Source organism: Pogoniulus pusillus, chromosome 7 (assembly GCF_015220805.1).
Source record: "Pogoniulus pusillus isolate bPogPus1 chromosome 7, bPogPus1.pri, whole genome shotgun sequence".
NCBI classification, from domain to species: Eukaryota; Metazoa; Chordata; class Aves; order Piciformes; family Lybiidae; genus Pogoniulus; species Pogoniulus pusillus.
Genome location: NC_087270.1, coordinates 34,963,758 through 35,035,846, shown reverse-complemented (window position 1 = coordinate 35,035,846; position 72,089 = coordinate 34,963,758). Strand labels below are relative to the sequence as shown.

General features: G+C 41.9%; 1 long non-coding RNA gene across 1 annotated transcript; it reads left to right on the top strand.

The window, feature by feature from the left end:
• The first annotated feature begins 38,251 nt into the window (after positions 1–38,251).
• LOC135177156 (uncharacterized) lies at positions 38,252–60,380 on the top strand. The gene is made up of 4 exons (XR_010302961.1): positions 38,252–38,322; positions 55,005–55,077; positions 55,349–55,544; positions 59,554–60,380. It is a non-coding gene; the product is annotated as an uncharacterized LOC135177156 (long non-coding RNA).
• Positions 60,381–72,089: the final 11,709 nt, after the last annotated feature.

The window sequence follows — 72,089 nt, the reverse complement described above, 5'->3', positions numbered from 1 at the left end:
ATTAGTGCATTTTGGCTTATCCTTAGTTCTCTTAAGAAACAAAACTGTTCCTTTATTGTAGGTAAAAGCAGTTCCTTGCAAAGAAGTTCAAAAAGCTGGAGAGCATTTTGATATAATTCTGTGAAAATGAGACACAGATAACTGCAGAATGTGAAAAATCAAGCCAGCCACAGAGCCTCACCCAGGACTTGTTCATCAGGAGGACAAGATGTAAACACATCATAAGATGTTTTGGCCTTGAGAGTCACCATGGGAATATTTGGGGTGTGTTTTAGCTCTACCCACCTAACACATTTCCCATGTGGTATTTGGGTGGGGGGGAAATGAAAAACACCCCCTGGGTCAGGTATGAAACTATTTCCTTTTGTCAGTTTGAGGTTAAGTGTATGACTTGGTCGTTTGGGTGGAGGATGCTAACAGCTGCAGTCAGTCTTGAGGGAGAGGGTATTTTCAGCTTGGGCAGGGAGGATTTCTCCACACCTTAGAGTTGTTTGTACCAATACTGACTGGAAGAAAAAATGCTGTGTCAAGAGGAAGTTAAGAAGACTATTTGTAAAATCTTCCTTCAAGCATGACAAGTTACATTGCAGTTCTTCTGTCATTACTACCATGTTTGTTAGTGATCAACGGCAAAATCACTCCTGTATGAAACAGATATGATACATCTTGGCTGTGATCAGATGGCAGCAGTTCTGTCACATCAGCCAGAGTACATAAGTCAGAGTTTATTTTGGCATGTTGTGTTTTTTTCCAAAGACAGAAGAATACATAATACCATCTCTGGTACTAAGATAGATTGGTGCAGATGAACAATACCTAATCTCATATAAAGTCTGTTGGTTCAAAGTTGAGCTTTCAGACTTTTTTTTTTTAACAAACTCGTGCCAGTTGAATGAGAAATTAAGCTTTTACACCATATAGCTTTGGCCTTATGAACTGGTATAAGAAGCCTAAAAGCGAGTATTTTTTGTCTTACACAGTTATGACCTCAAGTAATGCACACAGCTCCTAAAGTCCCATTATTATGGGTACATAAATCTGTGGACTACATAATAACTGACAGACTTGTCACACAGTGGACTACAGAATAGCTGATGAATTTGCCACATAGAGAGTTGCTGTTGATGATTCACATACACAGAGAATGGCAGAATGTTAGGGAGTTGGAATGGACCTTAAAATATCATCTAGTGCCACCTCTTTGCCAGAGCAAGATCACCTACAGTAGGTCACACAGGAATGCATGCAGGTGGGGTTTGAATATTTCCAGTGAAGGAGACTCCTCAATGTATCTGGGCAGCTGGTTCCAGTGCTCTTTCACCCTCACATGAAAAAGATTTCCTTATGTTTACATAGTACCTAATTGCTAAAATGGGAATACAAAAGCTTTCAGATGTCTCAATCTTTAGTGTGTTAAATGAGTTTATTGCAAATCCTCTCCTTGGCTCTTCATTTTGGTAGGCTTTCTCTAAAATATTTCATTGAGTCTTTCATTTTTCTTCACTTAGCATTAGCAGTAATAAAACTTTAGTACTGATCTAATCAAAACTTCAGCCTGTGGATCACTCTAAGCAAGCAAAGGAAGTTTACTGTTCCTAAGAGAATTATATTAGACTGTAATCTGTTTGAAGGCAGAGAATAAATTCCTGCTGTACTTCTGAATGCTGAAAACAAAATGGTCTACAAGTGGGATTCCTGAGCACAACTGCAAGATTACAAATTAGGAACAACTTTTAATACTGCAATGACCTAATTTAAATTACTAAACAGTAGGCCACTACTGACACTTCATCAAATAGTGACATATGATAAAATCATCTTCTTCCATCTAACTGATCTTACTGAGCTCAGTTCAGGGGTTACTTGGGGAAATGATAGGCAGCTGTTATAAACAGGAGGTGAAGATTGGGCAGTCAATGGCTGTTTCATTGGAATGGGTTGTCCAGGGAGGTGGCGGAGTCACCATCCCTGGAGGTGTTCAAGAAAAGAGTGGATGAGGCACTTAGTGCCATGGTCTAGTTGATTGGACAGGGCTGGGTGCTAGGTTGGCCTGGAAGATCTTGGAGGTCTCTTCCAACCTGGTTGATTCTATGATTCTCTAATATCTATGAATCTAGAAGAACTGATGAAGGAAGATGTGAACTGGATACCCCAAAGTGGAGACACTGGCCCTAAATTCAATGCTGTTTATTCTCTTTAAGGTTTCATTTTTGAGGTGAAGTGTGTCCAGGAATTTAACTGGATATTTTCAGATTTCCCTGGGAGACTCAAGCAGCAATTGCTGACATATCTAAGGCTTCCCTGAAGTCAAGGACAACTAGAAGTACCATGCATCAACCGCAAATTGAATGCAAACTGAATTAAAGAGCAAAGCTTATGATCAGATGATAACTATGACAATCTAGAATTACCTTCTTTCCCTTCCATCTTCCCAAGGCTACTCAGAATTAGATTTTGCTGATTCCTATTTCCTAATCTTCTATTTGGTAGGGCGTGTTTTGCTGCCTCACTTTTGACATTCCACAACAATTCAACAGGATGTAGCAGCTATTATGAAACCAGACAAATGAAATTTGAAGGTAATCTGAGAGATTTCTTTAACCAGATAAGATTCTGATTTTGTAATTTCTTTCACATATTCAGGGCTCTGTACAGAGTAATACTCACAGGGAACAAAGGATTAGGGATGTATTAATGCATTTGAAAGCTGTAAGACATTATAAGGAACGTGGCTTTTTAGTGTGTGACCCATACCTTTTGTCTTGTTATATCTGCTTCTGATAGCTGGTAAGGAGTCCATGATCCTGACCTCCAAGAGACATCCACATGTTTCATTCATAAGTCATTAGCAGTTTCCTAGAATCAAACATGTAAAAACAATTTTGTACTTGGGTATTTTTTTCCAGATCATCCCAACTAAGCAAAGAACATCTGTTTGTGCTGAAAGCTGAGCTCATATTTAAGTATATAGCTAAGCAGCAGCATTAATTTTTAACTTCCTTTATGAAATGGCTCAGAGTAAGCAAAGCTCAGTAACCCAGAAATAACTGTGAGATAGCAATTGAAAACTTGGCCTAGATTGTTTCAAGGATACAAGAGATAAATCTCTGAATCTGAAGTTACTTCCCACCCTTCAGAGATTAAAAAGGTCAGGACACGTCCTTTTATTCTTCAAACATCCTGACCCAAAGACAGAGAAATGCTTTAAAAATCAAATCTGAATTGCCATTTTTCTTAGGTCATGCTCCCAGTTTTTAGGGAGATTTACTGTCAGGATATTCAGATTATTTGACCAAAAATGTGTTGCTCTTGCTAATGTAAAGAGCCTCTTTGTTCTGTGAAATGGCCTCCCTTTTTTTCTGTTGACCTGTAATATATACTTGTAAAAAAGTCAACAGAAGGCATTTATACACCAAGGGGATACTCTGTAGAAAATATCAGCAAAAAGCTTTGGGGATTTTTGTGTCAGACTAGGGCATTAGCCTCATGTTCTATTGTGGCTTCTTATCTTTATCCTACACTACCTAGTAGAATATAAATCTATAATGGGAGAAGTACCACAGATGCTGTAGTTTACAGAAGAATCAGAGGCAGAGGAGACATAAAAGGATAATTTTGCTTATACAAAACAGCAACCTGAAAAATAAAACCAGGAAAACAAACAAGCAGATGGAGAAGGCAAAGTCTGCAAGACACAGCTGTGCAAAGTATTTAAATAGTCAGATGAAAAGCAGTTTAAGGGTCAGGGACAAGCAAACGGTGCAGAATTCTCTTAGCAGCTCTGTAGCATGATTGAATAGCCTGCTTTAATATTTTAAACACATTAATGATTCTTGATTGTCCTGAGTTTTGTCAGATTTAAATGGAATTCTGTTGGAAATCCAGACTCCTGAGGCTCCTGAGCACCTTTGAATATGGGTTTGTTGCTATTTACACTGGAGTCCAAGGATTAGCATGTAGGAAAAAAGCTTTCTCAAATGATCTTTACTCAATTCTCTATTAGTAAAAGGAATAACAATTTTTTTCTTTTCTTTTTTTTTTTTTAAGAATAATCAAAATTGTTTTCTGAAGCAGTTGCTATCCATAATAATAATTTATGCTTTTACTCTATACTGACTTCATCTAAGGGATTCAAGTGGTTTATGAATGTTAATTAGGCATCTGCAGGCATCTATTAGGCACCACCAGTTGCTAGATGATGATTTTGGTCTATCATTAGCTCAAAAGGCTCCACCTGCCTACTTTGCTTAGCATGCTGTAAAGGGGGCTGGGGGAGGGTATCTGCATACTAAAATGTGGGAAATATGCCTTTTGCTCTAAATGTAGCCACAGTGGAAAATGTTAACTTAAATTGAGTTTCTGAATGAGACTTTATTACTGCTTTGATTATCTTCTTGAGATTTGGATTCCCTTCTGAGCTGGCAGATGTCCCCTCATATCATGTTAGTGGCTGAAAGACAGTTTTTCATTCCTTCTCTCAGTTGTATCACAGGTTATTCAGCCATCTTGCACTCTTATTCAAAGTTACAGATCACTAATCACAGAATCACAGAACATTAGAGGTTGGAAGGGACCTTCAGAGGGCACTGAGTCCAACCATTTTATAAGCCCTCTACAGTCAGGTTCAAATGCTTTGAATGCTCACTTTCTTGTTCACCATGCTTCTTTCCCCATCTGCTCCATTGCATTCCTATTCTGCCTTCATTCTGCTCTGGGTATGAAATGGCCCCAGAATGCCTGGTGTGGACCTGTACCAGCTTGGCCAGTGTCAGGGGGAAGGCATTATTAAAGCCAGCTTTGTGACTCAGTCACTAACTTGGTCATTTTTCATTTGCAGGGTGAACAACTGCATTTAAAATGAGCCCCAAACCCACTGTATTTTTTTGTAAAGGCTTCTAATCTCTTTACATGGAACTTCAGAAGCAAGGTAAATAATAAGAGTGCCAGAGGCAATGAGAACTGAGCTAGTGAGTCATGTGGGAGCAACAGTCTGGTGTGAGCAAGGTACTTAAACAACTATACTGCAACAGCCTGGATTCCTCATAGAGGAGATCTACAAAGGGAAAAAATACCTAGCTTGTGATTTCATAATGAAGGCAAGAAAGTGCATCTAGATGTTGAAAACTGAATATTCTATGACTAGAGAGACAAAAGAGAAAAAGCCATATAAAAGGACTTTGATAGTGCTATATAAGGACAAGCTGATAACTAATTTTTAAAGGGTATTAAACTCTTATTTCATCTAGATGGCTGGTTTTAGCTTGTAAGCTCACCCTCTAGAACTCAAGTATGTTTCTATTTATGCACTCCTATGTTTACATTAAACAAGGAACTGTTTTTTAATTTCTTAAGGATATTTTTTCACAATCCTATTACAAGCAAGGGAACTTCAGAGGTCTGATTCCAGCTTTTCAGCATCTTTCCCTACATAGAGGCAAAAGGAAGATCAAGGCCTGACACCCTGGTCACATCCTTAGATTTTAGTGCAAATGAAATGCCGTTGTTGCACAAAAATCACCCTATGAAAGCAGATTTATTGCTAGGCAAGTTCAATTTAGATGATCCAAGATCACTCATATCATTATACTGTGAGTAACATTACCAGAATCAGACAATGGTTTATAATTTTAAGGGTTGATTTGAAAACTTGTAAACTTTGCTGAACCAGAGATGTATCTTTGAGATCACAGTATCACAGTATCACAGTATCATGAGGGTTGGAAGAGACCTCACAGATCATCAAGTCCAGCCCTTTACCACAGTGCCCGAGGCTAGACCATGGCACCAAGTGCCACATCCAACCTTGCCTTGAACTGCCCCAGGGACGACGACTCCACCACCTCCCCAGGCAGCCCATTCCAGTGCCCAATGACTCTCTCAGTGAAGAACTTTCTCCTCACCTCGAGCCGAAATTTCCCCTGGCGCAGCCTGAGGCTGTGTCCTCTCGTTCTGGAGCTGGCCACCTGAGAGAAGAGAGCAACCTCCTCCTGGCCACAACCACCCTTCAGGTAGTTGTAGACAGCAATAAGGTCACCCCTGAGCCTCCCCTTCTCCAGGCTAAACAACCTCAGCTCCCTCAGCCTCTCCTCGTAGGGCTTGTGCTCGAGGCCTCTCCCCAGCCTCGTCGCCCTTCTCTGGACACGCTCAAGCATCTCAATGTCCTTCCTAAACTGGGGGGCCCAGAACTGAACGCAGTACTCGAGGTGTGGTCTGACCAGTGCAGAGTACAGGGGCAGAATGACCTCCCTGCTCCTGCTGACCACACCATTCCTGATGCAGGCCAGGATGCCACTGGCTCTCTTGGCCACCTGGGCACACTGCTGGCTCATGTTCAGGTGGGTATCAATCAGTACCCCCAGATCCCTCTCTGTCTGGCTGCTGTGTCACTAGCAGTGTCCTAGGCATGTCAGAACAATTCTGGACTGTTCTCTATCTTGATAAGGGCAGCAGCTCCTGCATCTGTGTTGGTCTGTAAAGATCATACGAAGGCTGTATGCCACCTAATGCTAATCTGGAAAGCTGGAAGCTTCCTCCCATTTTAACACTGTACAGACAGTCGCTGCTGTGTCTGATGGAGCACACCGGATATCTGGGAGAAAGCACTGCTGTCATCACACAGTGTCCTCACATCTAAGAGGTGCCAATCTGGTCCCAGTTGGTAAATTGCAGCATTACTTGCTTACATTTCAGTCCAGAAATCTGTGGTCGGAGACAGCACAGCAATCCAGAGCCCAGCCTCAGCACAGCTCACCTGCTGGCACCTCTGTTCCACCAGCGCAGCACCAGACACTCCAGCTCTATAGCACTGGTACACTCATCCATGACAGCTCATGGTGTAAAGCAAGCAGGTGTAGCTCAAGAATTCTTCCTCTACATAGAGGTGCAGCATCATTTCCTTGTTATGAAATGAATCATGCTTTGATTCTTCAGGCTGATAGCAAAACAACCAAAATCCCCTGAATTCAAGAAAAATCAAGCTAAAGCACCATTGAACATGGAACCAATCATTATTTTATCAGCTACCCAAAGAAAATATATCTGCTGAATTAAAAATAATCCAAATTAAAAAAAAAAACAAAACCAAACAGATCAGCCCCCCCAAGATCTAAAAACCCCAAACCAAACAAAAAAAACCTAAAACCAAACAAAAAGCAAACACATGTACATACTAAAATAAATTACCTCAAAAATACTTTGATTTTTCTTTAAATCTTAAAACCCTTTGGATTCCACCTTTTTATCTTCTGTTTCCTGTAACTTCTATGACAAACCTTTGTACATCCATCCCAGCTTTGGAAAAGCAGCAAGACAAATGTTATTATCAGTGCCTTTTTCTTCCTACAGTCTCTTCCCTCCCTAAATCCTTTTCCTGAGGGACATCCTTGTTTGTGGCAGTCTACTGTAAACAAGAGAAAGCTAATACCAAAATGATTGCTTGAAATATAATTGATGACAGAGTTCATGTGCATGTCTTTGCATGCACATAGTACTTTAGCACACTTTGTTAACACCTGGAAACTAATAATCCTTTGGAAGAAAAAAATTGTGGGGGCTTCCTCTCTGGAGATATTCAAGAACCATTTGGATGCATTTCTGTGTGATCTGCTCTAGGTGATCCTACTCTGGCAGGGAGGCTGGACCAGATGATCTTTCAAGGTCCTTTCCAGCCCCTAACATTCTGTGATTGTGTGATTCTGATTCTAAAATGAAAATGACACAAGTTCCTTATTGAAAAAATATATTGGAAGGTACATTTAGTGTTTTACCAAGCATGGTCCATGTCTGCATATCATCAGTTTCTTCCAGAAGATTTTATGTTTCAAAGGTTTTATTATCCACCTCTCCATATGCTGTCACATATTTCCTGAGAGAGCTTTTTTCTCTGCACACCCAGAAGGCTGCTTGAGGCCCTCCTGGTTTTTGATTAGTCTATAATGTGTATTACTTTCATGCATTCTGATTTGGAAGTCTGTTTTCTTGATCATGTTTTTTTGTTGTTTCCATTCATGACTTTTAAAATTGAAGCAGACATTTCAAGAACAGACAGAAAGGAATATTTTGTCATCTCTAGATCCCTAGGTCTTTCTCTCTCCATGTTGATCTGAGAGCTGTTTTACCATGCTACCCAAATCTCCCACAAGCGCGAGCCAAGATGATTTCCAGTCACAGAAAAACTAGCACCATACACTGTGTACTCTGGTTACTACTAGCAGAGTAGCTATAACAACAGAGACTGTTACATCATGGTGCATCATGACAAAAGGGAGTCACTACTAGCAGAATAGCTATAACAACAGAGATTGTTACATCATGGTGCATGAGGACAAAAGGGGGTCATGCACTGGTCAACACTGGCCAGGACACACCTTGAGTACTGTGTTCAGTTCTGGGCACCTCAATTCAAGAGAGATTTTGAGATACTGGAATGTGTCCAGAGACGGGCAACAAAGCTGGTGAGGGGTCTGGAACACAGGCCTGTGAGGAAAGGCTGAGGGAGCTGGGGGTGTTCAGCCTGGAGAAGAGAAGGCTCAGGAGTGACCTCATTGCTGTCTACAACTACCTGAAGGGAGGCTGTAGCCAGGTGGGGGTTGGTCTCTTCTCCCAGGCAACCAGCAACAGAACAAGGGGACACAGACTCAAGTTGTGCTGGGGGAGGTCTAGGCTGGATGTTAGGAGGAAGTTCTTCATAGTGTTTTGCCATTGGAATGGGCTGCCCAGGGAGGTGGTGGAGTCGCCGTCCTTGGAGGTATCACAGTATCACAGTATCATCAAGGTTGGAAGAGAGGTGTTCATGAAAAGCCTGGATGAGGCACTTAGTTCCATGGTGTAGTTGATTGGCCAGGTCTGGGTGCTAGATTGGACTGGATGATCTTGGAGCTCTCTTCCAACCCAGTTGATTCTGTAATTCTATAATTCCAAACAGTTTAAAAACTTATTATTTGAGATCAGAACCAGTAAAAACAAACCAGGAAACAAAATGTAAAAGAAGGACTTCAAAACAAATTTTCTAAGCATATTTTAGTTCCTTGCAAAATGTGGGTTGTGTTATGTATCATCAATATTATTTTCTCTACTGCTGTGGAAAGCTTATATGGTCTTTCTCTAAGTGTTATTTGAACTATTATTTCTATCATGCCAGAATAACACTTTGTCTGGGCAATACTCAGTGGAGATTGTATCTCTGAATTTATGGATTTGTGATTTGTGGTGATTCATCTTGGAGAAAATCAATGATGAATTATACATTTAAGAATTCATGGTTAATGCATATAACCTCATGATGTGGTTATTGTACTTCTTGTTCCCCCGTCTGGGTATTCTACTAACTGATAGAATCATAGTATGGTTTAAGTTGGAAGGGACCTCAAGGATCATCCAGTTCCAACCCCTTGCCACAGGCAGGGACACCTCCCACTAGAACAGGTCACTCAAGGCCTCATCCAACCTAGTCTTGAACACCTCCATGGAGAGAGCATCCATAACCTCCTGGGCAACTAGTTCCAGTGTTTCATATTCAGTCTTAAACTGAAAGTCTCATTCTTTGAGATGGTGGTTGTATTAGAATAAGTATAATGAGATGTCAACCTTCATCCAAATCTGCTTACTTTAGCTCACTGCATCAACAGTAGTTTAAAGACAGTGGGTGGGATCCTGTCTATGTAATTTAGGAATATAATTGCATTTTAATTATAGACCCTTAGGGTAAAATTTCATTTCATGTAAATTCAATTGTTTGCTACACAGATGTCTGCATTTCAGCTATTTGTTGAGGGTCTCTTTATATCTGTTGTAGAAAAAGGGACTTTTTTGCTTAGAGGCAAAATTCTAATCCATTTTAAGATGAGATGCAGCACACTCTTCGAGGGAACCAGAGAAACTTTGTTTTGTTGGAACATAGATGAGTTCAGGGATTTCTGCCACACTAAGTTCACGTTTACATGTGGATGGCAGATCTCTATGAGTAATGAGAAAGCACTATGTAGATTTCGGTAGGGTTATGTGTACTAACTTCTAATCTGATTATGATGAAGGTCTTGATACTGATGGGCAGTTTTAGAGAAATCTTTCTGTACTTGGATATAAGACTATCACAAATTTATTGGTGGGAGAAGACAAAAAACTCTTAATGAAACTGCATTCTCTGATATTTATGAGGATGCATGGCTTAATACTTCTAACTGAGCTGAATATACAAAGAATTATTTTATCACTAACATAATTTTCCTTTGAAAAACAAGATTTCTTCTTTGCACTAGGTATGATAGATGAAAGATGATTGGCAATGTCTTTGTAAGCCTGAAAGAAATTTATGAAATGAAGGAAAAAATTATTAGACTTTTATTCATTTTCTTTCCTCAATGTGGAGTTCTGACTGAGAAAAATTTATTGCTGGGCTTGGGGCCATCTGCAACAGCTGTGGAAATCAAAACTGGTGTGAACAAGAGCCAGATATTACTATAAGTTTTGCCTTTTACCATTCAACTTTTTCAGAGCTCTCACTGCGTTTGTGGCAAAATATGTATCAGCAGTGACATCCAGAGGATCATTAATTATCCTTTGTTCAGTCTGCTCCTAGAATAATATTTTTGACTGTCTCTCAGTCACATTCACAGACATGCAGAAAGTCATTTCAGTAGGTATCAAGTGTACAATTTCACTTTGAACTCAGAGGGATCAGTTAAGAGTAACTGCAGATTAAACACACGTACACATTAAAAAGAAATAACAAAACCTACTAGATGAACAAAGTAATCATTTCTTTATATGCAGGTATTAGAATTATCAATATTTTCACATTTGCATAGCTCTAAAGCTATTTCGAAACCAGCATCTTTAAATGAAGATGTTGCTGGTCATTCTAAACTTGTGAACAATCAAATCCTGGATGGTAATGAATTGTTTGACTATACCTTTCCTCTCCTAGGATCACAATAATGTCCGTGCTTGCACTGTGAACCACAAAGAGCAGCAATTTTGTAAGGGCTGATTTCCTCTTATTTACAAATGAAACCAATGTCTTACATTTAAAAGTCTGTTTTTCCTTGACCACATATGTATTATTTGATAGGAATATGGTAATGTTTGTTGGAAAGATGAAATTTAATCGCACCTAATATAATTAGATGGACAAGATAACCAACAAAGACAGGAAATAATCATACAAGAGAAGAAAGATATATGGTTTTGATTTCATCTTCTAATTCATTGAATCATAGAGTAAACCAGGTTGGAAGAAACCTCCAAGATTATCCAGTCCAACCTAGCATCCAGCCCTGTCCAATCAAACAGACCATGGCACTAAGTGCTTCATCCAGTCTTTTCTTGAACACCTCCAGGGACAGCGACTCCACCACCTCCTTGGGCAGCCCATTCCAATGCCAATCACTCTCTCTGGGAAGAACTTCCTCCTAACATCCAGCCTAGACTTCCCTCGGCACAACTTGACACTGTGTCCCCTTGTTCTGTTGCTGGTTGCCTGGGAGAAAAGATCAACCTCCATCTGGCTTCAGCCTCCCTTCAGGTAGTTGTAGACAGCAATGAGGTCACCCCTGAGCCTCCTCTTCTCCAGGCTAAACAATTCCTGCTCCCTCAGCCTCTCCTCAATTAATTAATTGCCCAAACCCACAGATGTAGAAGAAGGCTGAAAAGTGTTTGTGTGATGACAGTTATGTAGCCACTACTCATTTATCACAAACTTATGCTCTGCAACAGCTTTTTCTAATATATGTTTTATTATTCCTCTCTGCACTATAAAATGAAATAAATACAATGACAGCAAGTTCCAAAATATAAATAAAATCTTTACAGACATGTTTTCTTGTGCCTTAAGAAAGGATGCACATGTTCTTTCTGCAATACTTCAATTCAGATCTGCTCAGTATTTGTCAAGGGAAAAATAACAACGAGATCTGGACAGGTTGGGAAGCTGGGTGAAGACAAACTTCAAGTAGTTCAATAAGGACAAGTGAAGGTCCCTGCATCTGCGGAGGAAAAAGCAGCAGGCACCAGCACAGGTTAGAGATTGCTCTGCTGGACAGCAACTCCATGGAGAGAAACCTCGGAGTCGTAGTGGACAAGTGCCCTTGTGGCCAAGAGGGACGATGCTATCCTGGGGTGCATCAAGAAAAGTGTGTCCAACAGGTCTAGGGAGGTTCTTCTCCCCCTCAACTCTGACCTAGTGAGCTCACATATGGAATACTGTGTCTCTCCATTTCAAGAGAAACAAGGATCTGTGGAGAGTACCCAATGGAAAACCATGAAGATGATTAGGGGAACTTGAGCATCTGCCCTATGAAGACAGATTGAGAGATCTGGAACTGTTTAGTCTTGAAAAGACTGAAAAGGGATCTGATCAAGGTCTATAAATATCTGAGGGGTGGGTGTCAAGTGGATGAGGCCAATCTCTTTTCAGTGGTGTGCAGTAATAATACAAGGAGCAATGGCCAGAACTTGAAAACAGAAGGTTTCACCTCAACACGAGGATAAACTTCTTTACAGTGGGGTGATGGAGCATGGAACAGGCTGCCCAGAGAGGATGTGGAGTCTCCTTCACTGGAGACTTTCAAAACCTGCCTGGATGCACTCCTGTGCAGACTATCCTAGGGGATCAATCCTGTTTTTGGCAGGGCAGTTGGAGTTGGTGATCTCTGGAGATCCCTTCTAATCTCTAACATTCTGTGATTCTGTGAGTATGGGAAATAGTGTACACTGCAGCCCAGACATAAATTTTATTTCTCAAAATATGTGATGAATATGCACACTATTTGCTCTAGGACTTAATGAGTAAAACTCTTTCATTTGTTTGGGTTTTTTTTTGTGTAATTTAACATCACTCATATGTACAACTGTATGTGTACATTGGTCTACTAAGGAGCTTGGCTACCTGCACACTACTGCACAGTTTTCAAGAGGCTGTTCCTGTTGTGAAGATGATTTCTGTTGAAAATAAACCACATAGCCTGTTCAGTTCAACTAGACTTAATGTTTATCTCTGTTAGCTCTTTAACACTTACATTGCAACAGCAATGTGTTGTACTTACCATGAAAGAATTAAAAGAGAAAAAAAGGGAGAAATAAAAAGAATAAAAGGAGAGGAAAAGAGAAGGTTAAAGTAAAAATAAAGTTTTTTTCTGTATTCACTCTAAACTAAATGAATTTTCACAAGAAGTTTCCCCTATGTGGTTTTTGGCCAGTAGGACAAGGGAGGTTATTCATCCCCTGTACTCAACACTGGGCAGGCCACACCTTGAGTCCTGTGTCCAGTTCAAGGCCCCTCAATTCAAGAGAGATGTTGAGGTGCTGGAATGTGTCCAGAGAAGGGCAACAAAGCTGGTGAGGGGCCTGGAACACAAACCCTATGAGGAGAGGCTGAGGGAGCTGGGGGTGTGCAGCCTGGAGGAGGCTCAGGGGTGACCTCATTGCTGTCTCCAACTCCCTGAAGGGAGGTTATAGCCAGGTGGGGGTTGGTCTCTTCTGCCAAGCAACCAGCAACAGAACAAGGGGACACAGTCTCAAGTTGTGCTGGGGGAAGTACAGGCTGGATGTTAGGAGGAAGTTGTTGTCAGAGAGAGTGATTGGCATTGGAATGGGCTGCCCAGGGAGGTGGTGGAGTCACCATCCCTGGGGGTGTTCAAGAAAAGCCTGGATGAGGCACTTAGTGCTGTGGTCTAGATGATTGGCTAGGGCTGGGTGCTAGGTTGGACTGGATGATCTTGGAGGTCTCTTCCAACCTGGTTGATTCTATGATTCTATGAAAATGTTTCAACATACAAACTTTTTCCTTCTCATCTTTTCTTTATGCTTTTAAGGTTTCACACTTTATTTCCCTAATATTTTGCTGCCGAAATGTGATCATGTTTTTGACAGCAAAATAAATTCTACAAGGTAGAAAGGAGAAGAGAATCATAGTACCTCAGCCAAGAATAAGGCATTTAAATGAGATGCCAGAGGAGATTAATTGCTTTCAGGCTTCCCTCTAAAAGCAGAATGATACAAGTATCTCCAGGGTCAGCAGCCTCCCAAATGCAAGTCAGGTAAGGGTGAGTCATGGGCTTGTGGTGTCTATCCCCTTGAGTCCAGCAGAAACTTACAGTAGCTCTTCACCTAATTTATATACACTTTGGCTGTGCCCTGGGTTTATACAGAATGAATCTGAGACTAATAGCATATTGCAGAGGGGTCAAAGAACCTTTTGACTCCTTTTGTTTATAGAGTTTCACTGGTGAATGAAAGTGACAAAATAGGTTTATGTACACATCTAGCTCATCTAAAACACACAGAGTATCTGATATAATGTTGGCTGAATGTCTCTAATCCTGCCTCATAACAAATGCCTTACACAGACGTGCTCAGCATTATTTTAGGAGTGAATTCTGAAAGCAAGCTCATATTTCTCCAACAGTCTGTAAAGCTGCAGAAGTTCAGAGGATTAGATTTGCAATTGAATGTATTTACAGCTCGGTTAAAATGTACACCCATTTGAATTTTTCTGATGGAAATACTGAGCATGACTCACTACTTCCATAATTTGTAGTTTAGTAAACCCTGTCAAAATACAATTTATGGCTAACCCAAGGCATCCTTAAGACACAAAAGCTAAAATCTTTTGTAGGTGTTATATGACAGATGCTAGTCCTAGTTTGTTTCTCATGTTCACAATCCAGAATTTGCATGAGAGTAAGCGTTACTGATTTCAGCTAATTGATACATGCCTCTGCCTGTCATGTCATTTTTCTCTGTGGCAGGGCAGATACCTTTAATAGTGCAGGTGTCATCCAAAAGTAATACTGCAAATACACAGCAATGCTCTAACCTGCCAGCAGTTTCAGCCTACTGCTGAGAGGGTTTTAAATCCAAGGGATCCCTTTTCCCCCTTGTAGCCCATAAAAGAACTATAGTGATCTAAATATGAACTCAATACTTCACACCATTCCTGAGCAGTGTGGTAGCAGTTTGCTACCACAGAGAAGGTAAGAACAGTAGGACTGAGTCTGAAAATAGAGAGGGTAGGATGTCCTAGGCTCAGATATCATTTGGTAAGGACAAAAAGAGCTTTTCTGAGTGTTCAGGGAATCAGTAGTCTCTAAAGCATACAGTGAACAGTAGTCTAGTTGTAACTACTGGTGGTCTAGCTGTACAGCATTTGAAATTTTCTATATATCTCCTTGCAAAAGTGGGTTACCAAAAGAATTATCTCTGTAAGTGCTGTAAGGATCCAATTAGAGCCTATTGGTGATTTCTGAATCCTTTTGATCAGCTTTCCATAGTGGTCCACTTCTGAATTCCTCAGGAGCCTTCAGTTTCATTGAAAGTCCTGAAATAATGCCTTGGTAGGATATCACTTGGTGCACTGAGCTCTGATACACCCTTTATTCAGACACCTGTACTAGACATTATCAGGCCACAGCAAGAGTCTTTTGCAATAAAGCTGGCTGAAAAATAGGAGGACTCGAATTGTCAAGCACTTTCCAAAGCTTTGGCTTTTCAAAGACAAAAAGATGACTCCTGTCTTCAGAGAATTATGGTGTCTTGCAGAAATCAATAGAAAGCTCTAGTTTTTACCTTTCTATGTGCTTAGGAGATTCAAACAAGAGTTATTCACAATATAACAGAGATACAATTCTCCTTTAAAAGGAACTTAGAGAGTAAGCACCACACATCTTCCTAGAAGAGTATGATTTTACATCATTATGGTTTAGAGGAGCAAGACAAAAAAAATCTGCTTTTCTTTTGGTTATTAGGCAAACAGTGGGCATAATCCAAACATTTTTCATAATCAGACATAAGAGTTCAATGTCATATCCAGTGAAATGTCCTGCTCTGTTCACAGACTCACTTTTCCTATATTTTCACTGTGAAGTTCTTTCTTCAGAAAGATTCTGGTGACTAAAACACCAGGAAAATATAGAGATATGGAGAGTTTCAAGGCCTGTCTGGGTGTGTTCCTCTGTGATCTGTGTTAGTAATGCCCTGCTCTGGCAGGGGGGGTTGGACTCGATGACCTCCTTGGGTACCTTCCAACCCCTAACATTGTGTGATCCTGTGATTTCAGCATTTATCATAGTTTCAAAGAGGTACTACAACTACCTGAGGGGAGGTTGTAGCCAGGAGGAGGTTGCTCTCTTCTCTCAGGTGGCCAGCATCAGAACGAGAGGACACAGCCTCAGGCTGTGCCAGGGGAAATTTAGGCTGGAGGTGAGGAGAAAGTTCTTCACTGAGAGAGTCATTGGACACTGGAATGGGCTGCCCGGGGAGGTGGTGGAGTCGCCGTCCCTGGGGCTGTTCAAGGCAGGATTGGACGTGGCACTTGGTGCCATGGTTTAGCCTTGAGCTCTGTGGTAAAGGGTTGGACTTGATGATCTGTGAGGTCTCTTCCAACTTTGGTGATACTGGGATACTATTAGAATAAATATAAGTCTACAAATCAGCAGAATTCCAAGACTTCTGCCTGTAGACTGACACTTTCTTCTACCTTCAGCTGATAAGATGATACTGCTCGCAGGATTTTAAACACTCCCTAAGTTGAATATAACACTTTGACTGTAACCTGAAAAGTTACTTGCCCTAAAATAAATACATTTGAAAAATCAGTTGTGTATGGCACATATCACCTTAGAATCATAGAATCAACCAGGTTGGAAGAGACCCCCAAGATCAGCCAGTCCAACCTAGCACCCAGCCATATCCAGTCAGCTAGACCATGGCACTAAGTGCCTCATCCAAGCTTTTCTTGAACACCTCCCGGGACAGTGACTCCACCACCTTCTTGGTCAGCCCATTCCAATGGGAAAATCACTCTCTCTGTCAAGAGCTTCCTCCTAACATCCAGCCTGTACTTCCCCCACCACAACTTGAGACTGTGTCCCCTTGTTCTGTTGCTGGATGCCTGACAGAAGAGACCAACCCTCACCTGGCTACAACCTCCCTTCAGGTAGTTGTAGACAGCAATGAGGTCACCCCTGAACCTCCTCTTCTCCAGGCTACACACCCCCAGCTCCCTCAGCCTTTCCTCATGGGGTTTGTGTTCCAGGCCCCTCACCAGCTTTGTCACCCTTCTCTGGACACATTCCAGCACCTCAACATCTCTCTAGAATTGAGGGGCCCTGAACTGGACACAGTACTCAAGATGTGGCCTGACCAGTGTTGAGTACAGGGGAAGAATAACCTCCCTCATCCTACTGGCCATACTGTTCCTGACATAGGCTCTCCAGCCCACCTGGGCACACTGTTGGCTCATCTTCAGCTACTATCTACCAGTACCCCCAGATCTCTTTCTTCCTGGCTGCTCTCAGCCACTCTGTCTCCAGCCTGTAGTGCTGCTTGGGGTTGTTGTGGCCAAAGTGCAGAAGCCTGCCTTGTAGTATGCCTGTGAAGGTTAAGACTAGGTAAGCAACCATCCTTTCAAGAATGAATAATTTTTTGGAGTTCTATCTTATGGAAAAGTAGCCTTTGAAACAAAGCATAATTATATTTTCAGTTGCCTTCTTCATCCATGAGAGACCAAACCAAAATTTGTTATCCTGAAACTTTGGCAGGACTGCATGATGCCATAGTACTCCAACAAAAGTAAATTTGCCAACAAGATTTTCTTTCAGCTATCTTTAAGTGTGGATGCTATACCGTATAAAACTTTCAGGAGTCTGTGAAATGTGTTTAACTGCTTCTTTTCTGTAAAAGCATACATTATTTTTACATCTTGTGGTAAGTTTGCTTTAATGTTTTGGGTTTTCTCTTTGTTCAGCAGGAACGTAAGAACACACTGGTCAGAGGGACCAGGAAGAGATGCTGTAGAATTAATTACAGTAATAAAATAAGAGAGTTAACACTTCTGTGATGTTTTACACCTTCAGTGTCTGTGATATCTATTCTACCTGTGAATTCATGATGATCTATGCAAGCATAAGCAGATAAAGCAACTTACATCAGCTGAGAATGTTATGGTTATGTTTTAAACTTGTGATTCTATAGCAAATACATTGGCTGAGAATGTTATGGTTATGTTTTAAACTTGTGATTCTATAGCAAATACATTGGCTGAGAATGTTATGGTTATGTTTCAAATTTGTGATTCTATAGCAAACCTTATGGTGTATAAACATATTTCTAAATAGAATCCTAAAATATAAGTAGAAGGATACCTCTAGGGAAAAAAGAAGATGAGTTTGAAGGAAATATTGGGTCAAAAGCTTTTAAAACAAGTCTATGCTGGGTTAACTAGCACATCTACAACTTGTATTTTAATATCTGGGTCTCATTTTGTGACCTAGTGGCTTTCTAGTCTTCAAAGCGACTTCAATTATCAGTGCATCTTAAATTCATCTACAACTTAATTTAAATGGACTCTTCAGATGCTCCTGCACACATTTGAAATAGCTTATCCCAGTTTTTCCTTGATTAATACTGGTGTGAATTAAGAGTAATGTGTTGCAGAGGTGTAAAAATTGCTTAAATGAAGATGTAATCAGAGTAATATTGTGAAACTGGTTTTGGAGGGAGAAGTTTCAGGAAATACCTATGCTGTGTTTAAAAATGTTACCTTCTTCTTAATGTAGAATTGAAAAGCATTACTTTCCTTCTTGCATGTTTCTCAAAGGAGTGGAAATTTAATCCTGAGTATTGATACACAAAAGGCTCAAATCTGTGTAAGACTCTATTAAACTACTTTTGCTGTCTCAGTTCTCTCAGATGATCTCATCCCAAGCACTAAAAAAGCCCAGTTAGTGGAACTGTAGCACAGCCTTTATACCAGCACAGTTTGAAGAATATGAGAGGTCAACACTGATTTAAATAAGGTGATTTTCTGAATGTTAGTACATTTCCAACAGAACAACTTGTACATTTATAAATGGGCATAAGTGCTTTTCAGAGCCAACGTTTAAAATGTATATTCTGTTTTCTATACTCTGCACCCAATAATTAGAATATTTGTGAAATTTCCTGCATGAAATTTCTTTAAAAACAAAGTTGTTTTCCCATATTTTCTCCAAGAGAAACCTGAGCCTGTTTTCACAAAGTGGGAAAAATAAGTTTCAGTTGAAGGATAGCTTCCCTACAGCAATACTATATTTGGCCAAGCTCAATGACTCATCTTTCCTAGAAAAACTATAATATCACAATGTCCATTTCCTTCTTGTTCCAAGTAGACCTAGTTTCCTATGCATACAGAGAGTTCAGTTTTCTGAATGTTCTTTGATGTGTAATGCAGGAGTGGTTTAGATTGAATTGGACATACAGCAAAGCAAGTGTTAGGCAGCTCTTCTCTCACTGCAGCAAAATTAAGCCTCTGTTGCTCCACTCGTTCAGCCATAACTTCTAACATCAACTCTGAAGACAGTTAATGTAACCTTTGTACAAAAGCCTATAGTCATAGAATCGTAGAATCAACCAGGTTGGAAGAGACCTCCAAGATCATCCACTCCAACCTATCCCCCAGCCCTATCCAGTCAACCAGACCATGGCACTAAGTGCCTCATCCAGGCTTTTCTTGAGCACCTCCAGGGACAGTGACTCCACCGTCTCCCTGGGCAGCCCATTCCAATGCAAATCACTCTCTCTGGCAAGAATTTCCTCCTAGCATCCAGCCTATACTTTCCCCAGCAAAATTTGAGACTGTGTCCCCTTGTTCTATTGCTGGTTGCCTGGGAGAAGAGGCCACTCCCCACCTGGCTACAATGTCCCTTCAGGTAGTTGTAGATAGCAATGAGGTCACTCCTGAGCCTCCTCCTCTCTAGGCTAAACAACCCCAGTCAATTGAGGGGGAGGGCTGAAAGGCTATTTTTTCAAAAAACATCATTGTAGTATGTGCCAGGCAAGCAGCAAGAGAACAAGGGGACAGAGTCTCAAGTTGTGCCAGGGCAGGTATAGGCTTGATGTTAGGAGGAAGTTCTTCCCAGAGAGAGTAATTTGCCATTGGAATGGGCTGACCAGAGAGGTGGTGGAGTTGCCATCCCTGGAGGTGTTCAAGCAAAGCCTGGTTGAGGCACGTAGTGTCATGGTCTGGTTGCCTTGATGGGGCTGGGCAACAGGTTGATGAAATGTTTTCTGGAGTTTTGAAAAGTTTACAATAGAACTGCTTTTCAAAGCTATCACCAAGTGATTATTCTTTTCCTGCATCCTCTGATTTGCTCAAACTGAGAACAAATGGGTTTAGTTAGAGGAAGATACTGAAGATGTTAGTGCTACAATAATTATGTGAAATCTGGTGGGAGACCACTGAGTGTCAAACTAAAATCACAGCTTGGAGAGTTGTCAAAGTCTGAGTGCTTATGATTTGGGAAAAAAAACTCCTGAAATTAACTTCTGTCAATTCTTTGATAAATACTTGGAGTCTGAAAGAAATTAGGGTTCTTCGAAGACATGAACTTCAATACAAAAAGCAGTCTCTGTGGGCAACACTAGAAGATTTCAGTGTCATCAGTTTACAGATGAACATGGAGCACATGGGCAATACAGCTGCAGTTGTGTAGCTGGCAGCATATTTTAATATAGATATTTTATAAGGGGAATAAATGAGACAAAACATAGAACTTGATAAAGATTTTTTTTTACATCTATTCTGTCACAATAGGGTTGTTAATGTCTACTTACCAGGAAGATGTCTTAATAGAGCTATTGGTGTCTGCCAAAAAACCCCAAATCTTTCCTTCCATAAGTATATAAACTACAAATGTAATGTACTAATATCTATGTTGTGATCATATTATTGTAAAAAAGTGTTATTTGTTAGAATGTAAGCAGTGTAGCCGTTTGAGCTAGATTTTTAGCTCAGACAGAAAAATATTTGGAACAGAGAAACTAAACAGCTCTTAGTGGAGAGGTGAATATTGTAGGGATAGGCCATATAACGGCAACAATGGATAAGTTAGTACAATTTTGTTGGAGCACCAAGCTCTTTATGTCTGGAACTACAGCTTGTACCTTCCTGTTAAGGGCCCATAGGCCCAAATTAGGCTTATACCTGTTTACCTATCAAACGGACACAATAGACCTGGTGCCATAAAGTCTGACCTGCCCAGGGCCCAGGTTGTGTAACACGGTTGTATTTGGTAAAAGAACTAGATAATGGGCAGTGAAAAGGTAAACATGGTTGTGTCTTCTCTCACAGTCTCACTGAGAACTCTGCAAAGAAGTAAAACATTCTCCATTTTGTCTCTCACTTTGCTTCTGGGCTTTGACAAAGCTGCATCTCATTAACCTTGCTGCCACTAACCTTGCTCCCTAACCTCTTGGCTGCACCTCTCTTCTTCCTGAGAACTGGGGTAAGGTTGAGAGGGCCAGGGGAGGTGTTGGCGTCATTTGAGAGCCCCTCCTGGGGACTCAGGTTTCTGGGAGGGGAGTTGTGCTTCTGTATTGTTTATCCTTTGTATATTTCTGTATATAACGGTATATATTGGAAATAGCTGCTTGGATATTTGCTGCTGTAAAATAAATAGCTTCATTTATATTCCTGGAGTCCTGTCTGAGTTAGCTGGGGCAATTCCAAAAGTGGGGGGGGGAGGGTAAGAGCCCAAACCATCACATCCATGCACCTAGCTTATGGCCCAGCAGGTCCAAGGCCCGTGCTACTCCCATATTTGGGGGAGCCAGGCCTGTGGACCCTGCCTAATATAGTATGGTTTGGCTAACTGCCGTCCTGATTGGTTATTCTGTGCCCGAAGGGCAATTAATCTTGGCCCACATTGATAAAAGGAGATATGCAGGTGAACAACCTGCTTTTGCTTCGCTGCTTGCTGCTATTTGCCTGAATTGCCTGCCTTTCTCTACGGAGCCCAGTCTCCCGTGCAGCTGTGCACCCTATTGCACGCTCGCTGCCTTATTATTGCCTGGTAAACTCCATTGCCACGAGTTGCCAGGAGCAGACCCTTGATTGTCTGTATGCAATCAGCCTGTGTGGCCAGCGTGACATCGTGCTGAGACTGCAGGACATCCTGCCTCTGCACTTGAAGGTCCTGCTTAGAATCCCTGGACATATACACAGATTGTCCAGAAGAAGCCAGGAGACAAGGTCAGAGACTATCTGCATCTTCCCTTGAAGCTGGGAGATCCCAAACACAGCATCAACAAGACAGAGTCTCCTGAAAGCATTTGGAGACTATCCGGACTGTGGCTAGCCCCTGCAAGGGTAATAATAATATGTGAGTAAACACTTAAATGCCTCTGTAATTCTCTATTGCCTTCTGCCATGGAGCAGAAAGAGCTTGGGCCCACCTACCGGGCAAACGGTGTATTAACCCCAGGCAGCATATTGACCACGGGGATTCTCTCTCTCTGTTTACTGTTTGAATGTTTGCTAGATAATAATAGTTGTGTTTGGTGTTACTCCTAGAATGACTTCCATAACCGTGTTAAGGAACAAATATTAATATCAAAATTCAGTGACTGGGGGTGGTGAGAGTTCAGAATATTAAAATTAATAAATGAGATCTTTTTATAAAATATCACCTCACATCAATTAATTTCCCCCTCCACAACACTTCCTCTTGCTGCTTCTGCTGTGCCCACTGCTGTCTTCCCCTGCCGCTGTTTTGGCTGCTGCTGCTTTTGCTGCTTTGCTACTGCTTGACCTCTTCCCCATCTTCCTTAAGGTTATTATATTTCTGTAGTAGTTTATTCTCCTTATACTGTTTGTGCTAGTTTGAAGCAAGCTAGAATGTTTTGGTAAAAGAACTAGATAACAGGCAGTGAAATGAAAACAATTGATGTCAACTTCTCTCACAGTCTCGCTGAGAACTCTGGGAAGAAGAAAGACTTTTTCTCCATTTTGTTTTTCTCTCTTGCTTTTGCCTTAGACCTGGTCACACCTCAGTAACCTTGCTCCTACTAACCTTGCTCCCTAACCTCTTGGCTGCACCTCTCTTCTTCCTGAGAACTGGGGTAAGGTTGAGAGGGCCGGGGGGAGGTGTTGGGGTGGCTTGAGAGCCCCTCCTGGGGACCTTGGTTTCTGGGAGGGGAGTTGTGCTTTTGTATTGTTTATCCTTTGTATATTTCTGTATATAATTGTATAGAACTGTATATATTGTAAATAGCTGCTTGTAAATTCTGCTAGTTGTAAATAAATTGCTTCATCTATATTCCCAGGGTCCGTCTGAGTTAGCTGGGGCAAATACAAAGTGTGGGGGGGCGGGGTAACCCCCAAACCATCACAACTGTTATATTTAAACTATAAGAAAAACAATTTCATTTTTCCCTGAGTTGCCAAAAATCCATGTTGTGAGTTTATTCTACTAGGGGAGAGATCCAGCCTAACCCAGGACAACCAGGAAAGAGTCCATTGAACTGGCAGATTGAGTAGTATTTAACTTCCTTAACTACAGCTACTAAGGACTGCTTTAGTGTGATTTCTAGTTTACCTCTGTGGGAGAATTTCTCCCGCGGCGGGGCATGAGCTGTAAACATGAGACCTTGTGATGGGCGATGTTCTTGGAGTCCAGCAGGCCCCAAGGAAGCTAGACTGTTAGGCTGAGCAACCCACGCACACCTGTTAGGGGATGGAATCTGCCAGCCCCTGGGGCAGACACAGCTCCAGGGGGCTGACCCTGCTAGCCCCCTGGGGTGGAACCATGGGCTGTTTTGATAAGGGTAACCTATCTGCACCTTGCAGGTGGCTTTGGGCCAATCTGTATTGTCCACTTGTGCCAGCCCCAGGCTGGCTGGGTACACCTGCTCTGAGCACTATATAAGACACTGCATTGCCCTAATAAAATTGCACTGATGCACAGAAGCTATAGAGTTGACTCGTCAGTGCCCCGATCCACCTCTCACCAGCCTCCGGACCCCGACATACCTCTAGATGTCATGGTTGAAAAAACTATTTAAGGCTGGGAAAAGGAACTGATGCTTGTAGAAGTTTGGCTCTACTCATTGACAGTGGCTGACATACCAGATGAGTGTGTAACCATGTCATGGTCTTTAAGATAGCTCACAGAAATCAAGCTCCCAAATGAAATTGGAGAAAAAAACCAGAATTATATTTAGAGAGAAATACAGAGATAGAAATCACAAAGCAATTACTGCATCCCTGGCAAACCCCCTTGAATTTTTCCCCAATCCAAAAATCTAAGTCTATACTTCCCAGTGGTCCAATCCTCTCCTCCAATGCCTCTGCCATTCAAGAGGCATAAACAAGCCTCTGGAGGCCCCAAAAGAGGCCTACTGCCTACATGCTCTTCCCAATAAAGTGGCTCCCACCAGACACAGGGCAGGAGGAGGAGGAAAGGAGAGTGAGCTGGCCTTGTTGCGAGTTTATAAAGAGATAGCAGAATCATGGGGTTGAATAACAATCTTCTAGCCCCTGGAAGATTTTTTAAGCCTATCATCTCAACCTGGGACAAACCACATGGCAAAAATGCAGAGTTTTAAGAAAGGGAAAGAAAGGAATCACGTGAAGTTCAAGAAAAGAAATACAAAGTCCTAGGGAAGAGCACCCTCATGCACCAATGTGGAGTGGGGCCTGACAAGTTGGAAAGAAGCTTTGCAGAGAAGAATCCAAGGGTCTTGGTGGACTATGAAATGAATAGCATAGCCTCATGGTGAAGTCTATCAGCATCCTGGACTGCATTAGGTGGTGCGCTGTCAGCGTGTCAAGGGAACTGATCCTTCCTTTCTGCTCAGCACTGATGAGACCAGTGAGGATTGTGTCCAATTCGAAACTCCACAGTACAAGACAGAAATGGAGATACAAGATAGTGTCCAGCAAAGGGCCACAGAGACTAGAGCATCTTTCACACAAAGAAAGGCTAACAGATGGGACAAAGAAGGCTCAGGAGTATCTTATTGATATGTACAAGTAGCCGCTGTAGAGAGATTAGAGACTTCTGCAGTCCACATAGAATCAACCAGGTTGGAAGATACCTCCAAGATCATCCAGTCCAACCTATCACCCAGCCCTATCCTGTCAACTAGACCATGGCACTAAGTGCCTCATCCAGTCTTTTCTTGAAGACCCCCAGGGACGGTGCCTCCACCACCTCCCTGGGCAGCCCATTCCAATGGGAAATCACTCTCTCTGTGAAGAACTTCTTCCTAATATCCAGCCTATACCTACCCTGGCACAACTTGAGACTGTGTCCCCTTGTTCTATTGCTGGTTGTGGAGGACAGGACAATGGAGCATGGGACTAATCCTAGAGAGGTTTATGGCTATGAGAGAAGCCTGTGCTGGAGAAGTTCACTGCTGGAAGGACTTTAACCTGTGCAAGGAACCTATGATAGCTGGAGAAGTTTGTAGAGGACTGTGTCTGAGGGAAAGGACACTAGCTTGCAGCATGGGAGGACTGTGAGGAGCTTTTCCCCTGAGAAGGAAGAAGCAGCACAAACATGAAATGGCCTGGAATTGATCACAGTCCCTATTCCTTGCCTCACTGCAAACTATACAGGGGAAGAGGTAGAAAATGGGGACCAGAGCTGAGGCCAGGAGAGAAGATGCATTTAAGATTGGGTTGTATTCTACTCTGATTCAATTAATTAACTGGTGGTTGTTTTGTTTAAATTTGATCTTTTTTTTTGCCAGAATAATAGGTGCTAACTAAGACACCAGAATAGACTTAGCCATGAAGGCAACTGAAGAAAAGGACAAAACTAAGATGCAGTGTAATATATGTCAGGTTATGGAGCTTTTATATCATCTATATTTTACAAATAAGATAAAATTTTACTGGAATTTGCTAAATACCAGTCCACAGAAGCACATGTGTTTTCAGTTTTCTTCTGATAAGATCATACTATCAAAACCTTTGTGAAGTACTGAACTACTGAAGTGAAAATATCTAAAATGTTTGCTAGTTGAACTGATGCAGGTTCTGCTTCACTAAAACTCTGCTGTTCTGAAGAGGTGATTCTTAGTTAAACAATATTAGTGGAGACAGGTAGAAGACTCTCATCTGAAAAGCTGGCTTGAAGCTCAGATAGGTGTGCCTTGTTTGCTAAGGAATATTGGCAATTCTAGACAGTTGTCCACTGACTGCATTATGTGGCCATCTTCTCAGTGCTGCACAAAAACCTTAGAGTTAGAAGTAGCTCTTTGATGTGGGTTTGGAACTTCACCCCACCCACCCCAAACTATCAAAATTCACCAGACCAGCTCGGAAGTAAGATGAAGCTGTATTTACAGCATGACAAAATATACAAGCATATATACACACACTATATTTACAAGTATAGACAAATTAGAAGTAACACAGAAATCTAAACTCCCTCCTGGGCAAAGGAAACTGCCCAGAAGGGCTCACAACTCCCCCCCACCTCTTTCTGCATCTATCTCCAATTGCAAACAGGCAAACAAAACAACATAAGCTTTGCTGCTTTTGTTTATTTGTTAGTGGACAGATTACAGTGAAATGAATAAGGAAATATCCCAATAAAGAGTGAAGAAAGATTTACATTTTAGCTTCTTTTCCCTCTCAGCAAACCAATAAATATTACAGACTTGATCATTATCTTCTTTTCACAACCAATTTTTCTCATTGAACTATTCCAATTAGCTTCAAACCAACAAACAATTCAACTCTGTTCTTCTCAGTAATAATTAAATACAAATTATTCTTTGGTTTCAGTGATTCGTTTCATTTCTCTCTCTCTCCAGCTTTTCACAGAAGCAAGGTTAGGGTCCTAGAGGCAACATTCTCTCTTGCTGCAGTTTTCTTTCTCACTTTGCAGACCAATATGTTTTCTGATGTATTCTTTACCCAGTGTAATCTTCGACAACAGATGAACTATTTCAGACATATCTTCCAGGCAGATATCTGGCATAAAATGCTCAGCTTGGAGTGCTGAATTTGACAAAAGTGCAACAAATGAGAGCAGACTCTCATGGTGAAATAATGTCCAACAATTTTCCTCTAGTTTCTGACCATCTACTATATTCTTTTGGTTTATTGTGAAGCCTCTAATCTCACAGTAATACAAGACTTGAGATTTGATCTCTAGCTCTGAGCACATATAAATGAGTAAGACTGTTCTTCCTTCATATTGCCTTTCTTTATTTTGCAACTAATTATTGTGTACTGGATGCCCTTTTTCATTATAGAAACACTTCCCCCTGCTTTCTTATCACCCATGGTATTTAATCTAGTTTTAAATAATTATTTTCAGCCATAATTTAACCCCTGCCAGCACAACACCTTAATTTCCTACCCACCTCTGAACCACCCACATACTAGAGCAAAAAGTGTCTATGTGGTTTTAACTTCATTTGCAAAAGCAGCTGGTCTCAACCTGTTTCTGCACTGAGCATTTCATTTCATGCTGAGAGTGTTGTTCCACTTTTATTTTAACATTAAGCTCTAAAAGGCTCCCAATAGACTGCAAAAATCCCAGAATTGTAAAGGAAGGAACTAACTCCTTAGCAGATGTCTCAATGTCTTCTGATGTCACTTTTCATCTGCAACACAGCATGAGATTTAGAGATTTCTGGCAATTAAAACAATGATATTAAGAGGCATATCAGATAAGGTCTGCCATGTCTGTGCTGTGGTCTTATTACCCATGTTGTTCAATGCTGATCATACTGTCTGCTTTGAAGAGGGGGAAGCTCAAGACTGCAATTACCTGTATGATGGAAGCCAACTAAGCTTGGTTATCTTTAGCAATTGATTCACTAGGAAAGAGATGTGATGGTTTGGGTGTTTCCCCCACACGCACACTTAAGAAAAAAAATCACCCAGACTAGACTCAACTGCTGGAAATTAAAGAATGAAGCTATATTTACATCTTAGCACAATATACAAGCAGGTATTTACAGTATCTACAGCTATATGCAGAAATATACAAGTTTAAAAGTAATACAGACACAAGAGCCCTCCCAGAAACCAGTCCTCAGGAGGGGTTCCCAACCACCCTTCCACCTTCTTCCCACCCCTCTACCTTACCCCAGACTCTGCCTTATGTTCAAGGTGAGTTTGGAGGATCAGTCAGGGGGGTTAGGAAGCAGATGGATTAGTTAGGCAGCAAATTAGATAAAGAAGTACATGCAGCCAGAGCACAACTCTGTTATCTGTGTTTGTAGTCTTGTTTTCATACCTCTCAGCAAGCCTATGAGTGAAGTAGAAGCCACCATTGTTTCCTTTTCACAGCCTATAATCTAATCCCTCTCACTAAAATATCCCAGCTATGCTCAAACCAACACAATAAACATCTAAGGTGTATAGTTTTCAGATTTACATTTTTTCAATATTTGCTTTTTTTACCCTCAAAACTATCAACATCTCTTCAGTTGGTGTGCTATTGCATGATGAATTCATCTCCACAACAGATTCAGTTAACTCTCATTTCTTGTTCACCTGCATCAGTGCTGGGCCAGCCCTAATGTTTGATTTCAGTTCCCTCAAATGTGTTCTGTAAAGTTAAGGAAGCAACAGCATGTGTTGCCAGCAGTGCAGCAGGAAAAGGAACATGCTGATGGAGCAGTAAAAAATGATAGTGTAGTAAATACAAACTTTGATTGTCAAATGCTATAGAACTGTGTGACGATAGTGAAAGAAAGCAGATGAAATAGTTTTAAACACTGGGGAAACAACAACAATGTACACTGGGAAAACATGCAATGGTTTAGTGCAAGGGCTAACCTGCCTGCTCCCCCAAGAAAAAAGTGAGAGGAAAAGCGACACACACAGCTCAGGGTTGAGATAGATCTAAGAGTTTAATACAACACATCACAATCAGAAAGCATAATTGCCTTGGCTAATAATAGAAATGATCCAATAATACAATGCATAATTACCCTAGCTTAGCCTATTTACAGAAGAAACAGAGTCATTCTGCCCCTGTACTCTGTACTGGTCAGACCACACCTCGAGTACTGCGTTCAGTTCTGGGCCCCCCAGTTTAGGAAGGACACTGAGATGCTTGAGCATGTCCAGAGAAGGGCGACGAGGCTGGTGAGAGACCTTGAGCACAGCCCTACGAGGAGAAGCTGAGGGAGCTGGGGTTGTTTAGCCTGGAGAAGAGGAGGCTCAGGGGTGACCTTATTGCTGTCTACAACTACCTGAAGGGTGGTTGTGGCCAGGGGGAGGTTGCTCTCTTCTCTCAGGTGGCCAGCTCCAGAACAAGAGGACACAGCCTCAGGCTGCGCCAGGGGAAATTTCTGCTCGAGGTGAGGAGAAAGTTCTTCACTGAGAGAGTCATTGGGCACTGGAATGGGCTGCCTGGGGAGGTGGTGGAGTCGCCGTCCCTGGGGCAGTTCACGGCAAGGTTGGATGTGGCACTTGGTGCCATGGTCTAGCCTTGGGCACTGTGGTAAAGGGTTGGACTTGATGATCTATGAGGTCTCTTCCAACCTTGGTGATACTGTGATACACAGGGAAAAAAACAATGTAAAACAAAAAGCCAAACTGAGAAGCTTCTTGACTCCCACACACCTTGCTGCCACCCTTGCAGGAAAAAACAGCACCCAGGATGCTGGAACCCAAAAGCAGCAACTGGAACAGGAAGTCTCCTATGTTGCAATCCCAAGTTCAAGCCAATAATACTTTGCTCCAGTTAGCACTTTCACTTTTTGAAGCTGGTGTGACTACAGCATGGTGTTAATAACAGCAGAAGATTCAACTCAATCCATGACAATAAGTAACATCTGTATAGCACGAAAATACAGTACTGATGTGGGTGGGAGTGGGATGCAGCAGTTATGTATAAATTGTACTGAGAGTCATTATCCATGATACTTACAAAAGTACAGAAGATTACCAGGTGGCTGGAATAAAGTAATCTAGAAAAGGTTCCTGTTCACACTGCATTTGCATAAACTACAGGACACATTTCTTTGAAGCACTGTGATTGTCAAACCTTACCCATTAAACACAGGATGACAACTCAGATTTAGGGAGTCCCTCAGCAGCAGGTTGCTGCATTCTGGGAGGTGCCAAGGAAGCACTCCTGTGCAACTGCCCACATTCCATGCATTCCCACAGGGACTACTGCTAGACTGAAAGATTTTTTCAGGGTAGCCCAAAATGGCAATTCTGCTGTCTGATACAGTAATACATACAACTTCTGTTATGTGTTCTGTGGATTTTACATCTCAACCCTCTTATGCTTTCAGTTGCCTTTAGATTAAGGATATCAAGACCTAGTATGAAGTGATGCCAGAAGGTGGGAAGTGTTGTTGGTAAAAAAAGAATCATAACATAGGCTGGAAAAGAAATAAGTTAAGCTACTTTTTTCTTCTACTTTTCTAATTGAAGAAAATGACATGGTATGAAGAAAGTGTGTAGTACTGAAAAGATACTGATCTAACCAGCACTAAATATGGAAGGACCACAACCTGTAACTGATATTCACAGGTGTAGCACTATTCACTTTGGCAAATAGTTTGACAGAAAAAAATACCTAGACTTCTGGACAAGTCACCAGCCTCTTTTAAACCTCTGCTTTGACGAATTCCTGTATATTGCTTCCTAGCTGAAAAAAAAATAATGAGGGTATTATTTTTTCTTTTCATCTCATTTTCAATAATTTCTTTCTCCAACCAGCCAAGACTATTTCATTATGTGTAAGAACAGCTTATACTCAAGGCAGAATCCTGATTTAGTTTGGCATTCTTAGGTATTGTTACAACATCACTGACATGAATAATTAAACAATAATTTGTCTCTCTCTTGCATTTTACAGGTATTCACTGAATATATTTCATTCATAGGACAGTATCTGAGAACTGTGATTCTGTAACATTTACTATAATGTAAATTTGGTAAAAAGGCCAGCCAAAGACCAGAAATTTGTCAGAAATTCACTCAATCATGTTTTCTGTTGCATTGAAGGATGAGACAGTTGAATAGTTCTGCAAATCCATCGGCCTATTGGATATAAACAAATTTAAAAGTTATTGCAATGACAAATATTTATTTAGAGAAACAATGTAGCATGTAAAGCATTAAACCCAGCCTCAAATTCATAGAATCAGCCAGATTGGAAGAGATCTTCAAGATCATCCAGTCCAACCTAGCACCAAGCCCTGTCCAGTGGCACTAAGTGCCTCATGCAAGCTATTCTTGAACACCTCCAGAGATGGTGACTCCACCACCTCCCTGGGCAGCCCATTCCAATGCCAATCACTCTCTCTGACAACAACTTCCTCCTAACATCCAGCCTATACTTCCCCCTGCACAACTTGAGACTGTCCCCTTGTTCTGTTGCTGCTTGCCTGGAAGAAGAGACTGATCCTCAGCTGGCTACAGCCTCCCTTCAGGTAGTTGCAGACATCAATGAGGTCTGCCCTGAGCTTCCTCTTCTCCAGGTTAAACAACCCTGGTTCCCTCAGCCTCTCCTCACAGGGCTGTGTTGCTGGCCCCTTACCAGCTTCATTACTCTTCCCTGGACATGTTCCAGTATTTCAACATCTCTCTTGAATTGAGGGGCCCAGAACTGGACACAGTACTCAAGGTGTTCCTGATGCAGGCCAAGATGCCATTGGCTCTCTTGGCCACCTGGGCACACTGCTGGCTCATCTTTATCTACTATCTACCAGTTCCCACAGGTCTCTTTCTTCCTGGCTGCTCTCCAGCCACTGTCTCCGGCCTGTAGCACTGCTTGGGGTTGTGGCTAAAGTTTAGAACCCTGCACTTGGTCTTGTCAAATCTCATCCCATTGCCCTCTGCCCATCCAGATATCTTTGTAAACTAAAATAATGTCTTTATTAACTTTGTATAATGAATCCAGGTTTTATCTGTTCTTTTTTAATCCAAATAGAAAGGAATGAAATGCAGTTCTGTACTTTTTGAGAGAATTGTTCCCACAATTGTTCCCACAGCATCTGATGTTTCTCACTTCCTCTGAACTTTTAATTCTTTAGTTCTTTTGCCATCTGTCTCAATAGCTTCTTACCTGCCTTTTTTTTCAAGCCACTCCACCATGGAAATCCTACAACCCTGCAGCACTACTTGAGAGCAGCTCCTGCCCAGCTTTCCTCAGAGTCTGTCTCACCTTCCCCACTTCTAATTTACAACCCAGAAGAACATGTTTCTCAGAAATTGCTCCCTTTTGAATTCTCCTTCTCCTCTTCTTGTCTGCCTCATTTTCTGTGCAAGGTAGGTGTCCCCTGCTTTGCAAACAGCCCCTATCCTCCAGTCCTAGGTGACACCCTCTGCACTACCCAGGTGGGGATTGCAGCAGTAGCAGGCAATGTGCCAAATCACGTCTGTGACAATGGTATTGTTGTCAGAACCACTGTACCCACACATTTGACACTAAATACACCAAATCTGGACAAGAATATCATGGGTTAGATGCACTGAAGTCAGTAGAAGGTTTTGCTCAGAGTGCCAGATCAGGCTCTGATAGATAGTGGCTAGTGCTTTTTATTGTATAATTCATATTGCAAATACCCACAGAGAAAGATGACCACAGAAATAGGGAATACTTTTTTCCCCAATAGTAATTTCCAGCTCTTGGCCACAGCAGTCTAACACAAATATTGGTTTTTAAATGTTATCCAAGGAGCTTGTTTATCTCTACTATTTGCCTGTGACATTTATATTAAAACATACTCATAGAATCTTTGTTAAAATAGAATATATATTGCCTTTTAATGCCAAATTGAAAATCTTTGTTACTTGGGCTCTTGTCCTACTTCAATAAAGTTGTCACTTGCAGTAGACAGAAATATCACTTTGCTGCTGATAAAACATTTACTGTGGACTTGATCTTAACCTTAGCTAAACAGCCTGCAAATTTATCATGTTAGCCCATACACATAGACTCTGTAATTAGAGTATTATCTTGACCAAAAAAATATAACAGTTAGAAAGACCAACATCTTTTCTTCCTTCTATAGCCATATTTCTTACCTAATTTAGAAGATACCTATTCAAGTTAGAATCAATTACTCCCATAAATAATATAGATGTTTTCCATCCTTGCTACTCTGTGTAGTGAGAAATGTCTGTGGTGCAGCAGGACACAACATGTGAATATGAATGTAAAATCTACAGCTATTTCAGTGAAATTCATAATGAAAACAGCAAAAATAATCCAAGCTCTCCATACATTTAGATTTACCCTCAACTAATTGCAGAGAATATCTTCAAAGATACTATCTCTACTGAAAATGCTACTGTCCCTCAAAGGTTATGGACAAAGAAAACAAGTAATTACATCTCATTTTTTGGTTTCCTCAGTTCTCTATCTATGAAATGGAAATAACACTGCTACCTTTCTCCACCATCATAGAATCAACCAGATTGGAAGAGACCTCCAAGGTCATCCTACCACCCAGCCCTACTCAGTCAACTAGACCATGGCACTAAGTGCCTCATGCAGTCTTTTCTTGACCACCTTCAGGGACAGTGACTCCACCACCTCCCTGGGCAGCCCATTCCAATGGCAAATCACTCCCTCTATGAAGAACTTCCTCCTAACATCCTAGATTGATACTTGACAAATAAATGGATAAACATACCTATGAGCAAGGGCAAGATCATATCTAGAGTACAGCTAGTACATTTGTTCATGTTGCAGACTTTGGATCAGGTATGATAATGCAAACCCTAAGCAAAAAAAAAAAAAACCAAGTACCACAAAATAGTGGACAGCCATCATGCAGTGGATAGCAGAACAGTAAGAGTTCACAGTCATACATTTCATTATGAAGAATAACACTAATTTCCCTCAGACACTCCCTCCATGCTAATTCAAAGCTTCTCCAACCATTTCACACATTCATTCCTGGCATCATTACAGTTTTACAAAAGAGCAGAAAAAAACAGATGAACAAAGAGAAACTCAGACTAAGGAAAGGGGAACAACCAGCACCCATGAGTGATGTTACAGCCTACTGGTTTCATCAAACCTACTCCTAACTAACCGGGGGGCCACCAGGCCCCCCGGCCTTTGTCCCCTTCACCATTCACCCAGTGCACACCATGGCGACTCACCAGTGACGAACGGGAGGAGGATCCCTCTGCCCAGTTGGGCACAGCTTGGGGCTTCTGCCCTTCCCGGGGCCACTTAAAAAGGGGAGTAGGGAGGGAGCACAAAGTGGTGACACCTGGGATGGGAGGAGACTCCAACAGCACCCAGGTGCTCTGTGATGTGGGGGAAAAAGGGGCAGATACAGTGGGAAGAGGGGAGGTGGTGAAACTGGATGATCCTTGAGGTCACTTCCAATCCAAACCGTTCTATGAATCTGTTGTCAGATCTAAAGCTACATAAATGCATCTGCAGAATAAAGAGAGTGGACAAAGTAAATCCTTGTTACTTTGGGGTGGTGGGCATAAAACAGGACTGCTTCAAGCTTCTGATGGGAACTGCCAAAAGCCCCTCTTGAGCATTACTGAATTGGCAAAGCAATACCATTACTGAAGGGCTTTCCTCCTCCCTTCAGCATTTGAGAGTAGCTGGAAATGGCAATGTGTGTCTGCTGCTGGCTTGTGGTGGCTGGGCTGCCAGGTGGTCTAGATCCTTGGAGGTGAGGATGAATGGAAGCTGGAGCTGCCTCGGATGCCTGGTGCCCATCTTCCTGTGGTGGGGCTGGAGAATGTCAGTAGGACATCCTGCAGAGCCGGCATCAGGGTTGTTCTATGCTGGTGAGGACTGGCCCATGCTGGGCTGTGGTAGCATGACTGATGGACTACTGGCCTCCATTATGCCTGGGAGGTTGCATCCAAAATGGTGTCCTGACAAGAGAGGCTGGCACTAAGCCACTTAGGTCCTATCCTGTGACATGTGGGGAGAGGTTGAGCGAGGTGACTTTGCTCACTTGGAAGGAGAAGGGTAAGGAGGGGTTCCTGGTGACAATCTCCAGCAAAGCCTCCACAGAGAAGGTTTAGCCAGGGTTTCTTTCCCCCAGGATGAGCATAGGAGTGAGGAGTTTCATGATTTCCCTGAGCTAGTGAGGGCTGTGCTGTGATGGAAAGAGGCAGTCCCTGTGGCCCCATGACTGTCAGGAGGAACTGTTGGCATTGCCAAAGTCTTCTGTCACCACTTCTCATCCATGACTGCCCTCTGACCTTGAGGTCAGGTGATTGTGTGAGCACTGGTGCAGGCCAGGACACAGGACTGGAAGTTCTGGCAGTAGTGTGGGCTGTGATATTCCTATACTAACTGTGAAACCACATCCTTCCTCCTGAGTGAGCCTGCTCCGACACGGCACTGCAGCTGCTCCAGACGCCTGCCCAGCTGAGCTTCAGCAGAGCAATCCTGGCCACTTGTATCAGCATCTCAAACTGGCACCAGCCACTCTGAGCCTCTTGGCTTGCAGGAGAGACATAATACATGGATTCATAGAGTGGTTTGGGTCGGGGGGGAATGTGGAGATCATCTACTCCATTCTCCCTGCTGTGGGCAGGGACACCTTCCATTGGAACAGGTTGCTCAGGGCCTCCTTTGGCCTGGTCTTGAACACCTCCAGGAAGGAGATGTCTGCAGCCTCCCTGGGCAGCCTGTTCTGGTGTCTCACGACCCTCACTGTACAGAGTTCCATCCTAATCTCCAGTCTAGCTCTTCCTTCTTCCAGCTTTGTTCCATTCTGTCTTGTCCTGTAGGACAAGGGAGGTTATTCTTTCCCTGTATTCAATACTGGTCAGGCCACACCTGGAGTGCTGTGTTCAGTTCTGGGGTCCTCAATTCAAGAGAGATGTTGAGGTGCTGGAAGGTGTCCAGAGAAGGGCGACAAGGCTGGTGAGGGGCCTGGAGCACAAAGCCTATGAGGAGAGGTTGAGGGAGCTGGGGGGGAGCTGGGGTTGTTTAGCCTGGAGAAGAGGAGACTCAGGGGTGATCTTATTGCTGTCTACAACTACCTGAAGGGAGGCTGTAGCCAGGTGGGGGTTGGTCTCTTCTGCCAGGCAACCAGCAACAGAGCAAGGGGACAGAGTCTCGAGTTGTGCTGGGGGAAGTATAGGCTGGATGTTAGGAGGAAGTTCTTCACAGAGAGAGTGATTGGCATTGGAATGGGCTGCTCAGGGAAGTGGTGGAGTCACCATCCCTGGAGGTGTTCAAGAAAAGCCTGGATGAGGCACTTAGTGCCATGGTCTAGTTGACTGGATAGGGCTGGGTGCTAGGTTGGACTGGATGATCTTGGAGGTCTCTTCTAACCTGGTTGATTCTATGATTCTGTCACAACAACCCCTGTGTGCATCTGAGCTGAGGTTCATGAGGCTGTTTAATCTTTTTGCAGGAAAGTTACAGTTTATCCACTGCATATTTTCAAACAAGCCCTGAAGTGCTGCCTACCTTAGATGTGATGGAAGGAATGCAAATGTTAACCTGTGGAATGACAAAGATGATAATAGGAATAGAAAGCAGAAGTATCTAATCCATTTTTATGACAGTGATTATAATTAGATTGGAAAGGATATAAAAGCAACCTGTTCTTATTATAATGTATATATCTGTATCTTATGGCCCTTCCTTGATTCTTCTAATTTAGAGTCACATATTAGTGTCACCTTTGGATAGTGATTCTTTGGGAAGCAAGCAAGATAATATGTGCAGAGCACTGTGTTTTAAATTGTTTTATATAGAATCATAGAAGTAACCAGATTGGCAGAGACCTCCAAGGTGTTCAACCTATCACCCAGCCCCGTCCAATCAACTAGACCATGGCACTAAGTGTCTCATCCAGTCTTTTTTTGAACACCTCTGAGGAGGGCAACTCAACCACCTCTCTGGGCAGCCCATTCCAAAGGCAAGTCACTCTATCTATATGTATGACCTATATATTGGCATAACATGTATTTTTCACAGACTAACAAAGATCATGTTTAGCAAAGTAATTTTTTATACCCACCACACAGCAGTTTGGTTGAGCACAGTATCACAACTTTACCTCCTTCACCCTGCAGCTGGAGTCTCATTAAGTTCCTAAATAATTATGCTTATAGTACCCTTCAAATTTCAAAGAAATTAGGCTTCTAGTCAAGTTAAAACATGGGATCCATTTTTATGGAATAGGAAGGGTGGAGGGAAGCACTGAAAAGTTCTTTGGAACACTGAATTGTAGAATTGTTTTGGTTGGAAAAGACCTCCAGGTTCATCAGGTCCATCCAACCTGGCCCTGAACAACCTCAGGGATCATAGAATCATAGAATCAGTCAGGATTGGAAGGGACTGCAAGGATCATCTAGTTCCAAACGCCCTGCTATGAGGAAGGACACCCTACCCTAGAGCAGGCTGGCCAGAGCCTCAGCCAGCCTGGCCTTAAACACCTCCAGGGACGGGGCCTCAACCACCTCCCTGGGCAACCCATTCCAGCCTCTCACCATTCTCATGATCAACAACTTTGTCCTTACATCCACTCTGAATCTCCTCACCTCCAGCTTTGCTCCATTCCCCCTAGTCCTGTCACTCCCTGAGAGCCTCAAAAGTCCCTCCCCAGCTTTTTTGTAGGCCCCCTTCAGATACTGGAAGGCCACAAGAAGGTCACCTTGAAGCCTCCTCTTCTCCAGACTGAACAGCCCCAACTCATTCAGTCTGACCTCATAGAAGAGCTGCTCCAGCCCTCTGATCTTCCTAATGGTCCTTCTCTGGACATGCTCCAGCATCCATAACCTCCCTGGTCAACCTGTTCCAGTATCTCACCAAACAGGAACATCAAACTTCAGATCTACACAAATTCAGCATTTTGGTTTCGAAGTGAGTAGTTCACTTGCCAAAAAAAAAACAAATTAAAAAAAAAATTGTTTACTCCCTTCAAGCATCTACTGCCTTGCATCTTGCCATCTGCTAAACTGATTTTCTGTCCTTTGAGGTGCCACAAGAGCACATAGCTGTCCCATGGAGAACTTGCTGAAAGACTTCACACTTTGTATATATATAACTTCTGTTTATTTTTCTTTATTTATTTTTCTTTGTTTTTCTCTTTATTTCCTCATCTTTTTCCCTCTTAGACAGGTGTGACTTGCTCTTCTTCAGCCAACATAGTGAGCCAATGAAGATGTCTAGTTACTACTCCATGCAGTAATTACAAAGGGTTGGTCATGAAAAGGCTATTTTCACTGCAAACACTACAGTCCAGTTTTCATTTTTATTATTCTTTTTATCTCATTTATCCCTCATCTCTCTCCTCTCCTCTCCATCTCCTATTTTCCCCCATCTCATTTCCATTTCCTTCCTTTTACCCCATCTTCCTCTTTTCGTCTCCATCCTTTTCCTCTCCATCTCCCTCCTTTCAGCACCACCATCCCTTTCCCACTGTATTTGCCCCTTTCCTCCCCCACACTGCATTTCCCCTTTTTCCCCCACATCACAGAGCACCTGGGTGCTGTTGGAGTCTCCTCCCATCCCAGGTGTCACCACTTTGTGCTCCCTCCCTACTCCCCTTTTTAAGTGGCCCCGGGAAGGGCAGAAGCCCCAAGCTGTGCCCAACTGGGCAGAGGGATCCTCCTCCTGTTCATCACTGGTGAGTTGCCATGGTGTGCACTGGGTGAATGGTGAAGGGGACAAAGGCCGGGGGGCCTGGTGGCCCCCCGGTTAGTTAGGAGTAGGTTTGATGAAACCAGTAGGCTGTAACATCACTCATGGGTGCTGGTTGTCCCTCTTTCCTTAGTCTGAGTTTCTCTTTGTTCATCTGTTTTTTTCTGCTCATTTATAAAACTGTAACGGTGCCAGGAATGAATGTGTGAAATGGTTGGAGAAGCTTTGAATTAGCATGGAGGGAGTGTCTGAGAATCCCTAACAAGGAAAATGGAATAAAACCTCAAATCTTGCTGATACTCTTTTATGTCAGAGTGGCTAAACATCTGTCTTGTTTTCTATCTAATTTAAGATTTGCTTATTCAGTACCAGGTGAAATCCTTACTGTGTGAAGCCAAATCAAGGCACTGACTGACTATGATGTAGTTCAGGATTTGACTTTATTAAGCGGCTTGACAGCCAGAGGTTTTACAAGTTGTTATCTCGTGGACTAAGCAATCTCGTTTCACACCATTATAACTGCAAGCTGCACTTCTTCAGATCTTTGAATCAGCCAGGTTGGAAGAGATCTCCGAGATCTTCCAGTCCAATGGAGAGACCTCCAAGATCATCCAGTCCAACCTATCACTCAGCCAAAGCCAATCCTCTAGACCATGGCACAAAGTGCCTCATCCAGGCTTTTCTTGAACACCTCCCTGGGCAGCCCATTCCAATGGCAGATGCTCTGTAGGTTGTTTGGAAAATATATTGATTTGTTCCTAGATGGATGTGGTAGTTTAAGACTAGTTGGAAAATTCCAATAAGTGAATTCAGGGCTTTCTTGAAAGCTCAGTGTAGAATCTAAATAAATTATATCATTGTCTATGACTTGCCAAAAAAATTAGCCACAAAATAGTCTTCCCCTCAAACATTCACTGTCTTGCATCTTGCAATGTGGTACACTGATTTTCTGTCCTTTGAGGTACCTTAAAGGTCACATTGGCAGCTCTAAGCTGTCAGACTGTGCATGACCTTTCCAGAGGAATTTTGGTAGTGTGCCTTGAGGTGCTGTCCACTGTTCAGTAATGCTAAGATCCATAACATATTATAGAATGGCTTGGGTTGGAATGGACCTTAAAGATCACTTAGTTTCACTGCCCCTGCCTTAGGCAGGGATATCTTCCACTAGCCCAGGTTTACCTAAAGCTCTCTCCTACCTGTTCTTCAATGTTTCCAGGGAGGGGGTTGTTGTGAAGACAGTGAATTAATGTGGCCAAGTCAGGAAGTATAAAAATAAAGTTACTTTATTTTCCTTGAATCCCACCCTCAAACTATATTACTAGGTTTATTTACAGTTTTAGATCAATTAGGAATTTCTTCAAGTAAGAATGTTATAGACAAATTTAGAGATTTAGGAACTCAGGAAATGGAAAAGGCTAAGCTATAAACACAGCTTTACCCCACTATCGATCAGGCTAAGCAGAGAATTAAGGGAACAGCAGGTCTTACTCATAAAAGTGAGATAGGTATTTGACAGTGACCCTTGCAGGATTCTGCTGCAGGCAATATCCAGTAGTATAGATCCATGCAACAGAATCCCAAGGTGAGTGGCAGAGCTGTCAAACTCAGAAATGTCTCAGGCACTTCTTCCATGAGTGGGATGATCATGGAACAGTGCTGGCACAAGAGTGGCAGGGGAGAGCCAAATTGGCATCTTCCCAGCTTGAAAGGCAGTCAGGAAGTCATCTGCAGAGATGATCCAAGAGTGACCAGTCTAGGTGCTGCCAGCAGCATTCTCAAAGGACTCCAGGGCTTGCCAAGCCTGCAAGTTCATACAGAAGGGTGCAAAAGTGGGGAGAAACATGCAAAAGCAGAGATGGGGTGAAACTGAAAGCCATACAGAAAGATAGGAGCAATCAAAAAGTGGGGGTGGCCCAGTCATGGCAGGAACCTATCCTGTTGGGAAGCCTGTCAGGAGCACTCCCAAGGTGTAAATTCTTACTCTAAGCTTTTCTAGACAAAGTGTCCATTTACTGTTTTATACTGGGTACAAAAACCCAGCCAACCACCAGCCTGACATGGGCTTCCACATGGGTCAGCCCACATGTAGAAAGGCACTTTTGCTGCTCCTCTTTGAAGCTAACAGGGCTTGGAAGGAAAGCAGTTTTTGTGCTACATCGGCCATTCAAACCCATGCAGGGAAGGGGGGAAGAAAGGAATTTGGAGTACCCTGGAACAGGGGCATCCACAACCTCCCTGAGCAACAAGGAGAAGCCACATGTGAACTGTTCACTCAGAAGCAGACAATGCCCTCAGCATGTGTCCCACGGACAGTTCTGACAGTTCTTGAGAATGACTGACTGGTTACCATTTAAAAGTGTTTGAATGACTGAGACTTTATACCTGTACTTACAGGTGACCAGATGTTAAAAAGATTAGCCATGCTGACTTAGCTCAGCATCTTGCAGTTATCAGAAACAAAAGCTTATGGCAGAGCACATATACAAGCGTAAGAAATCTGTCACATGAAAGGATGAACACAAATGACATTTAAAACTGGCCTTAGATATTGATATAGCTGAATTTATACAAGTCCTGCTCTTCCTGTATACAGTGTGGCACTACAGCTTTTTCCCTCTCATGGGTTTGTGCATCACACTGTTTATGTCAGTCTAGATCTCAGCCTAATGTTACTGCTGTTGCCCCTTGCCCTCAGAGTTTATAACAGCTCAGAACAATACTGTGTGAGGACCTGCCAAGTTAACTGGAACCATTGCAGGGGAAAAGCAATTTCATTATTATCTGGTATTTATGGTACTTATCTTGTATTTAGTCTTGCAGATGAGAGCGTTTGGGTTCAAGCAGCAATACACTAATTATCATTTCTCTATTTTAAATTTTGAAAGGGAGGGTTTCCTTTAAAATGTTCCTATTGGTAAATATTTGTCATGATAAAAAAGCATACATGGCTGTGTATTATTAACAAAGTAAACATTTCTGATTAATTTTCAAGTTCTGGTCAAAGCCTTTTTCATCCCAGCTGGAGTCATCACTTTGTTTCTGATACTGTGACAACACTGTATGAATTTGAACAGTTAGCACAAACAGTTTTTAGTTTGCAAAGGGTGTTGGACAATAACAATTTTATCAGCAGTTTGTCTTTTTGTTCCTATATGAAGGTGATGGGTCTCTGAGAAGATGACTGTTGTTTGATTTGTCTAGTATGGACAGAGCTTTCTTAGGCAAGATGTGCTCTTTGAAAGCCTTTGCACACACAAGGGAAGCAGGACAGAATGAAGAGGATTTATGAATATAGTATGAGCAGGAAGGTGGGACACACCTTCATAAACAGGTTGTGAATGACAAGTGGCATTCTTCAGAGACTGGTATTGATAATGGCATTGTGGAACATCTTTGTCAGCAATATGGACAGTGCAGCTGGGTGCACCTTCAGGAAGCTTGCTGATGATACCAAAATCTGTGACGCAGCCAAGATGCTGGAGGGAAGGGATGCCACAGAAAGGGACTTTTCCAGGCTTGAGAGGTGAGCCTGTGTGAACCTCAGGATGTTTAACAAAGCCAAGTGCAAGGTCCTGTACCTGTGTTGACGCACTTCCAAGAACAACTGCAAGGTATATACATTAAAAATAGCCTTGAGGAGAAAGATTGGGGCTTTTTATTGATGGAAAAACTTGCCATAAGCTTGAAGTGTACATCCACAGTGCATGTGGTGGTTTGGGAATTACCTGCCCCTTCACTCTTGTGAAATCACCCAGACTAGACTCATCTGTCTGGAAGTTAAGGAATGTAGCTATATTTACAGCTTGGCACAATTTACAAGCAGATATATACACAAATATTTATAGTTGTATATAAAAGTTAAAAGTAATGCAGAAACACAACAGCCCTCCCAGAAACCAGAGTCCCCAGGAGGGGCCCCCTTCCACCTTCTTTTCACCTCGTCTGCCTTATATGCAAGGTGAATTGCAAGGATTCACAAGGTGGTTAGAAGTAGAGTGATTAGTTGGGTTCCACAGATCCAGCAGATACACCAGGAAGAAAACAGATACTGATGGGTAGAGGCACACTGTCTTATCTATATTTGTGTTCTTGTTTCTATGTCTCAGCAAACATATGAGTGAAGTAGACATCAACATTATTTTCACAGTCTATAATCTTTTTTTTCTCATTAAAATCTTCCAATTATTCCAAAATATTCAAACCAGCACTGTCTAGGAGACCTACCATATCCAGAGCTTTGTTAACCAAAGTCTGACCAGCAAGTCAAGGGAGGAGATTCTTCTCTGCTTTAGTGAGGCCTCACTTAAAGCACTGTATTCATCTCTGGATCCCCTAACATGACTTGTTGGAGTGAGACCAGTGCCCTGAAAATGATCATGGTGTTGAAACACCTCTCATTGCAGACAGGCTAAGACAGTTGGAGGTGTTCAGCATGGAGAACAGAAGGCTGCAGGGAGCCCTTATAGCAGCCTTCCAGTACCTAAAAGAGGCCTTCAGGAAAGACAGAGAGGGGCCTTTTAAAAAGAGCATGTAGTGACAGGACAAGGGTTAATGGCTTTAGATTGAAACAGGATAGATATAGATTAGATGTAAGGGTGTTCTTCACTCTGAGGATAGTGAGGTACTGGAACACCTCGCTCTGAAAGGTGGTGGGTAGCCTGCCCCTGAACATGTTCATGGACAGGTTAGTTGGGTTTTGAGTAACCTGTTTCAGTGGGAGGTGCCCCATCTATGACTGGGAGGTTGGAACTAGATGTTCTGTGAGGTCCCTTCTAAACTAAATCATTGTGTCTCTCTCTGATTCTATGAATCATGTCTGCATGCAGCTAGGCTTCTGATAGGACAGAAAAAGACTTCCTGGGGCATGTAAAGAGATTGATTGAGAAAGCTCTGATTGAGCCTGGTGGTTGATTTCACCTGCAAGAAAACACAGTGGGTAGGGAAGGTCTATTCGTTAGCCCTTTATGTTGTTTTGAAACAACAATGAAAAATGCCCCTCAAAGTTCTGGCCAGACATGGGACCTTAGCAAGCTTTTTCACTTGAATAAGTTTGTGTTTTGAGATCCTGAGCTCTAATTGCAGGTGCTAGCTCATGAAAAGAGCTAATGATGCAAGTGTGATTCCCAGGGCACTGTGTCAAAGAGCACTCTGAATTTGGTATGTGCTTTTGCCAGGGGAAAGTGGAAGTCACATCCATCTTGTGTTGTGGAGTCTGAGGTTGTTCTGGATATGACTTTCAGCTGTAGTAACAGAAGGCCACAAGTTCAATTCCTGCAGGTGATGACTTACTCAACTAATAATGAGACTGGAGAGATAGTGCTGTTGGGATGTATTTGCTAAATGCACCATTACTGTAATGATTTGTAATTAGATGCTAATCACTACATAAAATGCTAATAGAATAAATGTACTTGATATTTTTTCATGCTCCTGGCAAAAGTCCTCTAAGCATGCCATTTTCTCAAGGGTGTGCTGAGAAAAGGCAGATTGGGGAAAAAGAAAAAGGAGTGAGGTCATGACACTTACTCCCTGCTGTTCTTTCTCCTTTGAAAGAAAATTATTGGTGCTTAGAGGATCATTTTAAAATGATGAAAGCATTAGGTGCTATTCTATTCCCAACCTCTGCTTATGTGTGCTGCTGTCCTTGTGTCTGCAGTAGCAATTAGGTATGGGGTTATGGCTCTTCTTGTCAAAAATATGATCCAGGTGGAAATTAACACTATTTGGTTATTGTCAGATTACATTTTAGTCTGCTTGATCTTCCCTTGTGGCAGGAAGCAGAATCTAACAGGAGGATTTGGGGAAAGAGGCAGCAAAAAAGGCAAGATACTACTTTAGGCAATGGTCTTTGCTTCTGTCAACTTAAGTTAATTGCTAATACTAACCTGATTTAAAACAGCAGAGCAAATGAGAACCTTCTGCTGCTCCTTGTGTGCATGTACTAGACTCGATCACTGTTGTTGTGTGTAGGACACAGGGCTCCTCTCACTTGTTCCTCTGTAATCTGGTTAAACAAATTTGTGTGTCTTCATGATCTTTATCCATACTGCCTGTCTGCATGCAGCCATATGCTGGTACATACACTTGTGCATACTCTCCCTCTGTCTCACACCTGAACACTTATGACATCAATATACTTGGGCAAAGGTTTCCACACAAACTCTCACTTAAAAATACCAAATACAAAACATATTTATTTTTTTATGCCACATTTTAATTTATACTTGTTGATTTGCAGGTCAGCAATCTCCAGGTACAGAGAAGATTTTGATAGCTTTGGCTGCTTTCCATGTCAATTAGGAACAGTGTCATGTGTTTGCCTGGTGAGAAAGAGGAGGACTCTGTACCTAATATAACCACCCTTTACTCTCTGTGGTTGATGTGATGACTAACTGGCATATTCAGTTCTTATGCTGACACAGGAGAAGATAAAAGGAACAATTTTTATAGGGAAAGGTATTTAATCAGTTGTGCTATTTAGGTTGATTTATCTTCACACTATCTTCCTTTCAAATAGAAAATGTAGATATTTCTAGTTAGACTAAAAATTTCATTGTAACTGGCACGTTCTTTATGGATATGAGAAAAGAAGGTAGGAGAAAATAAGACACATGCTAATATTTTTCCTTTCAAATCCATGACTAAACTACCACAGCTGCTATGACCTCTGGGATATATGAAGGACAAAAGGTCAACATCAAATCCACCAATCTTGTGATACCAGATGTTTGGTGACCTTTCTGAATTTTTGTCATTAAATTCTTAACTCATTCTAATAGAATCACAAAATCAACGAGGTTGGAAGAGACCCCCAAGGTCATCCAGTCCAACCTAGCACCCAGCCCTATCCAGTCAACTAGACCATGGCACTAAGTGCCTCAGCCAGGCTTGGCTTCAACAGCTCCAGGGACGGCGCCTCCACCACCTCCCTGGGCAGCCCATTCCAATGCCAATCACTCTCTCTGTGAAGAGCTTCCTCCTAACATCCAGCCTGTACCTCCACTGGCACAGCTTCATACTGTGTCCCCTTGATCTATTGATGGTTGTCTGGGAGAAGGGACCAACCCCCACCTGGCTACAACCTCCCTTTAGGTAGTTGTAGACAGCAATGAGGTCAGCCCTGAGCCTCCTCTTCTCCAGGCTGCACACCCCCAGCTCCCTCAGCTTCTCCTCATAGGGTTTGTGTTCCAGGCCCTTCACCATCTTTGTCACCCTTCTCTGGACACTTTCCAGCACCTCAACATCTCTCCTGAATTGAGGAGCCCAGAACTGGACACAGGACTCAAGGTGTGGCCTGACCAATAGAGTTAGGTGATATTGCCCTCTAATGTGCAGTTAACAAATGAACAGTTAAATTCTTTTTGATACCTTCTACCTTTGGCTGCATGAATTTTTGTCTTATATTTGACACCCACAGAAGAGAAAGTCAGATTTGCCATTCCCTGTAAAGGTAGGTGGGCATGTTTATTAGTCATTTGAGTAAAACCCAGTGATTTCCTGTCAGCTTTGGGGTGCTAGTGATCCTAGACTGTTCTAAGAGACATTTCAAAAGATATATAAAATATTGGAAGCTGTAAAATGTATGTTGCAAAATCAAGAACAGCTATTTATGATATCTTCACTTTTTGCAGGCAGACAAGAACCCTCAATGTTAATTGTACAGAGAAAATGTGTATTTCCCAAGCCACTGCTTGCACTGCCAATGAAGCAGACCAGTGAGAAAATAGGCTTAGAAAAAACAATGACATCCAGCACTAAACCAGGTTTTATTCAGAAATCTGTAGCTTTCAGATGATTCATATGGTTATAAACTGCTTGAGGAGAGACCACATTTCTGCTGTTTCTGGAATGCCTCAGCAGAAGGAGCAGAACAAAAATTGTCTGTTCAATCTGAAATGGGTTAATGAAGCATGAAGACTGCCCAACCTGTGTGGTGAGAATCATAGAATCATCCAGGTTGGAAGAGACCTCCAAGATCATCCAGTCCAACCTAGCACCCAGCCCTAGCCAGTCAACTAGACCATGACACTAAGGGCCTCAACCAGGCTTTTCTTGAACACCTCTAGGGACAGCAACTCCACCACCTCCCTGGGCAGCCCATTCCAATGGCAAATCACTCCCTCTGGCAAGAACTTCCTCCTAACATCCAGCCTGGACCTCCCCTGACGCAACTTGAAGCTATGTGCCCTTGTTCTATTGCTGGCTGCCTGGGAGAAGAGACCAGCCCCCACCTGGTGACAACCTCCTTTCAGATAGTTGTAGACAGCAATGAGGTCATAGCATCATAGAATCAACAAGGTTGAAAGAGACCTCCAAGTTCATCCAGTCCAACCTAGCCCCCAGCCCTAGCCAGTCATCTACACCATGGCACTAAATGCCTCATCCAGTCTTTTCTTGAACACTCCCTGGGATGGATGCTCAGGTCATCCCTGAGCCTCCTCCTCTCCAGGCTAAACAACCCCAGCTATATACCTCAGTTATATACCAAGTTAAAAAAAAAAGAAAAGAAAGAAATGGATATCAAAGTTTTATAGGAGACATAACAGCTTTTGCTTGTTGTGACATCAGGTGATCTGTCAGCAGGATTTTCTTTTAATGTTTTCTACCATGTATAAATGATTGGTTGAGCCCAAGAGGACTCTGAGTTCAGAGTCCTCTTAAAGATTTGGAGTAACTTGAAAATGGTTTGCAGAGATAGACAGCTGGATGTCATATCTCACTCTGCAAAACTATAGGGCTTCACTTTGTTCAGCCAATCCAGGAAACATGGATTAACACAATGTGAAAACAAAAGGATGATTTTTAAAAAGCACCAAGTCTCAATCCAAATCAGAATGATTTAAATGTACTGATGTAATGTGTGTTTTTCCTAATGTACACTTAAAGGAGGGGTTATGTCATGGTCTACCAGCTACTGACACTCACATGGAAAATTAACTTTTTATCAAATGCTTCCAGATCAGATATTATAGGATTGCATTAACTTGTGAGTTGTCTCAGTGGCGTCGCTTTCAGATATAGATCTTTGGGTGTCTTAATTTCAGTCAGTGTTTTTACTGGGTACAACAGTTCAACAGAGTTACACACAGGATTAATTTGCTACATTGCTTTCCATGGCATTCAACTCCATCAGGAAGCATCTGATCATTCCAGTTCTTGTTTTTTATGAGTAAATCAACGTGCCATGGCTGTGTCTGCTAAAATTAGACTGAAGAGGGGCTGGTTATGTTGACATAAGTTATACTACTACTGACACTCAACCAAGCATGAGTATACAAAACTAAAAAGTATCTTGCAAGAAGATTATTAATTCAAACTTAGATTTGGTAGAACAGATCTTTTTATGACACTCCACTGTTCAGATCTTTTGTTTTATCATCTAGTAGTTGTGGTGTAGTATCCAGGAAGATTTAACAATATAGGCAGAGCAAATCTGTAGCAAGTAACTCATAAATCTTATTAGATGAAGTGAAAAAAAAAATCACCAATGTAATAAGAAATAGCAGTCAAGGTTTCAGCTTCTGATTCCTGATTTACAGTACATGTAAAAAAGGACAGAAGAAGCATGTTTAAACCTTGTTTATACTGAGATTTTGTCACCTAGATTCCAGGTAATTTTCAGCTAGTAGCCAGATCATCTGTTTGCTAGCCCTGATTTATCCCATACATGTGATACTTTGGACTGGATGCCCTGAGCTGGTTGCCCACACTGCTTTTCTGTGAGAAAATGTGGGGGAAGCTTTTTCTTTCTCCATAACAGCCTAAAAGATAAACTCTTACTCAGAAAAGGGCAAGGGATTGCCCCCACACCCTGCATTCTAGTGAAGATGATCTTGCACTTCTGGAGTGCTATAATCACCAATATTGGCTGTTTTGCTCCATATGTCTCTGACATTTGGTCTGTTGCACACACAAAAATGAGGGACTCTCAGATCTGGAAACCCACTCTGGTAGCCTAGATTCTAGTGGTTAGGGCACACATGCCTGGAGAAGAGGAGGCTCAGGGGTGACCTTATTGCTATCTACAGCTACCTGAAGGGTGGTTGTGGCCAGGGGGAGGTTGCTCTCTTCTCTCAGGTGGCCAGCACCAGAACTGAGAGGACACAGCCTCAGGCTGTGCCAGGGGAGATTTAGGCTGGAAGTGAGGAGAAAGTTCTTCACTGAGAGAGTCATTGGACACTGGAATGGGCTGCCCGGGGAGGTGGTGGAGTTGCCGTCCCTGGGTCTGTTCAAGGCAGGATTGGACGTGGCACTTGGTGCCATGGTCTAGCCTTGGGCTCTGTGGTAAAAGGTTGGACTTGATGATCTGTGAGGTCTCTTCCAACCTTGGTGATAATGTGATACTGTGAACAGTACTTGAATGTTTATATTCGTGTTCCCAGGACAGTAAAGAAATAATTTCTGTTCAAATACTCTATGTCCATGTGCATTGCAAAGATATGGGATCTGAAACACCTCTTGCAGCAGATTTTGCCCTAGTCTGCCTTGTGACATGTTATGATGTGCTGTTGCCTCAACAGCAACGGTAGTCACAGACTAGATCTGGAGTTAAGGCACTTCTTTTGCAATTCTCTCTTAGGTTTGGCAGAGGAAGTATATGGGCCCAAACCTGATTCTAGATGAAATAAGCAAAACTAAGGCAATTAGATAAGATGGTGATGGGGGACAGAAATCTCCACCACACCCTCCCCTTTCTCTTTATAAAGAGCCATCTATGTCTCTGAGTTACCTGTGAGGTGGTCTGGGTTCTGTCAGCAGGGAAATACCCAGCATTGACTGTTGGTTCTTTAGATATTAACTATAAAAAGATTTAGTTGTCCTTACAGCGCCCTCCAGAGGTCTTCAGGGTCCCCTTCAAGCTGTTGGTATGGGGAATTTTTACCTACGCATTTGTGCATTTGTCCTCCACTTGCTGAGGAATAGTAGTAGTTTGCTATACTAAATAGTTGACTGTCATCTCTTGTAAGATAAAACTACCTCTTAATGAGAGCAACAGGTCTAATTAAATTTCTTAAGAGTTGCCATTGTTGTGATGAATTTCTCCAAGGTGACCAATCTTAGTAGTCAACTAAAGAAAAATAGTAAGCCTTAGGTTGAAACTGCTTGAGATTTAATCAATGCATAATGAATCTCAGATGAGACTTGTACACTTCCTCATACAAGTCTGCAGTTTATTTGTTGACAACAGCACAGTTCACTCGTCTTTCTGTAAGGGAAAAGACAGCATTTTTCATGCAGAGGAAAAAAATAACATGAAAGCAGCAGAAAAGCCATTTAACTTATCCATATGAGAATAGAAATATGATTTACTTCATTCTAAGTTCATGTTGTACTTGTTGCAGAGGAACTGAATTACTAGGAAATAATTTAGTGTGAAAAGAAAATCGAAGTGGAATGAGACTTCCCAATAAAAGGAAAACAGGGACACCGTGGGAACAGAAGAAAATGAGATTTGTGTGCCTAGTTCTTGTGCTTTGGAAGCCTTTATGTAGGCTTTTGTTCTTCTTTTGGCTTCCCAAGGAAAAAAATATTCAAGCAATCTGGCAAATGGTAACGTAGTCAAGCTGATGCAGTGCTGGGGCAGCAAGCTCTGATAATTTTTGCTTCTGTAATGATCTTGAAGATCTTTTTACTTATACTTTCGGTAACAGTGGCTGGATGCATGGGGATTTTTTGTATTATTGTTCATGTATTTGAAAACTACCTTAAACAATAGATTGGTTTTGTTCTCAGTTCCTTTGGTCTAAATCTGGAATAATAACCAAATGCTCTGAATTTACAGTTGAAAATGAAATAATCCTTTTATCTGCTTAGCTGAGAGAAGTTCTAGCATTGCCATTTTTCCTGCTGCATATTAAACAAGCTCCTCCACAGTACCACACAGTTGCCTGTGATATCTCTTCTCTTATTCTGACATTGCTTCATAATTCTTCAGTAAAATGAGTTTCAGCTTACATTAGAAAGGAGGAAAAAGACCCCCTCTAGTATCCTTAGGGAAGTCAAAGTGTAATTGCAAAGAAAATAAATGGAGTAGCAGGAGAAATAATGTATTTACTTTGCTGTCTTCACACAAACACGTTTACAAATGAAATTGGTGAGGGAAGAATTGCTCTCGGCAAACAAACTTCTATCAGATTAAAATGTCTGGAAAATTTCATGTTTTTTCCTTGCTCTGTTTTGTAATCTTTCATACTACAGAGCAAACAGGAGTTCCAAGGCACTAAGAGGAGCAAGCACATGAGCACATAGGTTTTCATAGAGAAATTAATTGGAAATCCCTGTCCCTTGCTTCCTTTCAGGGAAGAATAGTGTTGCTTAGACTTACACTCATGCTCCTAGGGGAAAGAAGTCATGCTGGAAAGCAAAGTTCAGCAATGGATGAACTCATACAAACAAAAGAGATTTGTCTTCTGTCTCCTTGGCTATTCCTGCTACGGGAAAGCATACATCTCCCAGATTAGAGCTTCTGAGATGTTTCTACATGGTGAAAAAGGAGTTGCCTGTCTTCTTCCTGTTAGTAGTTTCTTGGACCATTGACTTTCACTCCATCCTGAGACTGAGAAAATGATCTCTTGTGTCAGCTGCTGGCATTGTTTGAACTGAAAAGTATTATCCTGAATAATAACAGCATAATTTTAGCTGCCTTGCAATAGGATTTAGGAGATGGAACCAGGAAACTACCACTGTGTAAGCATGCACATGTTCATCACACTAGGGATAGCCTTTAGATCACCATGTGAAGTATGCACTGAAGGGGCTTTCCCTGAGGTTACAGTGGAACAGCAGGCAAAGGGTGATGGGGCTATTTTGATGAAGCCTGTAGCATGGCTTGTGGACAGGTGTGTACCTTGAGGAGAAGCACAGAAGTACTCATTGTGAGCTGCTAGGAGTGAAGTATCTCTGGCTTCTAAAAACACTTTTTGGAAGACTTGGCACTGCTGCTGATGTAGAAATGAGAATGGAGGCAGAGGAATTGTGGATTCCTCTCTTCTCCAACCAGGGACAAAGCTGTAATTTTCTCTAATGTCTGTAAGTTCTGCTGAAGAAGGAAAAAAATTTTTCCATCTTTATTACCACTTCTGTGCAACAGCCTGTTGAAAAATATAAAACACAGAGAAAATACCATGATTTGTTTTCTAACACGCTCTCTACATTGAATCAAGTGATGATCCTCTAAACAAAAGAAAAACAAAACCTACACAATAAAAAAAGTACATCACAGAGCTAGGCCAAATCCAGGATTTTTTCACCACAACATTAAAGATTTTTTCATTGCAGTTGTATACAAAATATTATACCTGATATAGATGCTTAATAAATTTGTTGCAGAGTCTTCAAGACTTGAATGATCCTGCTTTTAATTCAAGAAAAAAAAAATGTTAGTTACAACATAGTTTTAAGTTGAATGATTTGACATTGGTCATCTCTTTTGTGAGTGAAGTGTAGATCAAAGCATTTGAATTTTGGGGTACTTGGATTTTGACAGTGTTGTATTTTGTGTTTACAAAACTGCTTAGCTGAACTAATTCTGCCAGCCTGGAATGGTGTCACTTGAGTAAAGTTCAGTAACTAAACTATTCTGAAGTAAATAGACTAACTGTTGGTATTAGTTGATCATTCTTCCCTCCAGAAGAAAAAAACTCTCTATGCTTTCAGTATCTTATATATATTGGACTTGGATGATCTTGGAGGTCTCTTCCAACCTGGTTGATTCTATTCCATCTAATAGCAGTGGAAAGATAAAAAGAGTACCAAGATCCAGATTAAAATGTGTAGTAGTGGTTTATTTACTCATTCAGTTTTGTTCTTACTCAGTTTTCTGTTTCCAACTCAGTCATGTTTGCCATCTTTATTTGTACCTATCCATCCCTGTTCCCTCTTGCCACCTTCCTGCTCAGACATAATGTCACCTATACTCATTCTTCTTATTTCTGAATTTCCAATTAAGTAAATATTTGCTAGCAAACAGTGGTGTTTGTTGTCACAGTTCTTATGACAAGTGAGACAGTAGAAAGAAAAGAAAGCAACCTACTTGGCCACCAAAGTGAAGTGTGCCCTTGGTGCAGAAGAAAATCATTCCCTCTTGCAGATAACGAATCTGTTTCTTACAGTGTCTACAAAAAAACCTATCAGTGAATCATGATCTCACCATGTTTCGACCACTTTTCCTAAAGCCTAGCAAAAGGTATGTGCTTGCCCACTTAACTTTCTCTGCCAGATTGGGCTATTGGAGCATATTGATAAAATGAGACCTAAATCTCTTTTAAAAGCAAGACTAAGCAACCTATTTTTTTCCTATACTACTACTGAGAGGAGGAGAGAAGTCTCTATGTGGGACAGATAGGCATTTTTGGAAAGGTCTATGCTTAAGGATAGATACTAAAAGGGAACTAGAAACTGATATGTTAAAGTGTGAACATACATTTACTGACTCCATTACTCAACAACTCAGTTTTATGGCTGCAGTTTACAAGGTCACACATAGCAAATCTGCAGCTTTCCCAAGCTCTGTCCCACTGTTAAGCCATGTACTCACTGAGATGACATCATTCAGGTCACAATTAGTCCCTAACAAAATGACACAATCAGTAAAATGCAGATGGGGGGAATAGTCATGTGTTTTCCCCTTTTGTGAAAAGCTTCCTTGGACTCCAGGAAGGGATGTCACCCTCTGAAATAGGCAATTGCAAACAGTCCAACAGTCATTTCTGATCTATAATGGTAAAATGGCCATCCAGTTAATTTGCAGGATGCTTGAAGAACCCTTGTGGCACTACTGAATGCACATGAGTCAGGTTTACATCTGATTGCTTAATAAATCTGTACCTCAGATCCTGTGTGCTGCTCTTACTCTTCTTGAATGAAGCAGCTAAGTGGCCAAGACTGATGTACATGAACTTCTGTACTAAATGTTTTCCTGAAGTTTCTGACTTCTAATTGTCCTCTTTGATGCAGGGAAACCAGCTGACCTACTTGCCTCTTTGGTGATCTTCTGTGCTTGTAGTGGAATCTTTATTTACTGAAACACAACTAAGGCCTTTCCTGAGTAATGTCTCTCATCAGAAAGGGACTTAGTTCACCAAAAGAAGGTATTTATCAAACCATGATGGTGGAAGCTTTAATTGTGAAATTTGGCAACATTTCAACAATGCTAAATTGTTTTTGTAACTGTGCTTGTCCTTTGTTTGTAGAACACTTGTTTTTATTCTAGAAGTTATTTAGGATCTTTATGAACTATAAGAAATATGTATATGAACTATAAGAAATAATTATTATAAGAGGGATGTGGAGATGCTGGAGTGTGTCCAGAGAAGGGCCACAAGGATGATCAAAATGCTGGAGCACCTATGAGGATAGACTGAAAGAGTTGGGGCTGTTTTAGTCTGGAGAAAAGGAGGCTCCAAGGAGACCTTCTTGTGGCCTTCCAGGATATGAAGGAGGCCTACAAAAACACTGGGGAGGGACTTTTGAGGCTCTCAGGGAATGACAGGACTAGGGGGAATGGAGCAAAGCTGGAGGTGGGGAGATTCAGAGTGGAGGTGAGGACAAAGTTGTTGAGCATGCGAGTGGTGAGAGGCTGGAATGGGTTGCCCAGGGAGGTGGTTGAGGCCCCATCCCTGGAGGTGTTTAAGGCCAGGTTGTATGAGGCTCTGGCCAGCCTGCTTTAGGGTAGGGTGACCCTCCCCACAGCAGGAGGTTTGGAATTAGGTGACCCTTGTGGTCACTTCCAACCCTGACTGATTCTATGAAAAATATATGTTGAACTAAACGCAGGTCACTGAATGAGCATTGCTTGCAGACCACAGTAGGTCAGATAAAAGAAATCATTAGTCTTGGAATAATGACCTTCTGCAGTCAAAACCTGCAGCAGGAAATCCTCTTCTCAGTAGTGCTGTAGATGAAGGAATCCTGTCATTTGAAGGGGACTCTCACTGAATCTTTCCCAAGGTTAAAGACAGGGAGCTGACCATAGACAGTGTTAGACAATCCATCTGTTCCCCATCATAAGGTTATTTCACCATCCTTGTCTGAGATTGCAGCAATGTTTTGTGATTGAAGCATTTCTACCATCAAGATCATTGCATTGCAACAAAGCATATGGGTACTTTAAAATTATGAGAAAACAGCTGTGTCTGCTCTGCTGGAGAAAACCACACAGGTGTAGGGTATTAGTTGATGTTTTAAATAGATTTTGCCCAGTAGGTGTAGGGATGGACTCTGTAGGAAAAAATTGAAGTGTAAGAAGCAGGATTGGTTTTCTGGAAACTTTTAATCTGGTCCCTGTTAATTTTGCTGCTGGGATATATGTAAATGACTTGAAAGTGAACACATGAACTGTTGGTTGAGAATTGGGCTTTGTTGTGCTAGTCAATCTCAAGTTGTGCCAGGGTAGGCATAGGCTGGATATTAGGAAGAAGTTCTTCACAGAGAGAGTGATTTCCCATTGGAATGGGCTGCCCAGGGAGGTGGTGGAGGCACCGTCCCTGGGGGTCTTCAAGAAAAGACTGGATGAGGAACTTAGTGCCATGGTCTAGTTGATTGGATAGGGCAGGGTGATAGGTTGGCCTGGATGATCTTGGAGGTCTCTTCCAATCTGGTTGATTCTATGACTCTATGATTCCCTTATCTGTCTCACATCTCTCCTGAAAATCTTTAATTTTCTCATAGATTATGAAAAATATGAGCACCCACTAACCCAACGGTGACAGATGAAGAAGGGGGAGACTATACTGAACAGCAGGTAGGTGCTTAAGGGCTTGGATGTCTCTTCAACTACCCACAGCTCCTCGGCTGCGCAGGAGCCGGAGCAGTCCGCCTGGGCGCAGCAGAGCAGAGAGCGGTTTTGTCCTGCCACCTCGTGGTGTCGGCAGCGTCGGGCAGGTACTGCTGCCGGCGACGGCTGAGCTGCTGCTGGGGCTGCTTCCCGGAGGAAAGAGCGAATGGGAGGGTAGCCCCGGTTCAAACAATGGCTGTCAGCCTTTGGTCAAGCTGGTTTTATTCTTTATCTTTAGTGCAGTCGTTGGGATTGAGAAGTTGCCGTGCAGGAAAAATCTCCAGTCCAGCCTCTTCCTCCACAAGAAAGCAGAATCTGAAGTAGTTATCTGAAAATTCGATTAGGAAAAAGGAAGTATAAAAGAAGAGAACAGTAACTGAGACTCCCTCTGTCTAAATGCAGAGGGGCTCTGAGCAGCGAGGGGGAAGGCACAGGTGATTTTCATTAGTCCTTCTGCTTATGTTAGACAAGGTCTGATCACAGTATCATCAGGGTTGGAAGAGACCTCACAGATCATCAAGTCCAACCCTTTACCACAGAGCTCAAGGCTAGACCATGGCACCAAGTGCCACGTCCAATCCTGCCTTGAACAGCTCCAGGGACAGCGACTCCACCACCTCCCCGGGCAGCCCATTCCAGTGTCCAATGACTCTCTCAGTGAAGAACTTTCTCCTCACCTCCAGCCTAAATTTCCCCTGGTGCGGCTTGAGGCTGTGTGCTCTCGTTCTGGTGCTGGCCACCTGAGAGATGTTTGCTGCCAGTTTGCAAACTTTGATTAAAAACCAGAAATGAAACCAAAACAACACCAAAACAAAAAGCCCACAACCCATTAAAACCCCAAACACTAACATCTGGGTTAATGAGACTAAATTGATCAACTGAATAAACTGAAAAAATGGGGTAAATATATATGTGTATGTATACATATATATATATATGGAGAGATCTTTTCCTGCTAATAGATACTTAAAATTATGTTACTTCTTTGGCAGAGTGGTATTGGCCTTGATTCTTGGATGTAGCCCTAGGGGAAAAACCACTAGGAATGCTGTCAGAAAAAGTGAGATGAACTATTGATCATTAACTGGAAACAAGTGTTCTAATGCAACAATCCTTCTGCCTTTTACTACCACAGTTGTCAGACTGTGGTACAGTTCTATCAGTTGTAGCTGCTGGGGCTAACCCGCTAGAGATTGGCCGAGCCTTTCAAGTGGTGCAAGAAAACTGGAAGCAACATTCTCAGACTCCATGCTCCATGTCAACAACAGTAGTTGTGGTACCACAGGCTGTTGTTGTCAGAGGTAGTTACTGATACAAAATTGAGGGGAGTTTTATTTCAGTTGACAGTAAGATGGTCACACAATTTCATTGAAGTTTGGGAGCATCCTTGGGGGATGGAAGGCCATGGAGTTGTGTAACAATTGAAGAGAAACAATGACCAAGCCCTAGCACTTTTCTGGGGCTATGTAGTGTCCCTATGAATGTTCTAAATAATGGAAACACTAATAATGTCATGACTATGGAAGGAATGGGCTTGCTAAAATCTTTATCTGCTCTGGCTCTCAGCTTGCTTTCTTCTCAGAATCATTTATGCCTGCCTTCTCTCTGCTCATGAAGCACATAACTTTTAGTTATGTTTTATCCTTGTTACTGATCTTACTAGAAATCTGGTTTTTTTTTGTCTGCTATTTTTTTCTGCTATAACCTTCCTGAAAAACTTGCTCCAGCACAAAAACAACACAATGCTCTAAATGTCATATGTTTTTTAAAAGGCAGCCGATGGTTGGGGAACATGGAAAAAGAAATGTCTAGCTTGCTAAAACATAGTATAGAGGTAAAATACAAAGTCTCTGCTCCAACACCACTTCCCTCTCTCTCCCCATGAATTTCCATGTCTGAACAGTTTTTTCTTTTACATATTCTCACTCCTCTTTCCTCAGCTGCTGTTCCACAGCAATTTTTTCCATCTCTTATACATGTCATCAGAAAGGTGCTACCACTCCTATCAGGAGTCACTGATAGGCTCAGCCTTGGTCAGCAGCAGATCTGTCTGAGAGCTGGCTAGCATTGGCTCTGTCAGACACAGGGAAAGCATCACTCAGAAGGTGAACCTGCAAAGACATCTACAGTGCAGTAACACATGGAAGACTTTTTCAGTGAAACTACTATTGAATGATGGAGGAGTCAGCCCTGATAAAGAATTTTAATCAAGTTTCCAAGGATTTAGCATTTGACTTCAAGATCACATTTGACTTTTGGTGGCCTTCTGGGTTAGAAAAAGAAATGACAGAAGTTTTTGGAATGATGTGCAGACTGTTCTGCCAACTCTTGATTCCCAGAGCAACTCGTGCTCAGGTAAAATGGGTCATTACGTCAATAATTAGCTTGAATTTTCCAGGAAGAAAAAGTAATGTACATGTTGTCAGGTTTAAATATGCAATGGGAACAAAATTCTGCAGTTATGCCAAGACTAACAAGTGATGGAAGTGGAGATCTACTTTTAAGACAAATAGGATTGTTTAGTACCCTTATTCAACATATGATCCTACTTATCTCTTGATAATTTCTGTTTTATCGAACTTGCACATGGTTTTAATTTTCTCCCATATTAATCATGACCTTTACTTCTGCCTTTTTTATATTCAACCCTTTTTCCAATGTATGACACATGCTTTCTTAATACATTTTTCTACCCTTGCTTTCTCCTTGTTAGAGGAGCTTTATTGTATTTCATACAGATACTATAATATGAGGAAGAAATATTTGCAAAGAAGTGAGGTTTAGTACTCCTCTCTGTATTTTGTTTCAATGAGATAGCAGCACTGAAAATGAAAACTACACCTGAATTTCTTTTTGTTACTCCCAGTTGCTTTATTCCAGGCACACACTAAATTTACTTCAGCAAAATCTAAGATTGCTGAAGATTGTGTTCATCAGAAAAACTGAAAGCAAAGGCCTCTGACATTATAGAGCAATTCCTTTTTGTATCCCTAGTCACCTTTGCAAACCTTAATTCAATTCCTCAGTCAACCATCCTATGTAATGAGACCTGGGCTGGAACTTTCTATATTGATTTGTGTGAACTCTTTTTCTCTTGGGACTTATTTATTCTTTTTCCTCTTACCTCACTCTCTTTTTCTATTGTTACCCTGATCTTTATGTCTCCTTGTATTTTTGTACAGCTCTGTTTTCTCCTGCTGCTCATTCAGATAAGAGCCAGGCCTTTTATCTTTTCTTCCCACCCCCTCCCTTACTGTCCATCCTATTCAGATGTGATCTTTCATGCATAAATAACTTTGCATGGGGGTAAATTTGAAAGAAAAAATAGCTGACATCTATGTGTATTGAGAAAGCCAACAGACATGTAATATTTTTTTTATCCTGCATGAGAGTATCACAGAATCAACCAGATTGGAAGAGACCTCCAAGATCATCCAGTCCAACCTATGCCCTAGCCAGTCAACTAGACCATGGCACTAAATGCCTCATCCAGGCTTTTCTTGAACACCTCCAGGGACAGTGACTCCACCTCCCTGGGCAGCTCATTCCAATGCCAAGCACTCTCTCTGCCAACAGCTTCCTCCTAACATCCAGCCTAGACCTACCCTGGAACAACTTGAGGCTTTATCCCCTTGTTCTATTGCTGGTTGCCTGGAAGAAGAGACCAACTCCCACCTGGCTACAACCTCCCTTCAGGTAGCTGTAGACAGCAATGAGGTCACCCCTGAGCCTCCTCTTCTGCAGGCTAAACAACCTCAGCTCCCTCAGCCTCTCCTCATAGGGTTTGTGTCTAGAACAAATGTTGAAATATATGTTTGTTCAGCCTGTCCTATAAGAGTATGGGATTATTCGCATCCCACATGCCTACTATATGTAAAAACAGGTGAATTATCCCCACATTTTTTCCCTTTGTATGACATTGTTCTATGGGTTGTGTTTTTTTTTTTGTTGAAATGTATGAGACTTCTTACACATACAAGACATAATTGCCTTTCTAATGAAACACTTCAGTATTTTGGAAGTGAGAACTTGAAATAAGACTTTTTTTGGCACTACAATGTCACTACATTTGCAGAAGTTTTCAAACCTGTCAACCTCAGTGAAAATCAGGATGGAACATATCTAGTTTCTATTCTACTTCATTTTCTTCTCATTTGTTCCCCTCCAGCTCTGTTATGTATGTCAAAATTCTAGATTGTGAGTGTGTGAATGTTGTCTCAGATCTCTGTATTCCAGAAATAAGTCTTTGCTACTGACTTTCCTTGGCAATTACTTTTGTTAGCTGTTACTATGATGAGAAAGCTCTGGTAGGAGATTAAAAACTCATTCTGATGGGATCATGTCAAATGCACCATAAAAGCATATCTATATATATAAATATAATTCAATTTAGTCTCTCCGTTGCTCTGTCTAAAGTACTCTCTCACTTTCTCTCTTTGATAGGTTGTAATCTGAGGGCCTCAAAAAACTTGGGCCACTTTCTGGTTACAGCAGCACAGGGGCAATTTCTCTTCTCTTGTGCTGGGTACTAATTTTCTGGCATATACATGGGCCAGCAAGGAATGAAAGCAGAGCAATGCTAAAACTCTGAAGGAAGAGGAGCAGGAGAACGAATTAAGATGCAGTCGAGGAATTAGATTTGCTGAAGTTTAAAGAACAGACCTGTGAACAGATCTAGAAGTTAATCATGGATTAACACTGCTGGGATTGAGGGAGTCAGCTAAGGCTCAGTGAAGCTTGTACTGGGTAATGTTTCCAGGCATTATCTCACGAAAGATGGGCATTGTCATGGAAAATGGAAGCAAAGACTACAATTATTTGCATTGAAGCAGCATGACTAATCTGCAGGTTTTGCTGATCTGGGGTAGGACTGGCAATGTTAAAAACGATTTGTGTGCATTTCCAGATCACATGGATTGTTTCCAGCTGCATCTAAAAATCATGTGGTGTCACCCTCCATGTTCTTGCACAATTAAGCAAAGGGACTGGCTTCCCTTGAGAGAGGAGTTTTGTATATTGTAAAGGATTGTATAAGTGGGAAGGAAGCTGGTACTGCAGTCATTTCACCTACATATGTGACTCTCTTTTCCAAAAGCTGTAGAGCCATAAATCTATAATAAATTTTTAAATGGATTCTTCTGGAACATGATTTTTACCAATTATTAACTATGTTTTTTTGATGAATCTAACAAGATTGTAAATGTTTTTCTATTGAATATAGTTTGTAAATACTAGTTAAATAAATTAAAAGAAGTAGTGATTTAGTTGAATATGTTTTTGTATGACTACTTATTTTCTGAGGTTTGGATTAATGGTGGGCAGAATTAAAAGCAGAGGCACTGTACTTTTCAGATGCTCTGTCTTGGAGTAAGCCCCTACTTTTCACCTTTCCAGTCTGTATCATAGAACCAATCAGGTTCAAAGAGACCTCCATGATCATCCAGTCCATCCTATCACCCGGTCCTAGCCAGTCAACTAGGCTATGACACTAAGTGCCTCATCCAGACTTTGCTTGGACACCTCCAGGGACAGTGACTCCACCTCCCTGGGCAGCCCATTCCAATGCCAATCACTCTCTCTGGCAACAACTTCCTCCTAACATCCAGCCTAGACCTCCCCCAGCACAACTTGAGACTGTGTCCCCTTGTTCTGTTGTTGGTTGCCTGGCAGAAGAGACCAACCCCACCTGTCTACAACCTCTCTTCAGGTAGTTGTAGACAGCAATGAGGTCAGCCCTGAGCCTCCTCTTCTCCAGGCTAAACACCCTGAGATCTCTCAGTGTCTCTTCTCAGGGCTGAGTTCCAGGCCCCTCACCAGCTTTGTTGCCCTTCTCTGGACACATTCCAGCACCTCAACACCTCTCTTGAATTGAGGAACCCAGAACTGGACACAGTACTCCAGGTGTGGCCTGATCAGTGTTGAGTACAGGGGAAGAATAACCTCCCTTGTCCTACTGCCCATGCTGTTCCTGATTGAGGCCAGGATGCCATTGGTTCTCTCAGCCACCTGGGCACACTGCTGGCTCATGTTCAGTTACTATCTACCATTACCCCCAGGTACCTTTCTGCCTGGCTGCCCTCCAGTCACTTTGTTGTTGTGGCCAAAGTGTAGAACCCTGCACTTGGCCTAGTTAAATCTCATCTCACTGGCCTTTGGCCACCCAGCCAGTCAAGGTCCTTCTGCTGAGTTTGCTTTCTTCAGGTTTGCCTCAAGTTGCCTACCAAAAAATGTTAGTGTTCTGTAAGAGGCTTAAAAAGTATGGTACAATAATTTATAGAAAATATGCCTTAAATTTCCTGCTTCTACTGAAGTTTCTGGAATATAGTACAGCAATACTTTTATTTTTATATAGTACAGGTTATACCTTTGTTTCACTGAGAGGTCTTAAATATACATGCATGATATACCATGAGATATTTAAGTAAACAGGGAGGTGACATAAAAGGGTAGGAAGTATCCAGCCAAAGGATGTGGGATTCCTTCACCACAAATAAGCAAATTCTTTATCTGAACAGTCAGTTCTGTGATGGATTTAAGACCCCCCTGCATTTTTTAATGTGTGTAGAACAGTGGCTCCCAACAATCCTGTTAACACAAGAGGTTTTATTGGCTTTGATGAGCTGATACTGCTTTTAAAATAACTGTAGGAGACAGTAGAGATAATGGGTAGGAAATTCTTCCCTTTCAGCATAGACATCAATAGTTAGTTATCTAACTTGGAGCTAGCTGGGCTACATTCCATTCAGAAACATTTCCTGAGCATGACTCATCTCAATATAACATAGATAAATTAAACAGTTCCAAAGTTAGAGGAGTCCCACAATGAATAAATGTATTAGTTGTTTGTTATTCACATCCTAGAATTTACTGTATGGCTAAAATAACTTTCTTCCCTTTCCTCTCCACCCTCTCTTTTCCCATTATGTATTTGGTGAGAAAAGGCAGAAGGACTCCTTTTGAACGTTAGTCTTGTTCCACTTTTGACCTTGACAGTTGTCAGCATCTGAATGGCCACAGGCAATTTTGAACACTGAAGATTGTGGTGTTTGGTATTTTGTGTCTGCATGGAAGAATTTGGCCCACAGAGTTTGAAGAGCTACTTGTCTGCAAGACTATGTTTCTTTCTATGAAGTACTATAACTTTGCTGGGAAAAAATGGCTATTTTGCCATCATATAACACATGATGCTGTACCATGTTCTCTCCCTGTAGCCACTCTTGGTGTGCCCCCTATTTATACTCTGATGTTATGCTTTCTTAAGTGTGAAATGCAAAAATAAAAATGCATACAATGACTAATGGCATATATCAAGATATATGTTCTACCTTTTCTGGCAGGACTGGCAGCCTTTAAGACTAACTTGCTATGGAATTAGGGAAATAAAAACTTGAAGTTAGCAGTTCCACTAACTGGTCATAGTTTGGAGGTATTATTTTTTAGAGAAGGAATATGCAGCTCCTCAAGAAGTTGCCTCATGCAAAGTGGGATCTTCTGGTTAGAAGTGAGAGCCAGAACACTACTGATACCTTTCTGTATCAACTGATACCTTTCTGTATCAACAAGGCGCTGGTCATCTCTGAAGCAGTCTGCTGTTGCTGTCTACAGCTGTAACTCCCACAAAAAGCCAACTTTGAAAGAGTTAGTGTCACTTTCAAGAGCTAGGCATGCAACACATTAGTGGAAACTCTTTGTGTACTACCCCTGCCACCTCTGCTATTGGCTTACATATGTGGTAATGCCTGTTTGGTGGAGATTTTCTGTTCTTATTTGGATAAGGCTTTTTCAAGTTGTCTGATTGGTGTGTTTTAATTTTCAAATTGGTAAGAAGAGACAAGCCTAGACCTCATCCTAGTTTGTTCATAGTATATGATTTTTTACAAGTACTGCCCAGTTATCTAAGCACTGAGGAACAAAAGAATCAGAGAAGAAATCAAAGACTGTAACAGAACATTAAAATTCAAGATTTCCTTCAGGTGACATACTGTAAGCATGTCTATTGCACTGCCCTCATCACCCCAGGTGCAATCTGAAGTTTATGACCTTTATGATAAACTAGAGAAAACAAGAGGGGGGGAGTGCGCATGAACGTGAATAGAATTTAATTCTAACAGTGCTCCACCAGAATAAAAAAGTCTGTTTCACTCTTCACTTCCTTTCTTTCCTCTTTGCTTCAATTCCCCAGTGCAGGAATACTCTCTCATTACAGCAGCCACTCCAATAAATGTGTTGGGTGAGGAGGATATCTCATATCTCAACGAAAGTGAGCACATGCAGAGCTGCATGGCCTCTTGTAGCACTGCAGTAGCCTCCAGCTGTCGATCATTCTCATTTGTTTAGTCACTGAGCTCAGCAGGATTACTGGGGTGCTTCAAGTTAAACAAAAATGCAAATGTTTGCAAGGTCAGGGCCCAAGAGGCTTTCTGAAGCACAAACTGTTACTTGCTTCTGCCAGGACAGCACAATTTGGGACACTTATTACACAAGAAAAGTATAGTCATTGTCACGCGTTGTAGCGTGCTAGTAATAATAATCAGAAGAATCTGTTACTTCCAGAAAAGTACAGAACTAGTGTGAAAAGCCCAGATTTTTCCTTCAGTTTATAATTTAGTACTTTATCAAAATATTAAATTCATATTAAATTCTTACTGTGTCCAGTTCTGGGCTCCTCAATTCAAGAGAGATGTTGAGGTGCTGGAATGTGTCCAGAGAAGGGTAACAAAGCTGGTGAAAGGCTTGGAACATAAACCCTATGGGGAGAGGCTGAGGGAGCTGGGGGTGTGCAGCCTGGAGAAGAGGAGGCTCAGGGCTGACCTCATTGCTGTCTACAACTACCTGAAGGGACGTTGTAGCCAGGTGGAGGGTGGCCTCTTCTCCCAGGCAACCAGCAATAGAACAAGGGGACAGAGCCTCAAGTTGTGCCGGGGGAGGTCTAGGCTGGATGTTAGGAGGAAGTTCTTTTCAGAGAGAGTGATTTGCATTGGAATGGGCTGCCCAGGGAGGTGCTGGAGTGGCCATCCCTGGAGGTGTTGAAGAAAAGACTGGATGGGGCATTTAGTGCTATGGTCTAGTTGATTGGATAGGGCTGGGTGCTAGGTTGGACTGGATGATCTTGGAGGTCTCTTCCAACCTGGCTGATTCTGTGATTCAATGATTTGCATTGTTCTGTTTAAAAGGTCATTAAAGGGAGTCCTGCCTCAACAGAGGTGTGAGCTATTGATCTTCAGCTGCCTACCAGTGTTTCAAGTCTCCCAGAGACCTGTGACTCTGTAAGGGGTGGATTTTTTAAGCATTTGTTGGACTTGTTCTTTTTATGATGAAGGGACTATTATTTGTACTGTTTAATAATGCTGATCTCAAACTATCTTATTTCGAATTTCACAGATGAGTTAATTTGTGAAGAACGCTTCTGTTACAGATTTGGTAACTAGATGTTAACAAATTCATTTTGTACTCCCTACAACAACATTTTTCCTTCCTAAATTTAATTGGAAATGCTAGGATACAGTAGGAAAAAACATCTGAAAAAGAGCTGTTAATGTAGGAGTGTTTATCTGCATGCAAATTTTATGACTTTGGTGAATATTTTCACAATATACATCAGAATAGTGTACTGATGCAGTATTCATTGAGAAGAGGATAACAAAGTGGAATTAAATGTTTATCATGCAATCAACCAGGATAGAAGAGACCTCCAAGATCATCCAGTCCAACCCAGCACCCAGCCCCAGCCAGTCAACTAGACCATGGCACTAAGTGCCTCATCCAGGCTTTTCTTGAACACTTCCAGGGACGGCAACTCCACCACCCCCCTGGGCAGCCCATTCCAATGCCAATCACTCTCTGTCAAGAACTTCCTCCTAACATCCAGAATATACCTCCCCCCACCACAACTTGAGACTGTGTCCCCTTGTTTTGTTGCTGGTTGTCTGGGAGAAGAGAGCAACCCCCACCTGCCTACAACCTCCCTTCAGGTAATTGTAGACAGCAATGACGTCACCCCTGAGCCTCCTCTTCTCCAGGCTAAACAACCCCAGCTCCCCCAGCCTCTCCTCACAGAGCTGTGCTCCAGGCCTCTTATGAAGAATGATTTTTGCTCAAAGTAGAATTACCAAATTAAAAGAAAAACCCAGAAGGATTTACATATCTCTACAACATATTTTTTGTTACTGTCACAAGATGAGATCAGAATAAAGAAACACATGAAGAATTCAAACAGAAAATTCTTCATTACATTTGTAAATGAAAACATTAAGCAGATTAGCTTATTCTAGCTACGACTCCTACATTTAAATCCAATTATTTCAGTAGATACATTGGAATTCTAAGAGTTTTTTTGGTTTGTATCTCTTCCATACTTATTCAGGTTTGGGACTATATCTGTGACAACTCAATTCCATGGGTCATGGGGAACAGTGGATCAGTTCAGTCTGAAAACTCCCAACCTGTTAAAAGAGACTATATATGTCAGAACAGACTTTCTAGCTACATCTTATGAATTTTTTTTCCTTCAAAATTCACAGACCATAATTAGTTTATCACTTGCCACTGGTGAGGCCTTTCATCCTTTTCAGAAGAAGTCTGGATCTGGCCAGTGTTAGAGATTGGCCTCAGTTCTAAATCAGAATAGTGGTTTCTGCTTTCCTGTGAGGCTTATAGAAGTAAGACTCTCACCTGACTTTTCTGTATGCCTGATGAAGTAAAGATGAGTTCCTCAGGAAGCAGCACAAGAACAGTTTGAACACTCACACTTGCTAACAAATGAGTTCACATCTTTGCTCAGAAAAATTATTCCCCTTACCTGCAAATTAATGGAACATTTTAAAACAGAACAGAATCCTTGGCACTTAGTGCCATGGTCTAGTTGATTGGTTAGGGCTGGGTGATAGGTTGGACTAGATGATCTTGGAGGTCTCTTCCAACCTGGTTGAATCTATGAGTCTATGATTCTATGATTAAGAGTCATCAGAGTGGGGGACAATGAATGTAAAAAAAAAGTATTTTTTTTTCCTTAACCTGCAGTGTTTATTTTTAAAAGCAAATAAAATTGAAAAATGAAGAAATAACACACTCTAAATATATATTTTTTTTCACCTCTACTTTTCTCCTGGTTTTGCTTTGCATACTTTTGTTGTGGAGGGGAAATTAATTGGTGCAATATGATATTTTCCAAAATTAAGACTGTTTATTAATGTTGCTATTCAGAACTCTCGCCACCCCTGACCACTGATTTTAATAATATTTTGGTTCTTACATGGTTATGGAAACATTCTATGGATAACATCTACATCTAATATAACCAGCAAAATATTTAAACATTAATTGAACTGGAAGAGAAGGTTCTGTGGTCAAACGCTGCTTGCTGTCAATATGCTGCCTGCCCAGTAGATGGGCTCAAGGAGCTCTTTCTGCTCTATGACAGAGAGAAATAGAGAATTGCAAAGAGGCATTTAAGCATTTGCTCACAAATGCCTCACAAGGGCTAACCACAGTCCAGACAGTGCCCAAATGTTTTCAGGGGACTCTGTCTTGTTGGACGTGGAGGCTTGAATCTTCTCAGCTTCTGGGGCCAGGACACAGACAATCTCTGACCTTGTCTCCTGGATTCTACTGGACCATCTGTATATACGCCCAGGAACTCTAGACAGGACCTTCAGGTGCAGAGGCAGATGTGGTGCAGTCTCAGCACGATGTCAGCTGGCCACACAGGCCAATCGTGTGCAGGCATCCAGGGTCTGCTCCTGGTAACTCATGTCAGTGGAGTTTAGCAGGCAAGCAATAAGGCAGTGTGCAATAGCAGCACAGTTGGGCACAGCAGAGAGAGCAGGCAAAGAGCAGGGAAGCAAAGCAGGGAAGCAAAAGCAGGTTGTTCACCTGCATATCTCCTTTTATCAATGTGGGCCAAGACTGATTGCCCTTTGGACACAGAGTAGCCAATCAGGATGGCAGTTAGCCAAACCTTACCATGTTAAGCAAAGCCACAGGCTCACTTCTCCCTAATTTGGGAAAAGCACAGGCCTTGCACTAGGCAGGCACAAGCTAAGTGTGTGTACCTTACACCACAGGACCCTGGGCAGGCCAGGCTCAGTGGTGCCAGGTGCTTTTGTGTCCATTTCCTGTGCTTGCCTCTCTGGTGGAGCAGAAAAACATGGCTAGGCAAGGCAGGACATGTGTAAGCCTATTTTGGTCCTATCAAGCCTACCACAACAGCTTTACATAGGATGTGGAAGATAGAGTTTATGACAGGTTATGCACTGTGCACTTAAAGATGTCTACCCGAGCTTTACGCATCCAAAATGAAGAATAATAGCCTAGCAGTACAAAGAGTGCACAAGAGCACATTAAATAATGGGACCAACATCACAAGAGGAATGGGAATTTTCTGCCTCTCTTCACAAAGAAGAGCTGGCTGCTGTGTCATAGTGCTCTCTCTTCCAACAGCTCCTGGAACAATCTGGGCAGGAACACACATTTCTAACAGTAGGAGGTTTAGGAGGTTGACCTGGCAGGGTGCAGAGACCTGAACTCTGCTGAGATCAGGTTAATGCAGAGCCAGTCTTGGATGTGTATAGTTTTAATTTCATTTCAGCACAAATATAAGGAAAGAGCATGTTTATTGGAAGTGGTTGAAATGCAAGCTGCATATCTAACACTGTCTGTTCTAGTTTCCTGGCTAAATTACAGCACAAGAAAATACAGTCTCACCTACCTGCATTCACCTGTGGATACAAGAGGATGAAGAAGGCTTCATTTCTGTCTTAATATATCACACTGTGTTTCTGGCAATGGTAGATGTGTGCTGCTTTCCAACCCAGAGGGTTCTATATTTCAGCATGAGTGCAGTGATCCATATACTGTTATTATCAGGCCATAGAACACAATCTCTAAAGCACCTTGGGGTCCATCTCTTGGATGAAAAGCATTATAAAAATGAAAAGTATGTTCATAACGGTTTGAAGTAGAATTCTGCACTAGCTTCGTTGGGCTACAGTGATGGATTATGGGGAACCATTGCCCTTAAGAAGAAAAGGCTTGAGTGAGTTATGTACTTCCTTCTCAATGCATTCAGAGGGCATATGTTCAGGGTAGTTTTGGCAGACTGTGACAGAAGGCTGAAAAAGTCACAAGGATGTGAGCAGCTTTTGATAATAACTCATTACTGTTATTTGGCACATTCATAACATACACACAGAGGTGGTGCTTCATTGCTGGGCAGAGGGGAAGACCAGAGTAGTAATATCAGAAAGTAACACAACTTCAAATGCACTTGATTAAAAGAAATAGAATTAGTCTCCTGAATTATTCATGTGCTTTGGAGACATTTCCTCTCAGTGAGCTAACAGGAGGTCACAGTCTGAGCAGAGGGACAGAACTTAGAATACTACACTATCTTTAGCCTCATAGCCTATAACTTTATTCCCAGCTGACAGCAGTGAATGTTTTTATGGAATGAAACTTCCTCTGGGACTGCACTAACTACAGTTAGCAAATCTTTTCTGAGGAGTGTTTCCCTAAGAGAGAGACACACATAGGGAGGCCTGTTGGTGGGCTGATCAGGGACTTCAGAGGTGGGAGAGCTTAGTTAGTTGTAATCTAATTCAGGAGGAGTCAGAACATCCCAAATGAGCTTCAGAAATATTTTTCTCTTTAGCTCATTAAAAGAAGTCAGAAGTCTTGAGTTTGCTTCAATTGAGAGCAGAGGATGTTTTTGTGACCTCAGCACATTCTCCAGGGCAGGAAAACAAGTTTCCTGTCCCACTTTTCCCAGGACCGATCATTTTAGGAAGTGGAGAAAATCATTGCCATTACATTATAAAAAAGTGCCTAACTTCTTCATAACAGGGATTTGGTTTAGTTAATATTAGCATTTTTCTATTCCAAATTACCTGTTGGAAACTGATATTTTTTTTTTTCTTCTTCTAGAATAAAAGCATCTGAAATGTGGCTTTGCTGATCAGAGAAAAGTGCTTCAGAAGACATTGAGCACACAGATTGTGTTGGAGTCAATCTGTGTCCCAGTCTCATCTGAGAAGAATGTGTCCTTTGGAAACCTCCACATGCATCCCTCCCACTGATGTCTGCTGAGGCTGCAAGTGGAAGTTGGGCTGTGACCATTCCCTGTTACTTGTCTTCTGAGCAGAGGAAGGAAAACGTCTCTTCCTCTGTACTGGCAAGCAACACAATAGGAGTGAGAAACATCTTAAATCTTTGCCAAGCAAGCTATGCCTGATAAATTCAGTGGCTTTTTATGATGAAATGAAAACAGTGGATAAGGGAAAGACAACTGACATCATCTACCGAACCTGAGTAAGGCATTTGACTGTCCCACATGACATCCTGGTCACTGAACTGAAAAAAACACAATGTGGTGGGTGGAGCACTGCTGGATAAGGGATTGACTGGATGGTCACATGCAGAGAGTGGGGATCAATGGCACACCGTCCACCTGGCAAACAGTGACAAGTGGCATCCCTCAGGGGCCAGTGCTGGTTAACATCTTTGCCAGTGATATGGACAGAGCAATCAGTGCACCCTCAGCAAGTGTGCAGATGACACCAAGCTGTGTGGCACAGTCAACTTCTAGAGGGCAGGGATGCCATCCAGAGGGACCTGGACAGGCTGGAGAGGTGGGCCCAGGCCAACCTCTTTTTAGCACAGCCTATCAATCATCCCCCAGATTCACACGACACCTCTGTCATTTAATTTTCATCTATTCCTCTTTTCTCTACATTTGACTCTTATTGATTTTTGTAACATTCTCTTAATACTTCAGTATATTATTATCTTGCATGACAGTCTACTCACAACAGGCTTTTGAAATTACTGGGCAGGTAATTCAAACAATCAAGTTCACTTGCAAGAAGGAAATTGTCAGAAAAACAACATGGAAGCTTTCAAACCTGTGGAAGTAATCATAGAATCAACCAGGTTGGAAGAGACCTCCAATATGTCTCTCAAAGACCTAAAGTAAAATGAATTCTTTGGTTTTAATTTTCTTTAAGTTACTGAGGTGCATAAGTATTCTCAAAAATGCCTGGTATATGCTACCTACATATTTATTCATCCCTGTGACTGAAAGATTATCCTTAATGTATTTTTGTACTAGCAAGGGAGCCAGACTCTGTGGCAGTTCACTGATGTAAGGTATCTTTATGCTGGATCGATGTATTTCTCTCTGGGCTTTCCCCAGTTGCCCCTGTGCTGACAGAGCAATATTTGATCACTTGTACCTCCATGGGGAGAAAGTTCTTCACAGAGGGAGTGATTTGCCATTGGAACGGAATGCTCAGGGAGGTGGTAGAGTCACCGTCCATGGAGGTGTTCAAGAGAAGCCTGGATGAGGCATTTAGTGCCATGGTCTAGTTGACTGAATAGGGCTGGGTGCTAGGTTGATGATCTTGGAGGTCTCTTCCAACCTGGTTGATTCTATGATTCTATGATTCTAAGTGCAAGTAGCAACAAGGGAAAAAATTAATTACAAGTTTAGTAACAGAAGATTCAATCCTATAGTCCAGCAAATCTCACCTGTATGGGAGTTTTGTCTTGTGAGTTAGATATTAATTTATGCTTGTTTAGATCTGTAGCATAGGGACATGCCACTTATAACACACTCTTTCAGCCTTCACTAGGTATGTGTATGAAGTATAAACTTGGTAAATAAATGTTTCTTTCAGCTGAGGACGCATTTGTTTCAAGGTTAACCCTTCTACACGATCTATTGTTATCATTCTCACTTATGGAGATCTGGACTCTTATTTCATATGACATGGAACTTGCACAAGCAATACATGAACTTTGACTATATAGCATCTCTGTACGCATATAAAATTAGTTATGTGTAACTGAAAGAGAGAGGTTTCCGTTTTCATCTCAAACACTTAGCAGTGTTTTCTCTCTTCTGCCAATAGATGGCAATATGTTATAGATGTGGAATTACATCACACAACTTTAGAAGTGCTGCTCTTCCAGGAGCCGTTTTGAAACATCAGGATAACTAAATCGAAAGTTATTTAAAATAACTTCGCCCCCCCTTTTTTATTTTTCCTTATTTCTTTTACCCTTCTTCTTTCTGTCTGTGCTTCTGATTCAATGGGAATGTACTGATACGCTGCAGAGAAAGCAGAAAGAAAGACCTTTCCTCAGGATACAATTTTGCATATACATTTTAAGCAGAAGAATGACTACATAATTCTCTCCTATGTGAGAGTATAAATACCTGCCTGTGATATAATAACTGAAAATATTATGGAAGTTGTGAAGGCATTACAGAAAATTCAGTAATTTAAAAATGGGAAGGAAGTGTGATGAGAGAAAAGGAATAAAATTATCATTGAGGGAGGTAAGGAAATGAATAGAGGCACAGGTTTGTTTCAGGTCTAAGCAAGATCTTCTCTGATAAAATGAGCCTTTAACCAGGCTGTTTAAATACTAGGATGGGTACTAAATTAGCAGTTGTTGAATTGTTGAACGTACTCCTCAGAATGAAAGGGTGAGAGGTGGAATGCGTTTTTATTTCCCCTATTTTCAGAATCATAGAATCAGCCAGGTTGGAAGAGACCTCCAAGATCATCCAGTCCAACCTAGCACCCAGCCCTGTCCAATCAACTAGACCATGGCACTAAGTGCCTCATCCAGACTTTTCTTGAACACCTCCAGGGATGGTGACTCCACCACCTCCCTGGGCAGCCCATTCCAATGGCAAATGGCAGCTCATTCTAATGGCTGTGGCCTTTGCCTGTCATTTAGCTTTTCTCAAGTGTCATTCCTTGATTGCATTTTGCTTATGGGCTTCAGGGGAAAATGGGATAAGAACTTTACACTATGACTCTTTGATGGCATCAGAAATCTACTAGAGGATGCACACGCACACCCGCTTTTCCACACCAACAGAGGAACTGCAGCTGCACAAGCTTACTGAAAAAGACACAGAACTGCATCAGGGATCTGAACCTTTCGTGTATTAAAATGATTTTTTCTGTCAT